This window comes from Zingiber officinale, chromosome 6A, assembly GCF_018446385.1.
Source record: "Zingiber officinale cultivar Zhangliang chromosome 6A, Zo_v1.1, whole genome shotgun sequence".
Taxonomy (NCBI): Eukaryota; Viridiplantae; Streptophyta; class Magnoliopsida; order Zingiberales; family Zingiberaceae; genus Zingiber; species Zingiber officinale.
In genome coordinates this window covers 26,010,180-26,082,268 of record NC_055997.1, presented here as the reverse complement: position 1 = coordinate 26,082,268, position 72,089 = coordinate 26,010,180, and the positions used below count along the sequence as shown (strand labels likewise).

Sequence of the window (72,089 nt, the reverse complement as noted above, 5' to 3'; positions counted from 1 at the left end):
CTTGGTATCCTCTCTCTAACCCTTCTAATCATACATAAATATGAATAAAGAAAAGGGAAACTAAATCTTCTATCTTACTTTAGTACTAAAAAAAACAAGTATTCTATACTGCAGTTAATAATAAGGAAAGCAAAATAAAGAAAGGATTTAAATACTTTCTTACTTGGAGATGGCAAGGATGATGCTGACGTGTGTGTGATGTTGGAGAATGGAACCTCGCTCTGATACCAACTGTAACGACCACCCTTCTTACTACTACTACTCTCTAAGGATGACCGTTAATTAACTACTAACTCTACTTAACCGGTATGATTAAATATCACATGGAAACCCTACCGAAAAATTTCGGCAGAGTCTCCCCTGTACCGGTGACCAAATCTATAATACAAACATAGTATACGCAGCAGCCACAGACGGCTGGAACATATTTTCCACAACCACGCAGTAATAAAAATCACAATAAAAACAAAGAAACTACTCTAGCAATTGCAATGACTACAGCACTCCACAAATAATAAAAGAGACTAGCTAAACATGCGGAAATAAACTCAACTATAATCCCAAATTTAATATAACATTAACAGAGAACTAAAAGAAAGTCTTGACAATTTTGCCAGCTACTTCTGGATCTCTCCACAGTCCAGTCACCACACACCTTCATCACCACCACCACCCTGTCGTCTCCCTTCATATCTTAGCTTTTCCTTTATCTGCAGTAGGAGGAAAGAAAACAAAACTATAAGCGAAAACGCTTAGTAAGTACTAATCTATCTCACAAAAACTTCGAAGTGCATAAAAGTAATGCAATAATACTGAAACTGTAATGCTAAAGAAAAGCTGCATGTACTCATGGTATACAGGAATAAAACTGAATACTAAACATGCTCACTAACTGACAGGAAAGTAATGAAACTACTACTGTATGCTTAGAATTAAAGAACTAAACTTTTATTGATTCTAAGCATAAACTTGTTTCATTTTCTTATATCCTTATACTAGAAATTAATCTTTTAATTTATCTTTCACTTTCTTCTTCTTGTTCTTCTTACTTTTCTTTTCTTCTTTGGTTTTCTTTTCTTCTTTTTCTTTTCTTTGGGCCCAGGCTTAGTACCATCTTTATTTTGTGCGCTCTCTAATAGTGACTGAGGTAGCGAGCCTCTAGTCCTATGAGTTAAAGACATTGGTCTTACCAGGGCCAAGACCTTGGAATTGGTCACCTGGATTTGTTTAACGACAACTTTGGAAGTCGGGAACTAGCCTCTTACTTTAGTTTACTTGTTATCTCTTTTTAACTAGACCTTGGTCTCTTTCTTTTTACTCAGTTTTCTCATAATCCTTTATTAGATTTTATTGGAATCCTTTAGATATACCCAACAAGTGTAGGATTACAATTAACTAAGCATGCTATATAAAAACAATACAAGGGAAACAAATCTAAACTCTCTCTAAGCATGTTATAAAACAAAGCAACAGAAAAGCAAATCTGAACTTTCTAAACATGCTGTAAAATAAAGGAAAAGAAAGCACATCTGAACTTACTAATCATGCTCTAGAATAGAGCAAAAGAGAGCTAGTTTGAACTTTTAAAACATGCTGTAATAAGAGCAAAGAAAGCTAATCTAATCTTACTAATCATGCTATAAAATAGAGCAAAAGGAAGCTAATTCAAACTTGCTAATCATGCTATAAAATAGAGCAAAAGAAAGCTAATTCAAACTTACTAATCATGCTGTAAAATAGAGCAAAAGAGAGCTAATTTGGACTTACTAAAGATGCTGTAAAATAAAGGGACTGTTAAAAGCTAACTAACACAAATATGCATGTGTATCAAAACAAGGAACTAGAAACTGAACTATAATTCAATACTGCTTATGTATTTCTCATGCTGGTAAACGCAAGGAAGAGGAAACAGCAAAGGGAGATTATAAACTACTAATTTCTCATGCTTGTAAACAGCAAAACAAAGAAAACTATTCATGCTAAATCATTCTAACTAATTAAAGGGTTGTTCTTGCCTTTTTGAGTAGCAAAGGACAATGCTACCCCTATTCTAACTAAATAAAAGGGATGTTCTTGGATAAGGAGCTACTCATGCTTATTTAAGAAACTTTCCTACCTAAAGCAAAGCTGTGAAATTCTGCACATGCTTAAAGAAAAGGCAACTAACTCAAACCTAGCAATATAAATAGCATGTGAAATCTCTAATTTCTCTAGCAATTAAAAGAAAGACTCCTAATAAACTCTTAACAAATTCTTAACAAGAATCCATTTAAATCCTCTAACAAGGTCCCAAGCTTCTATGGTTCTGAACATATTTCTATAAATTCTAAACCTATTACAACAGAAATACATAGCAACCAGCTAATTCCTTTAATCATGCTATAACAGGATTACATAGAAGCTAACTAATCTCTTTAATCATGCTTCATCAGAAAATACTAAACGGTGATGAAAGGTACTCAAAATAAATTCTGCATTTGCTAAGAACATGCTTATTCATAAACAGCAAATTAACACAAACAAGACTAATACTTGCTGAAATTAAAACCCTAATACTTGCTGAAATTAAAACCCTTATAACACTTGTTTCAATGATATAAACGAAATATCAATCTGCACATGTACAGGACTAAATTCAGGACATGCATGCTATAACAGAACACAACCAGTTAGCCAATAAATCCCTTAAGCATGCTATAACCGAACTTAAGCAGGCAACTTCGCTTTTCTACACAGCTTAATCCAAAACAGAAACAAGAAAGCTGATTCCCTAGCTACCCTATTCTGTAAAGCATGATCCGGAAACCATAGGAAGAAAATCCGAACAGAATAAACAACCTACAATTCATACCGAAATCAACAGGTCTTAGCAAGCACCCTGTACAACTCAAACCAACCTTAGCAATTCGGCTAGATAAACAGAGCATAGAATAAAAGCCCTAGCTTATAAATCCACTCGGCACAGCAAAATCGGCAACAAAGGGAAACGGAAACCCTAAATTCGGAGCAAGGAAGAAAATCGAAACTCTGAGCAACTCCTACCACAGGTGAGTAGTACTTACCGAGCGTTCTTGGACTTACAACCGAGAAGAGGAAGGAGAAGTCTCTTAGGGTTTTCGGAGGGCTCGGGTTTGCAGACTTTCCGGCTTCATCTTATGCCCGCGAGCTCTTCTCTGTCGAGATGACCACCCACGGGTGAGGGCTGGCCGGAAGAAAGCTTCGCCGGTGCCGGAGACCCAAAAACCTAGCTTCTTCTTCATTTCCGCCGAGGGAGAGGGTGCCGTCGCGAGGGAGAAGGAGAGGGATTTTTGAGAGAAAATGTTTAGGTTTTCCGGAAAATAATAACCTAATTCCTTTTCTTATACTCGGGTTATAATTATAACCATGCTTTAAATCTAATTCTCTCCATATTGGATTAACAAAATCGTGTAGCTCAGCCGGTTGGGCCGGTTTTGCTTGGGTCAGTCCGACCCGAGGTCATGGGTTCGAACCTCATCTTCAACCGTTTTTGTCAAAATTTCTTTCTTTTTGTAAACATACTAAACGACCTCCAAAAATTACGTAAAAATACTCTAAAAATCTCTAGAATATTTTAAAAGCATTTCCAAATATTTTTATGGACTTTTAAAACTCAAAATAGGGAAAATTGGGTCGTTACACCACTCCATTGCTCCTCATCTGGTGATCCCTTGGATATCTTCCATACCATCCTTCACCGACTCAAGGATCCGAGCCCTCAGATGACCTTTTGCTCATGTGTTTCACCTAGTTTTGCAAGACTCAAACACATATTAAACTAATATGAAAGCATAACTTAAACTCATTGACACATACATTAAAACCATGATCGTACCGATCAAACCTAGGTCAATTGCACCAATAATTACTACTCATTATTATAATTATACTAACTTTGTTTTGTAGGGTAGATATTTTAATTTTGGACTAGCAACTTTTTGCAGGACAAAAGAGCAAAAAGTCTTCAGATGAACAATACCCGAAGGCGCCTTTAAGGCAGATTCGTACTGTTCATGGAAGGCGCCTTCAAAGGCTTTGGAAGGTGTCTTCTATAAGATGAACTTTGGACTTCGTCATGGATAAGAGCTGGGACGATCGGGATCAGACTTCTCGGGTTGAAGGTGCCTTCAATGGCTATGAAGGTGCTTTCCAAGCCCTTTATAAGGATGCTCGTCCACTAAAGCTTCAAAGACAACACTCATACGAGCTTCTGTGCATCTAAAAGGGTTTCCGACTGCTCTAGGCTCCTGCTATGACTATGTTGTAAAGCTACTGCACCTGACTACTACTCTGAGGATTTTAGATCGCGGCTAATAGACCGACACACGACCTTCTCACATCAGAAGTGTTGGTAATAGAATTATTTACTTTACTTAATTACTGCAAAAGAATAAGTGCAGTGTGTTGCACTTGTTCCATCTTTCTGTACTTGATTTCCTCTTCCAGAGGTACCAGAAGAGGATTTTAGTGGATTATCTATCGATAGATATGTGGGACCTGGGTCTTAGAGTAGGAGTCATCAAAGGTTCCGAACTAAGTAAACCGGCTGTGTTTTTCTGTGTTGTTTTACTTTCGACTACATACGTATTTTCTGCTACGTATACTCGTGTGTTTTCAAATGATAAAATAAGGTTTTTGAAAACCATGTGATTAACCTCCCCCCTTCTCACGTGCATCTCTATCCAACACCATGAAATCCTCATGTTTTGAGAACCTTGTGAGTTTGTTTCAATTTTATTAGGTTTCCATGTCATGAAATCCTCCTTATTGTTGATACCTTTGGAGTTTAAGTTAGGTTCAGTTCCTAGAAATTTTGATACCATAAATATTGAACCCAAGTTTATGATTACTTATGTCATGTGTAGGTTCGAATCTTAGGGATTATGTTGCCATGAAACTAACCATGTTGTGCTAAGATTTATGTAAATTTTTGGATTAAGTATAGTTATGTTTAAGTTCTTTTAATTTATATTTATGATCACCTTGGGCATCATATGTTAATTTTCGAATTAGGTGTAGTTTGTTTAAGTGTCTCCTTTCATCCTATCATGATAACTTTGTATGCTATAGATTAAATTTTGAATATTTATAAGGGTTGTTTTGCTACTATTTTTGGAGGTTATGCATCATGATGTGCACTATCATTTGGTAGAATTTTTCCATTAGTTTTGCTAGGAAGTCAGGGATCTTTGTATGCTCATACTAGGATGTAACAATTGTATGTTTCTAATTTTTATAAGGGTTGATTTGTTACTATTTTGGAGGTTATGTAACATGATGTTGCACTCTCATTTTGTAGAATTTTTTTCATTAGTCTTCCTTAGAAGTTAGGGATCTTTGTAGGCTAATATTAGGATGTAACAATTGTATATTTTGGATTTTTTATAAGGGGTAGTTTAATTACTACTTTTGAACGTTATTTATCATGAAGTTGCGCTATCATTTTGGTAGATGGTTTCTATTAGTGATTCTTTAAAGTTAGGAATTTTGCATGCTCAAATTAGGATGTAACAAATTATAAATTTTTGATTAAGTGGAAGTTAGTTTCCCTCACTATTTTTACGGGTTAATAATCATGTTTTTACTTTACAACCATGCTTAGGTTATTCTACTTTTTTCCAATTAAAATTTAGCAATTATGTTTTGATATCATTACAATATAAATTAGTTTCGGACTAGGGTTAGGTGGATATGAAGTCAATCATGTTTTGATGACTTAGCCATGCTTATGTAGTGATCATGGTTACATTTATGTACATGTTTATGTTCATGCTTATGTAGTCATCACGTGTTTAGGTACATAATCATGTTTATGTACATGTCTATGTTTATGTCCATGCTCATGTAGGGATCAGGTTGGTGTTGTGTACATGTTTATATTTGTGTTCATACTTATGAAGTGATCAAGTTTATGTTAGGTGCATGTTATGGTTATGTCCATGCTCATGAAATGATCCTATTTATATTTATGCACATGTTTATATTTATATTCCATGTTTGTGTATTGATCATGGTTATGCTTATGTACATGTTCAAGTGTAACTAGTGTGACCCTGGGGACCCATGCCCGAGCCACTTACCCAGTTAAGTTCCAGGGACCTACTCCTAGAAAGCTTACCATTAGAATTAGTTATGTATGTATGGGTAAGATATGTTCTGGGAACCTACGTCCAGAAAGCTTACCAGTTAAATTAGTTACGTATGTATGGGTAAGATATCTTTTGGGGATCCAAGCCTGGAAAGTTTTCCAAAAAATTAGTTATGTATGTATGGGTAGGACATGTCTCGGACAGGCCAGGGAAGCTCCCTAAGTGTTGATCTAAGGAAATCCTACACCCCGAGGAGCTTACCAAGCTGCGATTTGGATACTGTGTATCACTCCCGTCCCTAGGTTCGAGTACGGGTACCTCTTCAGGTGTCGATTTGAGGATCCCCTCCCAAGTAGCCTATACTATGGGTAAGATATGTCTCAGGCAAGCCTGGGGAGCTTATACTATAGTATCAGTTTAAGTATGTATGGGTAGGGGTGTCTGTTCCAAGGCTCAAATCCCTACCAATTATGGTAGGAGCAAGGGGACGGGTAAGATATGTCCCGGGCAAGCTCTGGAAGCTTACCTAAGAAATTAGTTAACTTCATGTATGGGACGATGGTATGATCCGGGGACACATGCCAGGGGAGCGTGCCAACCCATGAAGGCTTATATTTATGCTTACATTTATGTGTATGTTATGTTATGTATGTTCATGCCCATGCCTATGCTCTTATGCTCACGTTCACGTTTATGTTCATGTATGCTTATATGTATGCCTGTGTATATTTATGCTCACGTCTATGCTCTTATGTTCACATTCATGTGTATGTCCTCGCATGCAGTATGGTTACATTCCTACTTTAGTACGCATATGCAAGGAAAATACTTTACTATGAATAAAGATTTAGTTAAGTTAGGTTTCCCCTCTTGGACACATGGATATTGGAACTAATTAATGCATAGTATGATTTGAATGTGTTGAGTCTCGACTCACAGATTTTAACAATTTTAGGTAATGAAACGAATGAGGCAGGAGACATTGATAGGTGAGCAAGCTCGGGACGATGGCAATACAATCTGAAGACCTTCTAGTTTAGCATTAGTTAAATGTTTCCTATGAAGAATAAATTCTAGAACTGTATGTGTTGATTCCAGTGAAGTCGACAAGAGGGGGTGAATTGCTCTAAAAAAATAAGTATACCCTTCTCGAAACTTATGACTTAGATTAGTAACGCAATTATAATAAATTAATTGAATAACTAATAAAATAAAAGAGGCGGAAGAATTACTTGGTTACAACTTAAATGGTTGTTAATCCAAGGTGTTGAAAAGCTCACTAAAGAATTCTCCTTCGTTGCAGGCGGAAAAGCCTCTTACAAAAATTGACAGCTCAAAAAAATGACTAGGAAAAAGTACAAGACTTGTTGTTTAAGTTGTTGATTAATTCCTACCTCTAGGAGCCTTTTTATAGCTCCTAGAAAATCCTATCCATGGGTGGAAGGCAGTTCAAGGCACCTTTGAGTGGAAAACTCTATCCGTCGAAGATAAGGTTTTATCTTCGACTAACGGCTAGGGAAGGCGCCTTCAGCATTGTTCATGGAAGGCTCCTTCCAAGCCATTGAAAACGTCTTCCTTGCAGTAGATCAACTCCTTAGCTAATCTTCATCCTCAAGCAATCTTCCACTCTGGCTTATCTTCCCTCAGAAACGTCGTACGCTTCCTTCTCGTCCACTAGCATTGTAACGACCCAACTCCTAGGTACTAAGCTGTGAGCCGGAACGCTACATTAACTACTGAAGCTACTGTGTTGTACTGTGCGGAAACTGGGTAAAACAAAATTTCACTAACTGACTCTATTAAACTGACAACTGGTACACCCATGCTGTTATAAGGAAGGGTTCAAGACCCTTTCCGGTTGAGGTATATGTGCTGAGGAGGATACTTGACCTCCCATCTAAGCTAGAACTCAAAACTAACTTCCCAGCTAGCTGCTGTTCGATCCACGGATCGATCAAACTTGCCGCGATTCCGTGCCCTGCTGGATCAGTCTGCCGACCGATCCAGGTGTGTCTGGATCGATCTGCAGACCGATCCAGGCACCTGGAGACGCTGGGATGCCTTCTGTTCGATACTGGATCGGTCGGCTGACCGATCCAGGGAGATACAGTAGGCTACTGTATCCATCTGGATCGGTCGGCTGACCGATCTAGGAAAAGGAATGGCACTGGATCGGTCTGCTGACCGATCCAGGTCCTGATAGTCTGAAACGAAATCAGAATTTCTGATTTCCAGCACTGATTCGTGCCAAAAATCACATACACAAGCTCTAGATACATGAAAAACACTCTAGCATGTAAATACTAACGTTCTAAACATGATAAACTAAACAAGACATAGTTTACTAAGCTATAATACCTAGTAACAAGACTAAGTCATAAAACTAGACATGTTAAGTACTAAAACTTAAATAAAAGCGTATAGATCCCAAGGATCTTTATTCCAGACCCCTTGCACACACACATCATTGTAGCATCGCCCTCCAGCCTCTGCTAGTCCACTTTTCTTTTACCGGTATCTGCAGTATAAGAAAAGTAGCATCTGTAAGCTAAAAAGCTTAGTAAGAAACCATCTACCTCACAAAAACATGCAACGATGTGATTATGTTTTTAAAACATGCGGTTTGAAAACTGAACTGAGCATGGCAACATGGCATGGCATACAAACATGTACTGAACTGATCATGGCATACAAACAAGCTGAGCATAGCATACTGTATCTGAAACTAAGCATGAATACTGAACTGGTCATGCATATACATCTAACTGGTCATGAACTCAAATCATGAAACTTAACTGAGGTAATTAACTGTAACTGAAACTAAGTTATGGTTTCCATCACTGATTACATATTTGGAAAACTATATATAATAATAGATGAAAATACTAAACATGCTGTTGGGCCCTGGCAACTGTACCTACTGTGCGCGGTTACTAGGTTATCTGAACCTAGGGATGACTATGGGAGTCCAGCCCATGGATATCTGATCCAAGTACAGTGCCAACTGAATAAAAGTAAAATACTGAATACTGTTTTATTTTACTTTGCTGTTCTAGGTTATCTGAACCTAGAGCTAGGTTATCTGAACCTAGAGGCTACTGTGGGAGCCCACCCAATGGATATCTGATCCATTTAGCTGTAATAACTGATAATAAGCTGAATAAAATGTTTCTAATACATTTTACATGCGGTTAGGACGCCTACTGGTGCATCCTTCTGAACTGGGCATTCTACCGGATGCTTGGTGTGCACTTGGAGCACACCCTAAGACTGAAAACTGTAGAACTACTGAACTAATGCCAAAACTAACAAGCGAGAGCAATTATACTGCAGGTGAGGGGTTTCTTACCTTGTGTGCTAGATTTCTTACAAATCTAATCGCTAGAAATTCCGGTGGAGGTGCCCCTTTCGAGAGACTTCTCGCGTCTATGCGTTCCTCTCGCGAAGGAGTGCGCCCTTGTGTCGAAATCATCGCCGGAAAGTGTCCTTGGGGCCCTAGAGAAAGAACCCTAGGTCTTCCTTGGTGTGGCACCGAAAGAAGGAGGAAGAAAAGGGAGAGGTGGCGTGAGAGGGTTTCGGTGGGGAAGGATGTGCCGAACCAAAATAAAATAAACCAAACCCTCTTTAAGTTTCCTATTTATATTAAGTGGATTATTGAACCAAACTCTAATATAAATATAATTGGTTCCTCTTTCTTTCAGCACAGCCCTGCTGGGTTCACCGGTTACTAAGGCTAACTAAAGGTTTAGCGGACCCGAGAGGTCCCGGGTTCGATTCCCGCTTAAGCCTTTTTATTCTTCTAATTATTTTTGCTACTTCCGCTACTCGGAAAATTCCGGAAAAATATCTAAAAATTCCAGAAAAATCATAGAATAATTCTAATGCAAGTTTGAGAATTTTCGGGGATTATAATCACATACCTGTTTACAACTTAAAATGGGAAGGCACTACAATCTTTCATAGGCTATGTTGTTAGCTCCATGGTGCCTATTAACATAAACTAATGGCCCTTGTTTCAGAGAACTTTAAACAGAATATCGGAATACCTATCGTAGCTGAGGTCTTCGCGGATCTGTACCGACTGGGGCTCAATCACCTGGGTGGCATCTGGGGTATGCTTCTTCAGCATAGAGACATGAAATACATTGTGGACAGCTGACATTTCCTGGGGTAGCTCTAGCTCATATGCTACCTTGCCCACTCTTCTGCTGATAAGCTATGGTACCATATATCTGGGAGCTATCTTGCCCTTCTTCCCAAAACGCATGACTCCCTTCATGGGAGCTACTCTGAGGAAAACTGTATCCCCAACTGAAAACTCTAGGGGTCTGCATCGTGTATCAGCATAGCTCTTCTGACGGCTCTGTGCTGTCTCTATCCTCTGGCGAATCTGCTGTATGGCTGCTGTGGTATCTGCTACTAGATCTGTCTGAAGCTCTAGTTCCTTCTGTTCACCACTCTCATACCAGCAGATTGGTGATCTGCACCTCCGCCCATAGAGTGCCTCATAAGGTGTCATGTCGATAGTGGCCTGATAACTGTTGTTGTATGCAAATTCTGCTAGACTCAGATATTTGCACCAACTTCCCTTGAAATCTAGAGCACAAGCCCGGAGCATATCTTCGAGTACCTGGTTTACTCGCTCCGTCTGACCAGGATGTGCTAAATTTTAACTGGGTGCCCATAGCTGACTGTACACACTTCCAGAAGTGTGATGTAAATCTGCTGTCTCTGTCTGATATAATAGTTCGTGGGACTCCATGCAGCCTGACAATCTCCTTGAGATACAACTGAGCTAGCTGCTCCATGAAATAGGATATTCTGATAGCTAAGAAGTGGGATGATTTAGTCAACCTGTCGACTATTACCCAGATGGCATCAAAACCATTCGTGGTTCTGGGTAATCCCACTATGAAGTCCATAGAGATATCCTCCCACTTCCATTCTGGAATCTGGATCGGCTGCAGAACTCCTCCTGATCGCTGATGTTCTGCCTTATCCCTCTGACAGGTTAGACAGATGCTGACGTATCTGGCGATATCTCGCTTCATCCCAAGCCACCAAAATCGTTTCTTTAGATCCTGATACATTTTGGTGGAACCAGGATGCATCGCATAGGGAGTCCTGTGAGCCTCGTCTAGAATCTGTTTTCGTAGTTCCTCCTGATCTGGAACACAAAGTCTGTCACCACAGTACACTACCCCACTGGCGGACACTCGAACTCTCCACTTTCCGATTACGCTAACCCTTGCTTGATTTTCTAGATTTCGGGATCCTGCTCTGTCTGGATATCATCAAGCAAGGTAGATGCTAAGGACATAGTGGAAAGCTGCCCGACTATAAGCTCAAGACTGAAAGCTGTAATCTCCTTCCTTAGGGGTGGTGACATAGCTGCTAAAGATAATAAGGTAGCACTGGACTTCCTGCTGAGTGCGTCTGCTACCTTATTAGCTTTCCCTGGATGGTAGAGGATATCTATGTCATAATCCTTGACCAGCTCTAACCATCTGCGCTGTCGCATATTCAGATCCTTCTGAGTAAAGAAATACTTCAGACTTTGATGATCTGTATACACTCTGCACTGAGCTCCGTACAAATAATGTCTCCAAATCTTGAGAACACTGCAAGCTCAAGGTCGTGAGTAGGATAGTTCCTCTCATAATCCTTGAGTTGTCTGGAGGCATAGGTGATCACCTTGCCCTGCTGCATCAGCACTGCTCCTAATCCCAATTTAGAGGCGTCACTGTAGATGTCGAAGCTGTCTGTGTTTTCTGGTATAGCTAAAATAGGAGCACTGGTCAATCTCCGTTTTAGTTCGCTGAAGCTGTTCTCACAGTCCTCTGTCCACTGAAATTTCTTGTTCTTCCTGGTGAGAACTATCAGTGGGGAGGCTATCCTGGAGAAGTCCTCTACGAATTTCCTGTAGTAGCCTGCTAATCCCAGAAAGCTTCTGATTTCACTAGCGTTCCTGGGTCTCTTCCAATTACTTACTGCTTCTATCTTGCTAGGATCTACCATAACACCATCCTTGGAGATGATGTGACCTAGAAAGGCTACCTGGTCTAGCCAAAATTCACATTTCGTGAATTTGGCGTATAGCTGGTTCTGCTGCAGGATCTGCAAAACTGTCTTCAGATGCTCTGCATGGTCCTCCTGAGTGCCTGAATAGATAAGAATGTCATCGATGAACACGATGACAAACTTGTCTAAGTATTCTCTGAATACTCTGTTCATGAGGTCCATGAAAGTAGCTGGAGCATTTGTCACGCCGAAAGGCATGACTACGAACTCATAATGTCCGTATCTGGTCCTGAAAGCTGTTTTAGGTATATCACCTTTCTTGACTCTAACCTGGTGATATCCTGATCTGAGGTCAATTTTAGAGAACACCGTGGCTCCCTTTAGCTGGTCAAACAGGTCATCTATCCTGGGGAGAGGGTACCTGTTTTTAATTGTGACCTGGTTCAAGGCACGGTAGTCTATGCATAGGCGCATGCTTCCATCCTTCTTCTTCACGAACAACACAGGTGCTCCCCATGGTGAGTGACTAGGGCGTATGAAACCCTTGTCAAGAAGCTCTTGTAATTGCTCCTGAAGTTCCTTCAGTTCTGCTGGAGCCATGCGGTACGGTGCCTTGGAAATTGGATTTGTGCCGGGAATGAGCTCTATCTCAAATTCAATCTCCCTGTCTGGTGCTAAGCCTGGTAGCTCTTCAGGGAAGACTGCTGGGTAGTCACAAACGACTCGAACCTCTGATAGCTGTTGGTTCTTGTCCTGGCCGGTGTTGACTACATTTTCTAAAAATCCCATGCATCCTGAATCCATTAGCTGCTGTGCTTTCAATGCTGAGAGAAACTTCCTGGCTTTTCTCTTTGGTTTTCCCATGTACTCAAACTGTACTCCTGCTTCAGGTTGGAATATGACCTTCTGTTTACGGCACTCTATAGAAGCGTCGTATCTGATCAGAAAATCCATTCCAAAGATGACATCGTAGTCAGTCATTTCTAGCACTATCAGATCACCAAAAAGTTCTCTGTCTGCTATAATGACTGGCACTGCTCTGAGCCAGTGCGTAGATGCCATAATGTCTCCTGAGGGTAGTGTTGTCAGAAACTGACTATTGAGTAACTCTGGAGGTGTTGCTAATTTCTCGGCAAATGCCCTGGATACATAAGAGTGGGTTGCCCCAGTATCGAATAAGACAGTTGCATTATGCTGTAAAATACTGATCTGACCTGTGACAACTGTCGAGGCATTTGCTACGTCCTCTCTGGTCAGTGAGAAAATCCTGGCATTCGTGATAGCTGTGGGGGCTTCTAATCTGCCCTGACTGATCTGTGGACCATCTAAGGCAGCATACATCTGGTGTAGCTGCGCTGGCTGAGCTCCATACTGTATCGGCTGAGGCTGAGGAAGACTGTTCTTGTTCGGGCACTGCTTAGCCATGTGCCCTTCCTGTCCACATTCAAAACAACCTCGTGTACCCTTGCGGCAAACTCCTGGATGATGTTTCCCACAAGTAGCACACTTGGGATGTCTGGAATGTTTTCCAGCTGGCCCTCCTTTTGGGTCACTACTTGCCTTGCGTTTCCCTTTCCAGTTGGAGCTATGTCCCTATTGTTTCTGCTGAGTACCTGAGCCAGCTTGTCCCTTGGGCTCTGTGGAAACCTACTTCTGCTAGGTGATGCTGTGCTGATAGTGTTCGGTGATCAGAGCACTACTCACTAGCTCCTCTGTGGTTTGTGGCATATGAATGCCACCAGCCACATTCATTGCGATCTCTGGTCTGAGCATCTTCAGCATCAACCGTACTCGTTCCTTCTCTGTGCTGACTAGTTCTGGACACAGACGGGCCAACCTGTTGAATTTCTTCACGACTTCCTGAACTGATAGGTTGCCCTGACGAAATTCTGTAAACTCGTCATAGTGTCGGTTCGTGACTTGCATGTGAAAAAATTCCTCGAAGAATTCTTTCTCAAAGTTGGCCCATGTCATCTGGTTTACTGGCCACTTCGCTTTAATCTGCTCCCACCACATGCGTGCATCTCCTGTTAAACAGAAGGAGGCACACTTCACCTTTTCGTGCTCTGGCCAATCTAGAAGCTCCATCGTGCTTTCCAGTGTTTTAAACCATGCCTGAGCATCCCATGGTTCGCTGGTGCCTGAGAAGTTCTCGGGCTTAATTCTCTGCCACTGGATAAGGTAAGCTTCTCTCTTAGCCCCTGCTACTGGGGCTACTGGGACTGGTACTGCAGGCTGAGCTGGTACAACCTCTGTGATTAAGGAGGCTATCTCCTGCTGCTGTTCAGCTAACTGCTGCTGTAGCTGAGCCACTAGTGCTGTAAGGTCTGGGGGAGGCACTGAACTACCTGCCTCATGCTGGGGCTCAGCCGCTGATGCTTTCTTAGCTGGACGTCCTCGTACCATTTTCTAAATAGCAGAGAACACATATATATAACTAGGCTATCATGTTATAGTTAACTACTGGTAACATGTTAAATACTATCACTGTAAACATGAATTAATTAACTACCAACATGAGAGCAAACATGAAAGCACATATAACTGATATGAAAGCTGAAAACAAAACTGAGTGAAAGATGTTCTTACTTGGAAGCTGTAGGCACAATGCTGATGTGTGTGTAGGAAGTAAGGAACTTGCTCTGATACCACTCTGTAACGACCCAACTCCTAGGTACTAAGCTGTGAGCCGGAACGCTACATTAACTACTGAAGCTACTGTGTTGTACTGTGCGGAAACTGGGTAAAACAAAATTTCACTAACTGACTCTATTAAACTGACAACTGGTACACCCATGCTGTTATAAGGAAGGGTTCAAGACCCTTTCCGGTTGAGGTATATGTGCTGAGGAGGATACTTAACCTCCCATCTGAGCTAGACCTCAAAACTAACTTCCCAGCTAGCTGTTGTTCGATCCATGGATAGATCAAACTTGCCGCGATTCCGTGCCCTGCTGGATCGGTCTGCGGACCGATCCAGCAGAGGCTGGATTGGTCGGCAAGACCGATCCAGCAGAGGCTGGATTGGTCGGCAAGACCGATCCAGGTGTGTCTAGATCGGTCTGCAGACCGATCCAGGCACCTGGAGACGCTGGGAAGCCTTCTGTTCGATACTGGATCGGTCGGCTGACCGATCCAGGGAGATACAGTAGGCTACTGTATCCATCTGGATCGGTCGGCTGACCGATCCAGGAAAAGGAATGGCACTGGATCGGTCTGCTGACCGATCCAGGTCCTGATAGTCTGAAACGAAATCAGAATTTCTGATTTCCAGCACTGATTCGTGCCAAAAATCACATACACAAGCTCTAGATACATGAAAAACACTCTAGCATGTAAATACTAACGTTCTAAACATGATAAACTAAACAAGACATAGTTTACTAAGCTATAATACCTAGTAACAAGACTAAGTCATAAAACTAGACATGTTAAGTACTAAAACTTAAATAAAAGCGTATAGATCCCAAGGATCTTTATTCCAGACCCCTTGCACACACACATCATTGTAGCATCGCCCACCAGCCTCCGCTAGTCCACTTTTCTTTTACCGGTATCTGCAGTATAAGAAAAGTAGCATCTGTAAGCTAAGAAGCTTAGTAAGAAACCATCTACCTCACAAAAACATGCAACGATGCGATTATGTTTTTAAAACATGCGGTTTGAAAACTGAACTGAGCATGGCAACATGGCATGGCATACAAACATGTACTGAACTGATCATGGCATACAAACAAGCTGAGCATAGCATACTGTATCTGAAACTAAGCATGAATACTGAACTGGTCATGCATATACATCTAATTGGTCATGAACTCAAATCATGAAACTTAACTGAGGTAATTAACTGTAACTGAAACTAAGTTAGGGTTTCCATCACTGATTACATATTTGGAAAACTATATATAATAATAGATGAAAATACTAAACATGCTGCTGGGCCCTGGCAACTGTACCTACTGTGCGCGTATTCCTACGAGACCCGGGATTGCAAGTTCCGAATCCAGCAGGGTTACTAGGTTATCTGAACCTAGGGACGACTGTGGGAGTCCAGCCCATGGATATTTGATCCAAGTACAGTGCCAACTGAATAAAAGTAAAATACTGAATACTGTTTTATTTTACTTTGCTGTTCTAGGTTATCTGAACCTAGAGCTAGGTTATCTGAACCTAGAGGCTACTGTGGGAGCCCACCCAATGGATATATGATCCATTTAGCTGTAATAACTGATAATAAGCTGAATAAAATGTTTCTAATACATTTTACATGCGGTTAGGACGCCACTGGTGCATCCTTCTGAACTGGGCATTCTACCGGATGCTTGGTGTGCACTTGGAGAACACCCTAAGACTGAAAACTGTAGAACTACTGAACTAATGCCAAAACTAACAAGCGAGAGCAATTATACTACAGGTGAGGGGTTTCTTACCTTGTGTGCTAGATTTCTTACAAATCTAATCGCTAGAAATTCCGGTGGAGGTGCCCCTTTCGAGAGACTTCTCGCGTCTATGTGTTCCTCTCGCGAAGGAGTGCGCCCTTGTGTCGAAATCGTCGCCGGAAAGTGTCCTTGGGGCCCTAGAGAAAGAACCCTAGGTCTTCCTTGGTGTGGCGCCGAAAGAAGGAGGAAGAAAAGGGAGAGGTGGCGTGAGAGGGTTTCGGTGGGGAAGGATGTGCCGAACCAAAATAAAATAAACCAAACCCTCTTTAAGTTTCCTATTTATATTAAGTGGATTATTGAACCAAACTCTAATATAAATATAATTGGTTTCTCTTTCTTTCAGCACGGCCCTGCTGGGTTCACCGGTTACTAAGGCTAACTAAAGGTTTAGCGGACCCGAGAGGTCCCGGGTTCGATTCCCGCTTAAGCCTTTTTATTCTTCTAATTATTTTTGCTACTTCCGCTACTCGGAAAATTCCGGAAAAATATCTAAAAATTCCAGAAAAATCATAGAATAATTCTAATGCAAGTTTGAGAATTTTCGGGTGTTACAATCCCCCATACCTTATAAAAAGTTTATCCTCGAACTTAAAACAATTCTGGGTACTTCTGTCTCATGCTGGCTTCTGTCTCCCAAGTTGCCTCCTCTGTTGTGTGACTGTGCCAAATGACTTTGACTAATGGTACTTCCTTGTTCCGCAATTTCTTAACTGCTCGGTCTATTATCTGAATAGGTCGACTATCGTAGCTGAGGTCTTCGCGGATCTGTAGGGCTCAATCACCGGTGGCATCTGGGTATGCTTCTTCAACATAGAGACATGAAATACATTGTGGACAGTGATATTCCTGGGGTAGCTCTAGCTCATATGCTACCTTGCCCACTCTTCTGCTAATATGGTACCATATATCCGGGAGCTAGCTTGCCTTCTTCCCAAAACGCATGACTCCCTTCATGGGAGCTACTCGAGGAAAACCGATCCCCACCGAAAACTCTAGGGTCTGCGTGGTGTATCAAGATAGCTCTTCCGACGGCTCTGTCTTGTCTCTATCCTCTGGCGAATCTGTTGTATGGCTGTGGTATCTGCTACTAGATCTGTCTGAAGCTCTAGTTCCTTCTGTTCACCACTCTCATACCAGCAGATTGGTGATCTGCACCTCCGCCCATAGAGTACCTCATAAGGTGCCATGCCGATAGTGGCCTGATAACTGTTGTTGTATGCAAATTCTGCTAGACTCAAATATTTGCACCAACTTCCCTTGAAATCTAGAGCACAAGCCCGGAGCATATCTTCGAGTACCTGGTTTACTCGCTCCGTCTGACCATCTGTCTGAGGATGGAAGGCTGTGCTAAATTTTAACTGGGTGCCCATAGCTGACTGTACACACTTCCAGAAGTGTGATGTAAATCTGCTGTCTCTGTCTGATATAATGGTTCGTGGGACTCCATGCAGCCTGACAATCTCCTTGAGATACAACTGAGCTAGCTGCTCCATGGAATAGGATATTCTGATAGCTAAGAAGTGGGCTGATTTCATAATTTTTCGAATTTTCTGTGATTTTCTAGAGGTTTCTGAATTTCGGAAGGAGAAAAATCAGAAACTTCTGATATTAGAGTTGTGGACCGATCAGAAGGGAGTCTGATCGGTCCAGGTCTGTGTGGATCGGTCACTGTGACCGATCCAGGGAAGGCCTGATCGGTCCGGTGACCGATCAGGGCGTGCCAAATGCTAATTTTTCGACTGTTTGTCTGAAATTGCAGCTGTGGAAGTGGTGTTTTAGAGTTCGAAAGGTTTGAAACTCTCCAAGACATTGTTGGTGCAATGGTCAAGGGGGAGTTGACCTTTAGGGAGAGTTTTACCTATTAGTCAAGGGGAAGTTGACTTTTAGGGGGAGTTTTTACTCCTAAAGACTTGAGTGATATGGGATTATCACTAAGTTGAGTGTTGACCTTAGTATCAAGGGGGAAATTAAGAGTTTCAATGAAAGGTATGGGACTTTCATTAGGAAGAAACTCTTGACCTTGATTCACTCTTTTTGATGTGTGTCAAAAAGGGGGAGAATGTAGGTTTGGGGAGAATGTTCAAGGAAGAACATTGAAGAACATTGGGAAACCTAAGTTAGGTTATCGGATTAACCTAACTTGATTATGGTTTTGTCAAACATCAAAAAGGGGGAGATTGTTGGTGCAACCTTAGGTCAAGGTTGACCTGGTTGACCTGACTCGAGTTGACCTGACTCGAGTTGTATTTTGATGTTTGACTTAGGAAGATTGTTGGTGCAACCTTAGGTCAAGGTTGACCTAGTTGAGTTGTATTTTGATGTTTGACACTCGTGGAAGAGTTGTATTCTTGATATGGGACAAATGTTTGGGAGATTATTGGTGCAACGTAGGTCAAGGTTGACCTGGTTGACCTGATTCGGGAAAGAGTCCAAGTATGGAGACTTGGCACGGAGAAGTCCAAGCAGGGAACTTGGCACTGGAAAAGTCCAAGCAGGGAGCTTGGCACGCGAAAAGTCCAAGTGTGGAGACTTGGCACGGGAAAAGTCCAAGTATGGAGACTTGGCACTGGAAAAGTCCAAGTATGGAGACTTGGCACGGAGAAGTCCAAGGAGAGCTTGGCACGAGGGAAAGTCCTAACGGGATGTTAGGCGGTGGAAAGTCCCAGTGAGTGAAGCCAGGCGGTGGGAAAGTCCTAACTGGATGTTAGGGAAGGAAAGCCCCGGAAAGGTTGGCAGAAGAAAAGTCCTAACTGGGATGTTAGGCGGTTGGAAAGTCCCGTGAGTGAAGCGCAGGCGGGAGAAAGTCCTAAGCGGGATGTTAGGCGGTGGAAATCCTGGTGAGTGAAGGTAGGTGAAAGTCCTGGTGAGTGAAGCCAGGCAAGGGAAAATCCAAATGGATCAAGGGTGATCGGACATCTGGTGTTGGGAAGTCCAAGTAGATCAAGGGAGTGATCAGATACTTGGCACGAAGAGGAAAGTCCAAGTGGGTCAAAGGGATTGACCGGACACTTGGTGGGAAGTTTTAGCAGGTCAAGGGAGTGACCAGATGCTAAGCATGATGTACCAATAGGTCAAGGTTGACCGGATATTGGTTTGGATTTGGTTTGGGCAAAAGCCAAGACCTGGATCGGTCTGGTGACCTATCCAGTGATACTGTGGTTTCCTGACCGGTCTGGAGACCGATCAGAAAGCGATCAGTATGCCTCTGTGAGCTTACTGATCGGTCTGGGGACCGATCAGAAGGAAGCCTGATCGGTCCCCGGGACCGATTAGGGTACGCACAGAGAGTTGGCAACTCTCTGTGAAAGCGCTCTGATCGGTCTGGGGACCGATCAGCATAGAGCCTGATCGGTCCCCATGACTGATCAGATCAGCCCCAGACCGATCAGGGTGATGCCTGATCGGTCTGGCACTAGCCGTTGGCTCACAACGGCTAGTCTTCTCTTCTTCGCAGGTGGATGCAGGTATAAGGGCTGAGTGCTTCTACAGTGGAGACACTCTTGCTTCTTCTTCTTTCTCCTTGAGCTGCTGTTCTTCTGACTGCTGTAATTTGAGCTTTGCTGAGCTCGCTTCTGCTTGAAGCTTCGTGTGAGCTTCATCGGCTGGTTCCTGCTGTTGTAGGCGTCTCGTGAAGCTGCTGCCTCATCCAGTCGAAGAGAAGGCAAGTAAGCGAAGGTTTTACAGTTGTATTGTATTTTGCTTCTTGCTGTATACTCCTTCTTGTATTGCTTTTGAAAAACTTTGTGGCGAGGTTTCTCCACCCAGAAGGAGTGATTATTAGCCGGTTCTCCGGGGACTCATCCACCGACGGATTGATAAGGCTCGTCCACCTTACGGACACGCCGAGGAGTAGGAGTTTATCTCCGAACCTCGTTACATCGACGCGTTGAGGTTTGATCTTCTTGTTTTCGTTTCTTGTTCTTATTTCCGTTGCGCTAACCCTAGTTTGTAGAAAGAAACGCGAACGTTTTGGGGCGGCTATTCACACCCCCCTCTCTAGCCGAGTACGAACGATCCTAACAACTCTTGCTCTACAAAATGGTGGTTCTCCTGCTCATAATAAGGTTTGCTTTCAAATACATGTTTTATTTCAATGTTGTAATATACCAAAATATAATAAAGATTTAAATATAATTCAAATGTGATATAATTAAATTATTTTATTAAAAATAAATATTTTTAGTGGATATTTTATCAGGAAATACATTTATATGAATTTTTAGAATTTACTGAAATTTTTTTGAATTTTTATAGGAGTCTTTTTATATTTTATGGAGAGAAGGGGTTAAAAGATAAAGGCTCATTGGGCAATTCCCTATCAGTTTGAATATTACAAGAATATTGAATTACAACTTTGCTTTAAATAAAATATACCGACAACTTAAGGATTCGGAAAGTCGTGCTTTCAGTCGTCAGAGTCTAGTTGCAGAGTCGTATGACTGTCCTTGAAACAGCACACAAGAGAAGGATTGTGTGAATTTGTTATATCTAATGCACTGCTCGAAGAAGACATATATAAGCTGTTGAAAGCGCCTTCAACCTCCTTGAAGGCACCTCCAGCTCGAAAGTTTATCCACGCAGCATTAGAGATGATAACTTCCGCAATCTGCTAAAGTTATCCCTTTGAAGGCGCCTTCAAGCTCCTAGAAGATGTCTTCCATCCCTGATCCAAGACACCTTCAGCGCCTGGAAGGCACCTCATGCTCTCTCCTACGTGAAGCTTTAGCTAAGGCACTCGAGGCGCCTCCAACAACTTCGGAGGTGCCTCGGACACTGTTCATCCGAGCATTTCCTTATGCATCTCCTTCTTGCAAGGTATATTAGTCCAAATATAAAGTATACACTGCAACACAAAATTAGCACAATAAAATATGAATAATAAATTATTCGACAGCCTCCAGACTGTCTGATTTTGACTTTCAGATTTCTCGAAAATCCTAAGTCGAACTAATGCATACTGTTCCCTCAACAGGAAATGCGTTCTCACCTACTCCTCTTAGGAGAGTTTACCTTTTGTCAAACTGGTTCTCCATACTATCTAGACTTTTGCTCAGCGTCCGAGACTTCAGGTCTTCATGCTGAACGTCCGCTCCACAACCCGTCCAAACTTCTACCTGGTCCACGACCACCAGGATTTTCATCTAGAGTCCCCGACCTTAGGATTTCGCCCAAAGTACTCGACCCGCTAAGACTTCGCCTTACCTAACCACAATTAGAACTTTTCACCTGCCTAGAATCCACTAGGACTTTTGCCTAAGAACACTTAGGACTTTCCTGCAAGCTCATTCACACTTGTTAGATAACAAGACATCTTAACTTTTGAACCCTTTGCTATTATCAAAACATAGGTTCGATCATCTGGTGCTCTCTGCACCAATAATCTCCCCCTTTTTGATTATGCCAACCTGATTCAAAAGTTAAGTAAACCATAAAAAAATGCAACAAGAGATAAAAAAACAAAAATAGTTAGCTCCCCCTTACTCCCTTAACTTTCTCTCCTCCTTAACTTTAGAATATTCTCTCCCCCTTTGACATATATCAAAATAATTTAGGGAATATTGAAAAAATAGATAATTTCAACATATAATATATTAGCTTTCTAAGTACTTGGGAAAAATGCTTTGTCTTCAAAAAAAAACTTCTTTTTTAGATAGAATTATTGTTTTGATAAACTCCGAAAAGGAGAGTGAAAAAGAAAAATTCAGATAGGGAGTTAAAGAAGGAGCTAAAAGAATATAGTTTTTGAAACTTAGCTTTTCAAAACTTTACAACTTTAACAAAAACACTTAGCCTTTTTGTAAAGCCTTGAAACAAACAATTAAGGGATATTTAAAGGTTAGCTTTGAAAAGATTTTCATAAAAAACTTAGCTTTGAAAAGATTTTCTAAAAAAACTAAGGGTGTGTTTGGTTTACGCATGTTCCATTTTTATTTTCTGGAAAATACGCGTTTTTCTAGAAAATAGAAAATGATTTTTCATCATTCTCTATTTTTTCATAAAATGCTATCTATTTTTTTAGAAAACAAACATGGAAAATGCAAACCAAACATCATTTTTCATAAACACGTATTTTTTAAAAAATAAAAATAAAAAACGTGTAAAACAAACGCACCCTTAGCTTTGAAAAAAATTTCTTAAAAACTTTGCTTTGAAAAAAATTTCTTAAAAACTTAGCTTCGAAAAAATTTTCTTAAAAAACTTAGCTAAATACTTAGTTTAATATTTAAGCTTGTCTTTCAAAAATTATTTAAACCTTCTTTTCAAAAATAGTTCAACCTTAAAAACTTAACTTCCAAAAAAAACTTAAAAGGATATTTGAGATTTTGAAAAAGGAATACTTTAACATTGAGAAAATATTGAACCCAAACAAAATTTAGTGTCTTAACTCCTTTCACTCCCCCTTGATTAATGCCCTAAATTAAATGCCTTAAGTTTTAGGGTCCTAGAGTTCAAGCATGAAAGTTCAAAGTAAAAGCAAAAAATCTTCAAAACACCATCTACTTTCCTTAAATAAGTATCTAACCTTTAGCTACTAGTTGTTTACCATGAGGTAGAGCTTTCACTTGGTTTGTAATACCCCGGTTCTGAGATTTTGGTTAAATATGACTTAAAAGGTTAGATGGTACTATCCATATCACCAAGGTGCACCTTCCTTTTCGGAACCCCAAACTTAAGAACTCTAAAGTTAAGCGTGCTTGGCTTGGAGTAATCTGAGGATGGGTGACCTCCTGGGAAGTTTTCCAGGGTGCGTGCGAGTGAGGACAAAGCACGCTGAAAGGACCTTCGGTGGTCTGTGGAGCTAGTCATCAAACCGATAGGTAATTCTGGTGTCGTTCCTGGTTCGGTCTGGGTGGGGCCAGCCCGGGCCGGGGCGTTACAGATGGTATCAGAGCGACCTTGCGACCGTGAGTGCGCCTGTGGTACAAGCACCCAGGGCACCACCTAGCGAGGGAGATTCTGGGATTTGTTTGTGGTGTGATTTGTGGTTACACAACGAGGACGTTGTGTCTTTAAGTGGGGGTGATTGTAATACCCCGGTTCTGAGATTCTGGTTAAATATGACTTAAAAGGTTAGATAGTACTATCCATATCACCAAGGTGCACCTTTCTTTTTGGAACCCCAAACTTAAGAACTCTAAAGTTAAGCGTGCTTGGCTTGGAGTAATCTGAGGATGGGTGACCTCCTGGGAAGTTTTCCAGGGTGCGTGCGAGTGAGGACAAAGCACGCTGAAAGGACCTTCGGTGGTCTGTGTTGGTGCAACCTTAGGTCAAGGTTGACCTGGTTGACTAGACTCGAGTTGACTGGACTCGAGTTGTGTTTTGATGTTTGACGAGTTATGTTTGACAATGGTAGTATCTTGATGTTTGACAAGGATACAAGCTTGGGAGATTGTGGGTGCAACCTGTGGTCAAGGTTGACATGGTTGACCCAAGGTGAATTGACCTGACTGGGAAAAGTCCAAGCAGGGAGCTTGGCACGGGAAAAGTCCAAGCAGGAAGCTTGGCGTGGGAAAAGTCCAAGCAGGGAGCTTGGCACGGGAAAAGTCCAAGCAGGGAGCTTGGCATGTGAAAAGTCCAAGCAGGGAGCTTGGCACGGGAAAAGTCCAAGTAAGGGAATGACCACCCACGGGTGAGGGCTGGCAATAACTCTTGATGTTTGACAAGGATATCAAATGTTGGCACACTTTGTTAGAGTGTATACTAAAAGCCTAGCTTTTGGTATAAACATTTATTTAGAAATAAGAATCACATTGGTCAAATGTCTACATTTATGATAAATGTAGTTGTTCAATTAATTTATATTGTAGATAACATGGTGTGTGGTGTCACACACAGAGGATCATGTTATCAGTACCTTATAAATTATAAACAGTAACTCACGACCATAATGGAAAGGAACAAACCATTGAAAGGTCGTAGTGTAATTAGGTATCAGTTTATCTTGACTGTATAATTACACTAGTACACTCAGAGTGTATTGAGTAGGACCATTTGAGGTCGTTTCTTTTATACTGACTTTATAAAGAAACAAAGACCTCTGTTATTATGGAACTGTGTGCTCTTAATCCTAATATAATAACAAGAACATATATTTGATATTTATTTCTTTAATTTATCAATGGGTGAGATTTAGTTCGATGAATCAATAAGCCCGATAAGTTGGGAAATGGTATCACTTATAATGTGTGTTGTTGATTATAGAAGGAAACTGTGTCCTAGAGATACTAGGTTGATAATGTCCCCAAGAGGAACTCATAAAGATTGTCATGTTAAACCCTGCAGGTGGACTTAGTCCGACATGACGATAAGGTTGAGTGGTACTACTCTTGGACTAAGATATTAATTAAATGAGTTGTCAGTAACTCACTTAATTAGTGGACATTCGATATCTTAAACACAGGGAGACTAACACACTCATAATAAGAAGGAGCCCAAAATGTAATTTGGGATTGGTGCGGTAGTTCAATAATAGTTCTCTAGTGGAATGAATTATTATTGATAAAATTAAGTTGTGTGTTCGGGGCGAACACGGGATGCTTAATTTTATCGGGAGACCAAAACCAATTCCTCCTCTCGGTCCCTATCGTAGCCTCTTATTTATAGAGTATTATACCCACCTATACCCACCTTCTATACCCACCAATAGAGGCCGGCCAAGCTAGCTTGGGAACCAAGCTAGGGCCGGCCTAGGTATAAAATTGGGTGGTCGGCCCTAGCTTGAACCCAAGCTAGTGGGGGCCGGCCAAATTAAATTAAAAAGGGATTTTAATTTTAATTTTTATTATGTGGAAGAAATAATTTATTAAAGAGAATTAAAATTAAAATATCTCTCTTGTAAAAGATCTACAAAAGATTAAAGAAAGAGATTAAATCTCTTTCCTTATTTGTAGATTGGTGAGATATTTTATTTTCTCTTTAAAATTATCCACATGTTGATAAAATTAAAATTATAGAAATTTCCTTTTATCAACCATGAAGAGATTTTTAAAGAGAAATTTTATTTTTAAAATTTCCGGAAACAAATTAGGAAGTTTTAATTGTTGATTAAAACTTGTCTAATTTTTTTCTTCATTGATGTGGCCGGCCATTAGAGTTTATTTGGGAAATTTTATTTTATTTTACTCAAATAAATCATGTCAAGGAAATTAAGGAAATTTTATTGTAAATAAATTTCCTAATTTGCCTAGGCCAAGGAATATAAAAGAAGGGTTAGGGGTGCCTTCATGAGATACAACCTTTATTATTTTCTCTCCCTCTTTTGTTCCTTGGTGTGGCCGGCCATCCTTTCCCTCTCTTCTTCTTGTGGTGGCCGAACCCCTCTCTTTCCATTGGAGCTCTTGTGGTGGCCGGATACTACTCGGAGAAGAAGAAGAAGAAGAAGGAGAGAAAGCTAGCATCTCTTGGAGCTTGGTTAGTATTTTGGTTTTTCTCCTTGGTGAAGTTTTCCTTTGTGGCCGAAACATGCTTGGAGGAGAAGAAGGTGGTTGGTGGTTTCTCATCTCGGTAGATCGTTTCCCACACAACGTCCGAGGTTAGAAGAGGAATACGGTAGAAGATCATGAGGTTTTTCTACAAGGTATAACTAGTAATTTTTCCTTTCCGCATCATACTAGTTATTTATGGAAATAATACCAAATACAAGAGGCTTACGTTCTAGAATTTCGAATATGTTTTTCGATGTTGTGTTCTTTTGATTTTTCTTTTCCTTGTGATTTGATTATTCTTTTCGGTTAACCTAAAGTTATTTTAGAAAATTAAATATTATATTTCTATAAAAGGTTTTGTCTAGTCGGTGGTGGTTGCTCCCATATCCAAGAAGGCCGTGTGCCTCGCCACGTCAGTACTGGGAACCAATTATGGAAATTAATATTTAATGGAATTAATAACTTAAGGTGATTTGGGTCGAACGTGTTAAGTTTCGCAGGAGATCCAAGTCTAAACCTAAAAGAACATATAGATTAAGTTTTGGATCAAAAGTGTTAAGTTCCGCAGGCGATCCAAAATTTAATTTAAAAGAACACATGGTAGCTAGGAAAAGGTTCAGACCTTTGTACAAAATTTTTGTACAGTGGAACCTCTAAGTTTTCCGAGTAGCAACCAACAATTGGTATCAGAGCTAGGGTTTTGCCTCTGTGTATTTGGTATTAGTTTAATTATGCACATGTCATACATAATTTAGGCAGGATAATAGTAGGATGTGCTAACTTTGTGGATGCAGGATCCAACTATTATGGCTTATAGTTTTATGTGTGTGATTGGACCCTTGGACATGTCAAGGGCATTTATATGTGTGTGCATGATTGTATTATAAAATACAGCAGGAGTTGTAATTAGTTTTATTAGGATTTTATTTTTGATCTAGATACATGTACATTCCTTTTATGGAATATAGGATCAAAATTGTAAAATTCTATTTATGTCGCGGATCGAATCTTGCAAAGCGTGGAACCTTCTAAGGACCAGAGGCGCAGCGGAACAAGGAGCAAGATGGATGCGACAGCTAGACCCGGTGGCGGTGGCCAAATATGGCAGCAGCTTGGGATGACAACACACGGAGGACAACTTGAGATAAAAGCCATAATAGTTGAAAATTAGATTTTCTATTTATTGCTTTTATATTGTGTTGTGTGTGCATGTTAGTTTACAAGTTTAGTAGGCTAGCATAGTTAAAATTCCTCATTAATAAATAACTAAGTGGGAGAGGGATTTTAAGTAAATCCCATGGTCTCCATTACTGGTTTGTAAGTGATGCAAACAAGCTTGCGCGTTGGCTCTGAGTGCCTTCCTCCATAACGGATGAGCTAGTTTGCAGATCACTAGAACAGACTTCCATTTTTGGATGACTATAGGAAGTTAATTAAGAGCGTGTGATCTTCCCCAACGGAAGGCGCATAATCTTATTAATGGACTTAGTGTCAAGTAATGGTATACACTTAGACACATCTAATAGTATCCTCCCCATCGGAGTCACTGTTATTATTTGTGTGACCAAATGAAACCAACTATTAATTTGTCATAGAACTAGGTTGATAAGATAATAAAATTAAAGGGTTAAAACCCCTCTTACAAATGATTGATTTTGTATATGTCCACACTAACGTGGCATACAAAATTAACGGTGTTTGAGATAATTTTATTTGTCATAAAGTTACGTTGACAAGATAGTTAATGGGTAAAACCCTCCTCTTACAAATGTTGATTTTGTATACGTCCACACTAACGTGGCATGCAAAATTCACGGTGTTTTGAGGTGTTGGTAAATTTAAATAGTATTGTTAGAGGAATCAATATTATTTTAAATTTAGAAGTCTTGACCAAATATTTGATTAAAGATAGACCAACTATTAATTTTATTCGTCATAAAGTAAGGTTGACGAGATAATAAAATTAAATGATAAAATTTCCTCTTTGAATTTGTATACGTCCACACTAACGTGGCATACAAAATTCATGGGGATTTTTAAGGAGTTGGTCTTAACCAAATATTTTTATGATTCTTAGGATGATGGTCAATCCCTAGCTGATATACTTTAGGATAGACTTAGTGGTCCCAATTATAATTGATTGGAAATAGGATTTGGACATTAAGGTAGACTGTCCTCTTAGAACTAAGAACAATATAGGTGTATTTTATTCATTAGTTGAAACATGTTTAGTGGTGTTATCTACCAGAACCTGGAGTGTAGATACAGATGCCATTAATCATGTCCGCAATTCATTGCAGGGTTCCAGGAAACCCGATAACTAAATAAAAACACCGCCCATATGGGCACTGCTGTAAAAGTGACAGCTGTTGCAGTGGGAGATGTTTATCTTTTGATAAAAACAAAACATGGATTTTTAAGTAATTGTCTTTACGCACCAAGTTTAGAAAGAACTAGTTTTCAGTTTCTAAACTATTCAAAGAACATGATATTCTGTCTCTTTTAATAACAAAGTTGTTATTAAGAAAAAGAGGGAAGTTATCTGTTCTAGTACGTTGGTTGGCAATTTATAAATCCAATAACTCTCACGATGCAACAAATGGAAATTAGTAACACATCTTCTAACTTTAAGAGAAAGTAACCTTCGGAAATGAACCAATTATATCTTTGGCATCTAAGGCTAGGTTATATTAACTTGAGTATGATTCAATGGTAGCTGATGAACTTTTGGGTTCATTAGTAGTGGAAATCTTTCCAACCTGCGAGTCTTACTTGGAAGGAAAAATAACCAAGAAGCTTTCAAGTCTAAGGGGTATGGAGTCAAAGATATGTTGAAATTGGTTCATTCTGATTTGTGTGATCCTATGACTATCCAAGCAAGAGGTTGTTTCAAATATTTCGTCTATTTTATAGACAACTATTTGATTTACGGATACATTTACTTGATGTGCCACAAGTCTAAGTGCTTTGATTAGTTCAAAGAGTATGAGGCTGATGTGGAGAAATGTCAAGGTAAAAGTATCAAGACACTACGGTGAGATCGTAGTGGCAAGTACATCTTGGGAGAATTTAGGAGTCACTTATCAGAAGTAGGGATTCAATCCCATCTAACTACACCTAGGTATATCCCAACAGAATGGTGTAGAAAAGGAAGGACTCTTATGGAAATAAGTAGATTGATGATGAGTTAATTACCAAATTCATTTTAAGGATATACTCTGGAAACGGAAGTGAACATAGTACCTTCCAAATTCATAACTCTCTACTCATATAGAATTGCTGAATAAGCGTAAGCCTATTCTGAAGCATATTCGGATTCAGGTAGTCCAGCACATATGCTGAAGAGAGACAATGAAAAGTTGGACAGGAATTCACTTGTTTGTGGGTTATCCTAGAGAAATGAAAGTAGGTTTATAGTCTTAAAAATCAGAAGATCATTATTAGCATCAATGATCGATTTTTAGAAAAGAACTATGTAATAAACCTCATGCCCATAAGAAAATTTGTTCTTAAGGAAATAATAAAAGACATGTCTAATCTAGTACCAACTGTACAAGATGAGATACCACAAGGAAACTGCAACACGTATCACAAATGATACACAATTGCAGAAAGTTCCTCATCGTAGTGGGAGGGTTGTTAGGCAACCTAAAAAGATTTATGTTTTGGGAGAGTTTTTGGACTCGATCCCTGGAGGACATGAATCTGATCTCCGGACATATGACGAAGTACTCCAAGATAAAGATGCAATATCTTGGCAAAGAGTAATGAATAACAGAATTAGAATATATGTATTCTAATAAAATCTGGAAGCTTATAGAACCACCAAATGGTATAAAAGCCTTTGGGTGTAAAAAGGTCTATATTAGGAAAAGATGGATAGACAGGAAGGTAGAAACTCTCAAAGCAAGGCTAGATGAAAAAGGAAACTTTTTCACTAATAGCCATGCTTAAGTCTATCCAGATTCTTTTATCTATTTGGCAAGTGGATGTCAAGACAGCATTCCTTAATGGAAGTCTAGAAGAAAACATCCATATAAAGCAACCAGAAGGGTTCATTGCAAAGGGCTAAGAGCATCTTGTGTGTAAGCTCAATCAGTCTATGGACTGAGGCAAAGCTTCAAGATCTTGGAACATCCGGTTTATCAAAGTAATCCAGATCTATGGATTTAGTAACCGGATAAGTTTTGTGTATACAAAAGGTGTGATGGAAGCGTGGTGGTATTTCTTGTACTATACGTAGATAACATTTTTGGTAGTTGGAAACAATATCAAAATATTGTCAGAAGTAAGGGTATGGTTGTCCAAATAATTCGATATAAAAGACTTGGGAGAATGAATATATTCTTGAGATCAAAGTAATAAGGGATCGCAAGAAAAGAATATTTTACTTATCCCAAGCTTCATACATCAGAAAAATCCTTGCTCGTTTTAAGCATACAAAACTCCAAGAAAGGTTTCTTACCTTTTCAGGATGGAGTAACTTTATCTAAAGATATGTCTCTGTAGACATCAAAGGAGATAAAGGAAATAAAGGCAGTTCTTTATGCTTCGGCTGTCGGAAGCCTAATGTATGCTATGCACGAGATCAGAAATCTGTTTTGCCAAGGGCATAGTTAGCAGATATCAAAGTAACCCTAGACAAGGACATTGGACTGCAGTAAAGTATATATTAAAGTACCTTAGAGGCGCTAGAGATTATATGCTAGCTTACAAGGCAGTTAATTTGGTCCCTGTGGGTTACACGGATTTTGGCTTCCAATCGGATAGGGATAATAATAAGTCAACCTCGGGGTTTTTGTGTTTACTTTAGGAGGTAAAGTCATAACTATGGAAGAGTGATAAGCATAGGTGTTTTTCTGGACTCCACCATAGAAGCTTAGTATATGGTAAGCCTCTGAGGTAGCCATAAAAGCTGAATGACTCAATAACCTCAAGATAGACTTAGATATGATTTCTGGTTTGTCCAAAGATTGTTACAATTTATTGTAATAATGTTGGTGCAGTAGCAAACTCGAAGAAACCATAAGTCTATAAGGCAAGTAAACACAATAGAGCGCAAGTACCACCCAATACGAGAAATCGTATAAACGAGGAGAAGTTGTTGTTGCCTAGAATGCATCAGATGATGACCTATAGATCTTTTCACTAAGGTCCTTAAGGCGAGAGCTTTTGATGGACATGTTGAAGGGTTGGGAATCAGATGTATGGCAGCAGATATGGCAGCTTAGTTTTTTAGTATAAGTGGGAGATTGTTAGAGTGTATACTAAAAGCCTAGCTTTTGGTATAAACATTTATCTAGAAATAAGAATCACATTGGTCAAATGTCTACATTTATGATAAATGTAGTTGTTTAATTAATTTATATTGTAGATAACATGGTGTGTGGTGTCACACACAAAGGATCATGTTATCAGTACCTTATAAATTATAAACAGTAACTCACGACCATAATGGAAAGGAACAAACCATTGAAAGGTCGTAGTGTAATTAGGTATCAGTTTATCTTGACTGTATAATTACACTAGTACACTCAGAGTGTATTGAGTAGGACCATTTGAGGTCGTTTCTTTTATACTGACTTTATAAAGAAACAAAGACCTCTGTTATTATGGAACTGTGTGCTCTTAATCCTAATATAATAACAAGCACATATATTTGATATTTATTTCTTTAATTTATCAATGGGTGAGATTTAGTTCGATGAATCAATAAGCCCGATAAGTTGGGAAATGGTATCACTTATAGTGTGTGTTGTTGATTATAGAAGGAAACTGTGTCCTAGAGATACTAGGTTGATAATGTCCCCAAGAGGAGCTCATAAAGATTGTCATGTTAAACCCTGTAGGTGGACTTAGTCCGACATGACGATAAGGTTGAGTGGTACTACTCTTGGACTAAGATATTAATTAAATGAGTTGTCAGTAACTCACTTAATTAGTGGGCATTCGATATCTTAAACACAGGAAGACTAACACACTCATAATAAGAAGGAGCCCAAAAATGTAATTTGGGATTGGTGCGGTAGTTCAATAATAGTTCTCTTGTGGAATGAATTATTATTGATAAAATTAAGTTGTGTGTTCGGGGCGAACACGGGATGCTTAATTTTATCGGGAGACCAAAACCAATTCCTCCTCTCGGTCCCTATCGTAGCCTTTTATTTATAGAGTACTATACCCACCTATACCCACCTTCTATACCCACCAATAGGGGGCCGGCCAAGCTAGCTTGGGAACCGGCCTAGGTATAAAATTGGGTGGCCGGCCCTAGCTTGAACCCAAGCTAGTGGGGGCCGACCAAATTAAATTAAAAAGGGATTTTAATTTTAATTTTTATTATGTGGAAGAAATAATTTATTAAAGAGAATTAAAATTAAAATATCTCTCTTGTAAAAGATCTACAAAAGATTAAAGAAAGAGATTAAATCTCTTTCCTTATTTGTAGATTGGTGAGATATTTTATTTTCTCTTTAAAATTATCCACATGTTGATAAAATTAAAATTATAGAAATTTCCTTTTATCAACCATGAAGAGATTTTTAAAGAGAAATTTTATTTTTAAAATTTCCGTAAACAAATTAGGAAGTTTTAATTGTTGATTAAAACTTGTCTAATTTTTTCCTTCATTGATGTGGCCGGCCATTAGAGTTTATTTGGGAAATTTTATTTTATTTTACTCAAATAAATCATGTCAAGGAAATTAATGAAATTTTATTGTAAATAAATTTCCTAATTTGCCTAGGCCAAGGAATATAAAAGAAGGGTTAGGGGTGCCTTCATGAGATACAACCTCTATTATTTTCTCTCCCTCTTTTGTTCCTTGGTGTGGCCGGCCATCCTTTCCCTCTCTTCTTCTTGTGGTGGCCGAACCCCTCTCTTTCCATTGGAGCTCTTGTGGTGGCCGGATACTACTCGGAGAAGAAGAAGAAGAAGGAGAGAAAGCTGGCATCTCTTGGAGCTTGGTTAGTATTTTGGTTTTTCTCCTTGGTGAAGTTTTCCTTTGTGGCCGAAACTTGCTTGGAGGAGAAGAAGGTGGTTGGTGGTTTCTCATCTCGATAGATCGTTGCCCACACAACGTCCGAGGTTAGAAGAGAAATACGGTAGAAGATCAAGAGATTTTTCTACAAGGTATAACTAGTAATTTTTCCTTTCCGCATCATACTAGTTATTTATGGAAATAATACCAAATACAAGAGGCTTACGTTCTAGAATTTCGAATATGTTTTTCGATGTTGTGTTCTTTTGATTTTTCTTTTCCTTGTGATTTGATTGTTCTTTTCGGTTAACCTAAAGTTATTTTAGGAAATTAAATATTATATTTCTATAAAAGGTTTTGTCTAGTCGGTGGTGGTTGCTCCCATATCCAAGAAGGCCGTGTGCCTAGCCACGTTAGTACTGGGAACCAATTATGGAAATTAATATTTAATGGAATTAATAACTTAAGGTGATTTGGGTCGAACGTGTTAAGTTTCGCAAGAGATCCAAGTCTAAACCTAAAAGAACATATAGTTTAAGTTTTGGATCAAAAGTGTTAAGTTCCGCAGGCGATCCAAAATTTAATTTAAAAGAACACATGGTAGCTAGGAAAAGGTTCAGACCTTTGTACAAAATTTTTGTACAGTGAAACCTCTAGGTTTTCCGAGTAGCAACCAACACACTTAACCTTCTCGACTTCTGGCCAGTCAAGAAGCTCCATTGTGCTCTCCAGTGTTTTGAACCAAGCCTGGGCATCCCAGGGCTCAGTCGTGCCTGAGAAGCTTTCTGGTTTCAGCTTCAGCCACTGGATGAGGTATGCTTCTTGTCTTCTAGGAGTTGTGGTGACTTCCAGGGCAACCGATAGAACTTCAGTCACCACTGGGGTCTCCACATTAATGGTTGGGGGAGTGGGAGGAGCTGGCTTCTGATTGGTCATCAAGTTGGCAATCACTTGTTGCTGCTCTACTACTTGTCTCCGGAGTTGGGCAACAACTTCAGAGAGATTAGGCTCAGTTGATCTAAGCTCTTCGTTCTTCGGATCTTGGTTCTCAGTACGAACGGTACGAGGATGTTCTCTTCTTGCCATCTAATTATGCAAAGAAAGAGACTTGATATCTTCTCTATCCTTTCTAAACATACATATATATGGATCAAGAAAGGAGAAACAATAACTTCTATCTTACTTAAGTACTTATAAGCAATTACTCTGTACTGCAGTTAATAATAAGGAAAGCAGAATAAAGAAAGAATTTAAATACTTTCTTACTTGGAGACGGCAAGGATGATGCTGATGTGTGTGTGATGCTGGAGAATGGAACACTGCTCTGATACCAACTGTAACAACCCCCCTTCTTACTACTACTCTCTAAGGGTGACCTTACCTAACTACTAACTCTACTTCACCGGCACGCTACTTAACTACGAGAAATCCCTACCGAAAAATTTTGACAGAGTCTCCCCTGTACCGGTGACCAAATCCATAATACAAACAATATATACGCAGCCACAGGCGGCTGGAACACATTTTTCACAACCACGCAGTAATAAAATCACACTATAACCAAAGCAACTACTCTAGCAAAAGCAACCAACTACATCACTCCACAAACAATAAAAGTAAAGTGCGGAATAAACTTAAATACAGTCTCAACTCATAATAACACCTAAGAAAACTAAAAGAATTAAACATAAAGTCTTGACAATTTTGCCAGCTAATTCTGGATCTCCCACAGTCCAGTCATCACACACCTTCATCACCACCACCACCCTGTCGCCTCCCTTTCATATCTTAGCTTTTTCTTTATCTGCAGTAGGAGGAAAAAATAGATCTATAAGTGAAACGCTTAGTAAGTACTAATCTATCTCACAAAAACTCGAAGTGCATAAAAAGAATGCAACGATACTAAAACTGAAATGCTAAAAGGAAAGCTGCATATACTCATGGTATACAGAAATAAAGCTGAATACTAAACATGCTCACTAACTGATAGGAAAATAGTGAAACTACTACTGTAGGCTTAGAATTAAAGAAACTAAACTTCTATTGATTCTAAGCATAATACTTGTTTCATTTTCTTATATCTTTATACCAGAAATTAATCTTTTAATTTCTCTTTTACTTTCTTCTTCTTTTTCTTTTCTCTTTTCTTCTTCTTTTCTTTTCTTCTTGTTCTTTGGGCCCAGGCTTAGTACCATCTTTGTTTTACGCACTCTCTAATAGTGACTGGGGTAGCGAACCTCCAGCCCTATGAGGATAAAGACCTCGGTCTTACCAGGGCCAAGACCTCGGAATTGGTCACCTGGATTTGTTTAACGACAACCTCGGAAGTCGGGTACTAGCCTCTTACTTTAATTTACTTGTTATCTCTTTTTAACTAGACTTTAGTCTTTTTCTTTACTCATGCTTCTTATAATCCTTAATTGGAGCCTATTAGAATCCTATAGATATATCTAACAAGTATAGGATTACAACTAACCAAGCATGCTATATAAAAATAACATAAGGGAAGCATATCTGAACTCTCTAAGCTTGTTATAAAACAAAGCAAAGGAAAGCAAATCTGAACTTACTAATCATGTTATAAAATAAAGCAAAAGAAAGCAACTTTGAACTTACTAATCATGCTATAAAATAGAGCAAAAGAAAGCAAACTTAATAACTGTTCATGATCAGGAAAAACCAAGAAACTAACACTACATGCTTAAAATAAAGGATGTTCTTGCCCTTTTGAGTAGCAAGGAAAATGCTAAGCTACCATTCAAACTTCTTTAAGCATGGTTGAAAACAAATCTAACTCCTTTAAGCATGCTACAACAGATTTAGAAACAAAGGAAAGCGAATCTAACTTCTTTAAAAATAGAATATAAGCCTCCTTTTATCATGTTCGTAATATGTAAAATCTATCTTTTACTTTGGACATTAACATGGTTGAAAACATGCACTTTTGTTTTAACCGAAACATGATGTCACAGCAAGATCAATCTGAACCCTTCCGTCTACATTAATTCGAAGCAATGCAAAGCTACAAAAACTAACTAAAGCACTTCTATAATTGCAAACATGCACTTCCAAAAGACAAAACAATGAAAACTTCTGCTTCTACACCTAAACCTATTCCTTCTAATCTGTTCGGAAATTCTGCAGTCAACTCATATCAATCTGAGCTCAACATAATAGCAATGTATTGGTCATGAAAAAGACTCTAAACAATACACAAGAAACCATTGCAGTCTACCCGAAACAGAGCATGATCATCTCCAGCTCGTTGCTTGGCAACCAAGACAAAACCTGCCAGGCTCCATGTGAGCCGGTCGTGCCCATTCAAATAACAGCCAACAAGAATCCCAATATGAGATGCTAATCATACGGTTGGAAATTAGGGTTGATCAGGCTTATTGAGTTAGCACAGGAAAGTCTAAACAGTAAACTCAAGGATTTGCTACTGGCAACCAAAATACTACACATACCCATTCATTGCAGTGACCAAAAACAATCCTACATGCTTAACCTAAATCATCTTCTTCCTTTAAGACTCACGGCAGAGAACTAAAAGAAACCAAAAAAAATCTTTACAACATGCTTTGAATTCAAAATGAACAAAGAACCCGATTTCTCAATCTTAACATGTTGTGCTCGTATAAAGGAAAGGTCGATCTTGTTGTGCAGCCAAATACTAAGAGTCTAGGGTTCATGCTAGGCCTCGGAAGCAAAGGAAAAATCAAAAAGGAAAATAAAGAAACTCGGAACAACTCCTACTGCAGGTTAGTAGTACTTACCCCTTGTTCTTGCACTACAACCGAGAAGGAGGAAGGAGAAGGCTCTTAGGGTTTTCGGAGGGCTCGGGTTTGCAGATTTTCCGGCTTCTTCTTGTGCCCGCGAGCTCTTCTCTGTCAGGATGACCACCCACGGGTGAGGGCTGGCCGGAAGAAAGCTTCGCCGGCGCCGGAGACCCAAAACCTAGCTTCTTCTTCGTTTCCGCCGAGAGAGAAGGCGCCGTCACGAGGGAGAAGGAGAGGGATTTTTGAGAGAAAATGTTTTGGTTTTCCGAAAATCCAAAACCTAATTCCCTTTCTTATATTTGGGTTTAATCAAAACTATGCTATAAACTTAATTCTCTCCTTATAAGGTTAACAAAACCGTGTAGCTCAACTGGTTGGGCCGGTTTTGCTTGGGTCAGTCCGACCCGAGGTCGTAGGTTCGAACCTCGCCTTCAACGGTTTTTGTCAAAATTTCTTTCTTTTTGAAAACATACTAAACGACCTCCAAAAATTACATAAAAATACTCTAAAAATTTCTAAAAATCTCTAGAATATTTTAAAAGTATTTCCAAATATTTTTAAGGACATTTAGAACTCGAAATAGGGAAAATTGGGTTGTTACACCCCTAGAGTTTCCCCTTCCCCTTTTCTCTTCTCCTTCTTGTGGCCGAGACTTCATCACCTCTTGGAGACATAGAAGTGGTCGGATCTAGCTTGGAGAAAAGGAGAGAAAGGAGGCTAGTTTCTTGCATCTCTTGGAGCTTGGTTGGTGGAAAGAGTTCTTCATCCTTTGGAAGTTTTTGCTTGGCCGAAACTTGAAGGAAGTAAGAAGAAGGTGCCTTGGTGGTTCTCATCTCGGAAGATCATTGCCCACACAATGTCCGAGGTTAGAAGAGGAATACGGTAGAAGATCAAGAGGTCATTGAAAGTTCACAAAAAAAGGTATAACTAGTAATTATTTTCCGCATCATACTAATTTTATTTCTTTGTAAAAATATCAAATATAAGAGGCATGTGATTCTAGATTTCAAATTAGTTTTCGATGTTGTGTTCTTTTGTTTTCTTTTCGAACTTGTGCTTCGATTATTCTTTTTGGTTAACCTAGAGTCATTTAAGGAAATTAAATATTAACTTTCCTTAAAAGGCTTTGTCTAGGCGGTGGTGGTTGCTCCCATATCTAAGAAGGTCATGTGCCTCGCCATGCAGTCCTGGAAGCCAAATTTGGAAACTAATATTTAATCAACTTTGTGACCTAGATGATTTGGATTGAACGTGTTAAGTTCTGCAGGATATCCAAATCTGAACCTAAAAGAATATATAAGTTAAACTTGGGATCAAACGTGTTAAGTTTCGCAGGCAATCCAAGTTTAATTTAAAAGAACACATGGTAGCTAGGAAAGGTTCAGATCTTGTACAAAATTTTTGTACAGAGGAACCGTTAGGTTTTCCGAGTAGCAACCAACAATTGGTATCAGAGCTAGGGTTTTACCTCTGTGTATTTGGTATTAGTTTAATTATGCACATGTCATACATAATTTAGGCAGGATAATAGTAGGATGTGCTAACTTTGTGGATGCAGGATCCAACTATTATGGCTTATAGATATTGTGTGTGTGATTGGACCCTTGGACATGTTAAGGGCATTTTATTGTATATGTATGATTGAATTATAAAATACAGCAGGGGTTGTATTTAATTTTATTAGGATTTTATTTTTGATCTAGTTACATGTACATTCCTTTTATGGAATATAGGATCGATGGATGTAAATTTTATTTTATGTTCGATCTAGTTTACATGTACATTCCTTCGAGGAATATAGGATCAAAAAATGTAAAATTCTATTTATGTCGCGGATCGAATCTTGCAAGGCGTGGAACCTTTTGAGGACCAGAGGCGCAGCGGAATAAGATGCAAGATGGATGCAACAACTAGACCCGGTGGCGGTGGCCAAAGATGGCAGCAGCTAGGGTTGGCGACACATGGAGGACAACAATAGATAAAAGTCATAATAGTTGAAAATTAGTTTTTCTATTTATTTCTTTTTGTGTTGTGCTGTGTGTGCTTGTTAGTATGCATGTTAAGTAGGCTAGCATAGTCAAAATTCCTCACTTTAAATAACTAAGTGGGAGAGGGATTTATTTTTTAATAAATTCCACGGTCTCCATTACTGGTTTATAACTGATGCAACAAGCTTATGCGTTGGCTCAGAGTGTCTTCCTCCATATCGGATGAGCTTGTTTGCGGATCACTAGATTAAACTTCCATTTTGGATGACTATAGGAAGTTAATTGAGAGGGTGTGATCTTCCACATCGGAAGGGGCACAATCTTATTAATGGACTTAGTGTCAAGTAATGGTATAAACTTAGGCACGTCTAATAGTATCCTCCCCATCGGAGTCACTGCTATTATTTGTGTGACCGAAGAAAACCAACTATTAATTTATCAAATAAATAGGTTGACAAGATAATAAAATTAAAACTCCTCTTACAAATGTTTGATTTTGTATACGTCCACACTATCTGTCACGCCCCGGGAAAGTCCCTGTCCGAAGAAATTTCGGCAGCACCTCCCCTGTACGGCGGACAATCTGCAATTTTCTACATCCACAATATACATCAGCCACATGCGGCTGGAATATATACACAACCACACAGTTATATATCATCAGCCCACTCGGCTGGAACAAAACCAACACAACGAAAAATGACAGAAACTAAATACAAACCAACACACAAAAACTGCTAGCCGGCTAGGCTTACACAACCAACATCCAATACAAAATACCACATAACAACATCAACACTCCCAAAAATAAAATCGGAGTACAGAGCTAAACAAACTGATACATAAACAAACAAAACATAAGTAAAACTGATAAGTCTTCTGTTGTGACGTGGGGACCAGCAGACAGGATACTCCAAGCGACTCCATAAACAACCTGGTACCTGAAAAAGATAGTGTCCATGGGGGTGAGTTCAACAACTCAGCAGATACCTAGTTGACATGTATAGTAAACTATAACCAATAGTAATAAGTATGGAGTACAGTATCCTTACCAAAAGAAGGTAATGCATAATAGAAAAGGCTGAAGAGTACTGTACTCACCAGGGCCACCTATCAGAATAATTAGGTCGTCAGACCGGAAGTGCCATAAATCCTGTATGCATGTCAAACATATGCATCCATCCAAATGCAGCATATAAGTGCAGCAAACACAAGCAGTAAATGCATAAATGCGTATGATGCCAATGATGCGTCCTGGTCACCCCTGACGCCAGTCAGTCATCTCACACACAATGGTGAGACCGAGTGGGTAGGGTTGTGACAATCGTGCACTCTACCATCACTACACCTTATGAGTGACTGAGTGGACGGGATGCTGTCGGAGTACTCCTGTCCTCTGACCCCAAATCATAAATGGGGAAGCTCAATGCTCTCATCTCCCGGTACACAATGACGGGGAGGTATCTCTGCCGGCTACCACGCTGAGTCACCTGACCAACGGAGCCAAACAGAGTCCACCGTCTGCCAGCTACCACGCTGCTACACTAAATGCCAGCGGAGCCAAACAGAGCGGAACTGTCCGCCGGCTACCACGCTGAGTCATCTGACCAACGGAGCCAAACAGTAGAACCGCCACACACCTGCCTGATATACCACTAATCCATGAGTGGTGGTGTGTGCAGTACATGTAACTGGCGATGTGCTCTACCATAGTGGAGCCGACAACCGCGCAGCATGCAATCATGATGCATGATACTAACCATAGCAATAAACTGATCAGCATAACCATATTCATATATATAAAATGAGTACCATAATATCGATGGTCAAATACGAAGATCTAAAGTACACAGGTCAGATAGGATATCAAAAACCTAGGTCCTGAACATAACAAGCATGGTATGTCACTACCCCTCTGAGCATATATATATATATAATCATGTGGGTACTAGCATAAAATGCATAACAGATGAGCAAACAAGCATGTAAAAGGTATCCAAAAGTGACATACCGAAACAATGACGAACATAATTATTACTAAAAGTTATGACCTACTAGACATATCAACAAGACATATCAAAAAGATAAGTCAAGGTACCCGCCTCCAATAGAAGGGTCCAATCCGATCCAAATCCGACGTCGAGATGCTCGTCTCGCGTTAAAGTCCTGTATATCATTTAATGTAGAGTTTAGCTAATCTTATAAGCAACGACTAGCTAAACTCAAAACTCAATCCTAATTCGGTTAGGTATTCTCATTTAATTCCACCTAACAATCCAAATCAAATTAGATAATTAATCCATCCTTAATCCATCGAACAATTCCTTAACTTTCTCAAATTAATCACTAAATCAAATCTCATCATTCTATCACATACTCCAATTGAATTAATATAGAAGTAAACTAATAACCCAAATGGAAATATGTAATGAACATATCATCCTCAATAGGAATTCAAAGAGAGATCACAGAAATAAGCTCACCTGAATTTTTTTTTGAACCATGATCGGATATCACACCTCAGCAACAGCTTAGTCTCATAGATATCAAACCTAGAAATCAAGCAACCATATCCAAACAAACTCACCCAAATCTTAGATGCTCCCTCATTGATTCACCACTGGTGAACCTTGTTGCTGGAAACCCTCCTCACAGCCCTCCAAAATCTCAACTAGGGAACGGGTGAGATCGGCTGTCGGTGCTAGAGAAGAGGGAAAGAAGAGGATCGTCAACTGTGGTGCTCGGGCAGAGGAGACAGTGGAGCGGTGACAACCGGCGATCTACCGTGAGATAGGCAGAGGCTAGAGTCTGGGAGATTGGCAAGGGCTCGTCTATGCTAGGAGGTGCCGGCAATTCTAGGCTGTGCCGGCCGATCGACGGCGGCAATAGCCAGTGGCGAGAGGGAGTCGAGTGGTGGTGGAGATAGCTAGGGTAGAGGGCTTCCCTGGGCCGATAGCAGGTACTCGGGAAAGGAGAGGAGACCGGCTGCCGGCTCTCACATGCTGGCCCGGCTAGGGCATGGCGGTCAGCAATAGGGCTTTTCCTTGGCTTGTCGGCGCGCGAGAGGGGCGGCAGAGAGGGCTTCATCGTCGCGGAAGCAAAAAGGGGAAGAGGAGAGGGGTTTTGCGGTGCCGGTTGGGAGCGGTTAGGGCAGGAGACGGCGTCGCGGGAGAAATAGGCACGGCGTCGGGTGAGGGAAGAAGAACAGAAAAAGGAAAAAGAGAAAAACAAATAAATAAATAAATCAACTTTTCCTCGCTAAAACAGGGTAGCCTAAACAAGCTTTTCTGGCCCTGTTTTTATCCCCGTTAACTCGTCCGTACGAGCTCCGAAAAATTTCCGAAAAATATCCAAAAATTCTGGAAAATTTCCTTATTAATATTCGCCTATTTCCGGTATTTTACACTATCGTGGCATACAAAATTTACGGTGTTTGAGGTAATTTTATTTTGTCATAAAGATTTATTGATAAGATAATTAATGGGTACCCTCCTCTTACAAATGTTTAAATTTTGTATACGTCCACACTATCGTGGCATACAAAATTCACGGTGTTTGAGGTGTTGGTGAATTTAAATAATATTATTTGAGGAATCAATGTTAATTTTAAATTCAAAAGTTTTGACCAAATATTTGATCAAAGACAGATTAACTATTAATTTTATTCGTCATAAAGTAAAGTTGATGAGATAATAAAATTAATGGATAAAATCTCCTCTTTGATTTTGTATACACCTACACTATCGTGGCATACAAAATTCATGGGGATTTTAAGGAATTGATCTTGACCAAATATTTTTGTGATTCTTAGGATTTAAAATGTTTGTCAATTCCCTAGTTGTTATACTATAGAAAAGACTTAGTAGTCCCAATTGTAATGATTGGAAATATGACTTGGACATTAAGGTAAACTGTCTTCTTAGAACTAAGAACAATGTAAGTGTATTTAATTCATTAGTTGAAACATGTTTAGTGGTGTTATCTACTAGAACCTAGAGTATAGATACAGATGTCATTAATTATGTCCGCAATTCATTGCAGGGTTCTAGGAAACCCGACAACTAAATGAAAATAAAAACACCGTCCACATGGGCACTGCTGTAAAAGTGGCAACTGTTGCAGTGGGAGATGTTTATCCTTTGATAAGAATAAAATATGGATTTTAAGTAATTGTCTTTACGTACCAAGTTTAGAAAGAACTAGTTTTCAGTTTCTAAACTATTCAAAGAACTTGATATTCTGTCTCTTTTAAAGTTGTTAAGAAAAAGAGGGAAGTTATCTGTTATGGTACGTTGGCAATTTATAAATCCAATAAATCCCACGATGCAACTGTAACGACCCGCCTTCTACTACTAGGCTATAAGGCGAATCGCTACAGTTGTACTGTGCTAAACTATACTGTGCGGAAAGCTGGGCTAATTAAAATTTTTGCTAACTAATTGATTCTTATAAACTAATCGCCTTACAGACCGATCTACTGATACTGGTACGGTCACAAGACCCTGGATCGGTCTGCTGTCCAATCCTGAAGCTTCATTGCTTCTGTTCCTGGCTGGATCGGTCTACAGACCGATCCAGGAGTGCCCTGATCGGTCGGTAGACCGATCAGTGGCTTTCATGCTCTTGCATTGGATCGGTCGGTGACCGATCCTTAAAGCGAATCTGGGTTCGCTCTTGTCCGTCTTTGGATCGGTCGGCGAGCCGATCAGCGGCTGAATCGGTCGGCGCCGATCCGGTATACTGGATCGGTCGGTGGCCGATCCGGTACTAATCTCTTGAGGCTCTTGTATCGTCTTTGGATCGGTCGGTGGCCGATCGAGAGGATCTGATATCTCTATCTCCTTTGGATCGGTCGGTGGCCGATCCTCTCGAGCAGCGATCGGTGCGAGACCGATCGATGTCTGATTCGGCCGAACTCGATTTCGGGACTCGGTGTGCCAAAATACAATCCAACAACTACCTACTGCATAATAAACTATTCTAATAACAGGTAGTGGCAATTCTAAACTGGTTCATGGCATTTCACTCACTAAAACACATTTTAACAACTTAACGTGCATGAAAACGACAGTATCAAACTAATAAACTGAAAGTGCTGAAAGTAAATGCTAAAGAGTTCTAATGTATAAATGAAGCTCGTTAGATCCCTAAGATCTTTCATTCCAGTTCCGCCACACACACCATCTTTGCATTGCCCTCCGACTTCCTCTGCTAGTCCATCTTTCCTTTACCCTTATCTGCAGTATAAGGAAAAATAGAATCTGTAAGCTTAAAGCTTAGTAAGAAACCATCTACCTCACAAAAACATGCAACGATGCAATCATGGATTTAAATCATGCTATTTGAAAACATGCACTGAAAAGCTAAACCATGGCATACTGAAATCTAATGGCATAACATATAAGCATGGCATATACACTGGAATCATGGCATAGCAAGTAATAACACTAAGCTAATCATAAGTTAAGCTAACTGGAACTAAAGCTGTAACTGAAAACAAACTCCACTAGCATATCTGATTTTGAGTTTGAAACTAATACATAATAAGTGAAAATAATAAACATGCTGTTGGGCCCGGCAACTGTACTTGCTGTGCGCGCATCCCTACTAGACCCGGGGTTGCAAGTCCCGAATTTAGCAGGGTTTACTAGGTTGTCTGAACCTAGGGACGACTGTGGGAGTCCAACCCAATGGATATCTAATCCAGTACAGTGCCACTGAAAATAAAATACTAATATCTATAGCTAACTGATATAACATGCTGTTTCTAGGTTATCTGAACCTAGAGCTAGGTTATCTGAACCTAGAGGCGACTGTGGGAGCCCACCCATTGGACCGTAGTCCCATATAAGCTATCACAAACTGATTTACTGTTTTTAAATGCTTCTAATACATTTAACTGAGCTATTAAAATGCTTAAGGTGCATTCTTTTCTAAGCTGGTGATTTAATCGAACACTTAGTGTGCTTTAACTCCCCTCTCTATTAGGGAGACTACCTTTAGGCACCCAACAACATCTAAACCTCCAACTGAAGGAGAAAAGACGTGTCCGGCCCATCTAAAGGTACTCACTAAATCCCTAAACCTGTGAGGAAGGTTAAATACACCCTACGTGTCGAAAACATACGCATATAACTAAACTAATGCACATAAAATCAAACGATAGCTATTATACTGCAGGTGAGGGGTTTCTTACCTCTTGATCGTAATTTCTTACGATTCTATCCGCTAGGTTTTCCGGAAAACTGATCCTCTCGACGATCCGTTCACGTCTTCGCGTTCCTCTCGCTGAGATGAACCTTTTTCGTGTTGGAGTCCTCGCCGGAAAGTGATCCGAGAGCCCTTGTGGCTTGGGCGCCGAGAGAGGAGGAGGAAGAGGGGTGTTCGGCGTTGAGGGTTTGGAGAGGATCGGCGTGAGGTTTTTGTGAGGGGGAATTGCCGAACCAACTTAAAATAAACCAAACCCCAACTTAAGTTCTTATTTATATTAAGTGGGTAACTAGGCCCAACTCTAATATAAATTAAATTGTTCCCCTTTCCTTTCAGCACGGCCCTGCTGGGTTCACTGGTTACTAGCATTATCCCTCAACCCATAGGTCTCGGGTTCGATTCCCGCCTAGGCCATTTTCGTTTCCTAATTGTTTTTGCTACTTCCGCTACTCGGAAAATTCCGGAAAAATATCTAAAAATTCCAGAAAAATCATACTATATTTCTAAAACAGTTTTGAGAATTTTTCGGGCGTTACAATCCCCCATACCTTATAAAAAGTTCGTCCTCGAACTTAGAACAATTCTGGGTACTTCTGTCTCATGCTGGACTCTGTCTCCCAAGTCGCCTCTGCTGCTGTGTGATTTTGCCAGCTGACTTTGACTAATGGTACTTCCTTGTTCCGTAATTTTTTTACTGCTCGGTCCATTATCTGAATAGGCCGACTGTCATAGCTGAGATCATCACGGACCTGTACCAACTGGGGCTCAATCACCTGGGTGGCGTCTGGAATATGCTTCTTCAGCATAGAGACATGAAATACATTGTGGACAGCTGACATCTCCTGAGGTAGCTCTAGCTCATATGCTACCTTGCCCACTCTCTTCGTGATAAGGTATGGTCCCATATATCTGGGAGCTAGCTTGCCCTTTTTCCCAAAACGCATGACTCCCTTCATAGGAGCTACTCTGAGGAAAACTGTATCCCCAACTGAAAACTCTAGGGGTCTGCGTCGTGTATCGGCATAGCTCTTCTGACGGCTCTGTGCTGTCTCTATCCTCTGGCGAATCTGCTGTATGGCTGCTGTGGTATCTGCTACTAGATCTGTCTGAAGCTCTAGTTCCTTCTGTTCACCACTCTCATACCAGCAGATTGGTGATCTGCACCTCCGCCCATAGAGTGCCTCATAAGGAGCCATGCCGATAGTGGCCTGATAACTGTTGTTGTATGCAAATTCTGCTAGACTCAGATATTTGCACCAACTTCCCTTGAAATCTAGGGCACAAGCTCGGAGCATATCTTCGAGTACCTGATTTACTCGCTCCGTCTGACCATCTGTCTGAGGATGGAAGGCTGTGCTGAATTTTAACTGGGTGCCCATAGCTGACTGAACACACTTCCAGAAGTGTGATGTAAATCTGCTGTCTCTGTCTGAAATGATGGTTCGTGGGACTCCATGTAGTCTGACGATCTCCTGGAGATACAACTGAGCTAGCTTCTCCATGGAGTAGGATATCTTGATAGCTAGAAAGTGGGCTGATTTAGTCAACCTGTCAACTATTACCCAGATGGCATCAAAACCATTTGTGGTTGGGTAGCCCCACTATGAAGTCCATCGAGATATCCTCCACTTCCATTCGGAATCTGTATAGTGCAGAACTCCTCACAGTCGTGATGTTACGCCTTGACCCTCGGCGGTGAGGCGGATGCTAACATATCTGGCGATGTCTCGCTTCACCCGGGCCACCAAAGTGTTTCTTGGTCTTGATACATTTTGGTGGAGCACGGATGCATCGCGTAAGGAGTCTGTGAGCCTCATCTAAAATCATCCTCGTTAGCTCCTCCTCCGGAACACGTAGTCCATCGCCAAAATACAACACCCGCTATCGGACACTCGAATTCTCTACTTTACGATTACTGCTAGCCCTTGCTTGATTCTCTGAATCTCGGGGTCCCGATCTGACTGAATATCACCAAGCAAGGTAGACTCTAGGGTCATAGTAGAGAGCTCCCACGATGAGCTCGAGACCGAAATCCATGATCTCCTTCTGTAGGGGCGGCGACATGGTCAGAGACAATAAGGTAGCACTGGATTTCCGCTAAGTGCATCTGCTACCTTATTGGCTTTCCCCGGATGGTAGAGGATGTCTATATCGTAGTCCTTGACCAGCTCAAGCCATCTGCGCTGTCGCATATTCAGATCCTTCGAGTGAAGAAGTACTTGAGACTCTGATGATCTGTATACACTCTGCACTGAGCTCCATATAAGTAATGTCTCCAAATTTTGAGAGCGAACACTACTGCTGCAAGCTCAAGGTCATGAGTAGGGTAATTCTTCTCATAATCCTTGAGTTGTCTGGAGGCATAGGCAATCACCTTGCCGTTTTGCATCAGTACTGCTCCTAGTCCCAACTTAGAGGCATCACTATAGATGTCAAAGCTGCTGGTGTCATCTGGCAGAGCCAAAATAGGGGCACTGGTCAATCTCCTTTGCTGAAGCTGTTCTCACAGTCCTCTATCCACTGGAATTTCCTGTTCTTTCTGGTAAGAGCTGTCAGTGGGGAGGCTACCCTGGAGAAATCCTCTACAAACTTCCTGTAATATCCTGCTAATCCCAGAAAGCTCCTGATTTCACTGGCGTTCTTCGGCTGCTTCCAGTTACTTACTGCTTCTATCTTGCTGGGATCCACCATAATACCATCCTTTGAGATGATGTGACCCAGAAAGGACACCTGGTCTAGCCAAAATTCGCATTTCGTGAACTTGGCGTAAAGCTGGTTCTGCTGAAGTGTCTGCAATACTAGTTTCAGGTGCTCTGCATGTTCTTCCTGAGTTCCTGAGTAGATAAGAATGTCATCGATAAACATAATAACAAACTTATCTAAATACTCCCTGAATACTCTGTTCATGAGATCCATGAATGTAGCTGGAGCATTGGTCACGCCAAAGGGCATGACCACGAACTCGTAGTGTCCGTATCTGGTTCTGAATGTTGTCTTTGGTATATCCCCTTCTTTAACCTTTACTTGATGATAACCTGATCTGAGATCTACCTTAGAGAACACTGATGCCCCCTTCAGCTGATCGAATAGGTCATCTATTCTGGGAAGAGGATACCTGTTTTTGATTGTGACCTGGTTCAGTGATCTGTAGTCTATGCACAGTCGCATGCTTCCATCCTTCTTCTTCACGAACAACACAGGCGCTCCCCATGGTGAGTGACTCGGGCGTATGAAACCTTTGTCAAGAAGCTCCTGTAGTTGCTCCTGAAGTTCCTTCAGTTCTGCTGGAGCCATGCGGTACGGTGCCTTGGAAATTGGATTTGTGCCGGGGATGAGCTCTATCTCAAATTCAATCTCCCTGTCTGGTGCTAAGCCTGGTAGCTCCTCAGGGAAGACTGCTGGGTAGTCGCAAACGACTCGAACCTCTGCTAGCTGTTGGTCCCTGTCCTGACTGGTGCTGACTACGTGTGCTAAGAATCCCGTGCATCCTGAATCCAGTAACTTCTGTGCCTTCATAGCTGAGAGAAACCTCTTGGCCTTTCTCCTTGGTTCCCCGACGAATTCGAACTGTGCTTCCGCTTCAGGTTGGAACGTGACTTTCTGTTTACGGCACTCGATAGAGGCACCGTATTTGACCAAAAAGTCCATTCGAAGATAACGTCATAGTCGGTCATTTCTAGCACTATCGGATCGCAAAAGAGCTCACTGCTGCTATAATGACCGACACTGCTCTGAGATGATCTCTCCTGAAGGTAGCGCCGTCAAAAACTGACCGCTGAGTATCTCTGGGGGTACCTCTAATTTTTCGGAGAACATCCTGGCTATATATGAATGGGTTGCCCCAGTATCAAATAGAACAGTAGCACTATACTGAAAAATGCTAATCTGACCTGTGACGACTGTCGAGGCATTTGCTACGTCCTCTCTGGTGAGTGAGTAGATCCTCGCATTCGCCATAGCTGGGGGGGCTTCTAATCTGCCCTGGCTGATATGTGGGCCTTCTAGAGCGGCCTGCATCTGATATAACTGAGCTGGCTGGCCTGCATACTGAATCTGCTGTGGCTGAGGAAGACCGGCCTTGTTCGGGCACTGCTTGGCCATGTGCCCTTCTTGTCCACATTCAAAGCATCCTCGTGCGCCCTTGCGACAAACCCCTGGGTGAAATTTCCCACAAGTAGCACACTTTGGATAACTGGGTCGCTTGCTAGATGGCCCTCCTCTTGGGTCACTCCCTGATTTGCGCTTGCTGTTGGAGTTCCCTTTCCAGTTGGAGCTGTGGCCCTGCTGTTTCTGAGTGTGAGAGCTTCCTTGGCCTTTGGACTCTGAGGAGACTTGCTTCTGTTGCTTCATGCTGTTCTGGTAATGCTCTGTGGTCAAGGCACTGCTCACTAGCTCCTCCGTGGTCTGTGGCCTATGAATGCCACCTGCCACGTTCACTGCGATCTCGGGCCTCAGCATCTTGAGCATCAACCGGACTCGTTCCTTCTCGGTGCTGACTAACTCTGGACATAGACGAGCCAACCTGTTGAATTTCTTCACGGCTTCCTCCACTGAAAGGTTGCCCTGACGAAACTCCGTGAACTCGTCGTAGTGGCGGTTTGTAACCCGCATGTGAAAGAACTCCTCAAAGAATTCCTTCTCGAAGTCCCCCCCTGACATCTGATTCACTGGGCGCTTCGTTCTGATTCTTTCCCACCACATGCGTGCATCTCCTGTCAAGCAGAAGGAGGCACACTTCACCTTCTCGTGTTCTGGCCAGTCCAGAAGCTCCATCGTGCTCTCCAGTGTTTTGAACCAGGCTTGAGCATCCCATGGTTCACTAGTGCCTGAGAAGTTCTCTGGCTTGACTCGCTGCCACTGGATTAGATAGGCTTCCTTCCTTGGCTCAGCTGCTGGGGCTGCTGGTGCTGGTGCTGGTGCTGTAGGCTGAGCTGGTGGAACCTCTAAGACTACCGGAGTTGTCAAATTCGGTTCCGGGGTGACTGTATTGCTGTTCAGCTAGCTGCTGCTGTAACTGAGCCACTAATGCTGTAAGGTCTGGAGGAGGCACTGAACTGCCTGCCTCTTGCTGGGGCTCAGTAGCTAGTGCCCTTCTAGCTGGGCGTCCTCGTGCCATTTCTAATGACATAGAGAACATATGTATAACTAATACTATCACAGTTATATAATTTCTGACATCATGTTTAAACTATCATGTACTAATCGGCAATAAGCATATAACATGGACTGTAACTATAAACAAGAACAATTAAGAGAGTAGAGGTATTCTTACTTGGAAGCTGCAGGTACAATGCTGATGTGTGTGTAGGAAGTATGGAACACTGCTCTGATACCACTCTGTAACGACCCGCCTTCTACTACTAGGCTATAAGGCGAATCGCTACAGTTGTACTGTGCTAAACTATACTGTGCGGAAAGCTGGGCTAATTAAAATTTTTGCTAACTAATTGATTCTTATAAACTAATCGCCTTACAGACCGATCTACTGATACTGGTACGGTCACAAGACCCTGGATCGGTCTGCTGTCCGATCCTGAAGCTTCATTGCTTCTGTTCCTGGCTGGATCCACCCATGGCCTGATCGGTCGGTAGACCGATCGGTGAGCCTCTCTAAGGCATTGGATCGGTCGGTGACCGATCCTTAAACCTGAATGGGTTCGCTCTTGTCGTCTTTGGATCGGTCGGCCGATCGGCAGCTGAATCGGTCGGCGCCGATCCAGTATAGCTGATCGGTCGGTGGACCGATCCGTACTAATCTCTTGAGGCTTGTATCGTCTTGGATCGGTCGGTGGCCGATCCGGGAGGATCTGATATCTCTATCTCCTGGATCGGTCGGTGGCCGATCGATGCTCTCGAGCGATCGGTGCAGACCGATCGATGTCTGATTCGGCCGGAACTCGATTTCGGACTCGGTGTGCCAAAATACAATCCAACAACTACCTACTGCATAATAAACTATTCTAATAACAGGTAGTGGCAATTCTAAACTGGTTCATGGCATTTCACTCACTAAAACACATTTTAACAACTTAACGTGCATGAAAACGACAGTATCAAACTAATAAACTGAAAGTGCTGAAAGTAAATGCTAAAGAGTTCTAATGTATAAATGAAGCTCGTTAGATCCCTAAGATCTTTCATTCCAGTTCCTGCCACACACACCATCTTCGCATTGCCCTCCAGCTTCCTCTGCTAGTCCATCTTTCCTTTACCCTTATCTGCAGTATAAGGAAAATAGAATCTGTAAGCTTAAAGCTTAGTAAGAAACCATCTACCTCACAAAAACATGCAACGATGCAATCATGGATTTAAATCATGCTATTTGAAAACATGCACTGAAAAGCTAAACCATGGCATCTTGAAATCTAATGGCATAACATATAAGCATGGCATATACACTGGAATCATGGCATAGCAAGTAATAACACTAAGCTAATCATAAGTTAAGCTAACTGGAACTAAAGCTGTAACTGAAAACAAACTCCACTAGCATATCTGATTTTGAGTTTGAAACTAATACATAATAAGTGAAAATAATAAACATGCTGTTGGGCCCGGCAACTGTACTTGCTGTGCGCGCATCCCTACTAGACCCGGGGTTGCAAGTCCCGAACCTAGGGACGACTGTGGGAGTCCAACCCAATGGATATCTAATCCAGTACAGTGCCACTGAAAATAAAATACTAATATCTATAGCTAACTGATATAACATGCTGTTTCTAGGTTATCTGAACCTAGAGCTAGGTTATCTGAACCTAGAGGCGACTGTGGGAGCCCACCCATTGGACCGTAGTCCCATATAAGCTATCACAAACTGATTTACTGTTTTTAAATGCTTCTAATACATTTAACTGAGCTATTAAAATGCTTAAGGTGCATTCTTTTCTAAGCTGGTGATTTAATCGAACACTTAGTGTGCTTTAACTCCCCTCTCTATTAGGGAGACTACCTTTAGGCACCCAACAACATCTAAACCTCCAACTGAAGGAGAAAAGACGTGTCCGGCCCATCTAAAGGTACTCACTAAATCCCTAAACCTGTGAGGAAGGTTAAATACACCCTACGTGTCGAAAACATACGCATATAACTAAACTAATGCACATAAAATCAAACGATAGCTATTATACTGCAGGTGAGGGGTTTCTTACCTCTTGATCGTAATTTCTTACGATTCTATCCGCTAGGTTTTCCGGAAAACTGATCCTCTCGACGATCCGTTCACGTCTTCGCGTTCCTCTCGCTGAGATGAACCTTTTTCGTGTTGGAGTCCTCGCCGGAAAGTGATCCGAGAGCCCTTGTGGCTTGGGCGCCGAGAGAGGAGGAGGAAGAGGGGTGTTCGGCGTTGAGGGTTTGGAGAGGATCGGCGTGAGGTTTTTGTGAGGGGGAATTGCCGAACCAACTTAAAATAAACCAAACCCCAACTTAAGTTCTTATTTATATTAAGTGGGTAACTAGGCCCAACTCTAATATAAATTAAATTGTTCCCCTTTCCTTTCAGCACGGCCCTGCTGGGTTCACTGGTTACTAGCATTATCCCTCAACCCATAGGTCTCGGGTTCGATTCCCGCCTAGGCCATTATCGTTTCCTAATTGTTTTTGCTACTTCCGCTACTCGGAAAATTCCGGAAAAATATCTAAAAATTCCAGAAAAATCATACTATATTTCTAAAACAGTTTTGAGAATTTTTCGGGCGTTACAGCAACAAATGGAAATTAGTAACACATCTTCTAACTTTAAGAGAAAGCAACCTTCAGAAATGAACCAATTATATCTTTGGCATCTAAGGCTAGGTTATATTAACTTGAGTAGGATTCATTGGTAGCTGATGAACTTTTGGGTTCATTAGTAGTGGAAATCTTTCCAACCTACGAGTCTTATTTGGAAGAAAAAATAACCAAGAGGCTTTTAAAGTCTAAGGGGTATGGAGCCAAAGATATGTTGGAATTGGTTCATTCTGATTTATGTGATCCTATGACTATCCAGACAAGAGGTAGTATCGAATATTTCGTCTATTTTATAGACAATTATTCAAGATACAAATACATTTACTTAATGTGCCGCAAGATTAAGTGCTTTGATTAGTTCAAAGAGTACAAGGCTGATGCGGAGAAACGTTAAAGTAAAAGTATCAAGTCACTATGGTAAGATCGTAGTGGCAAGTACCTCTTGGGACAATTTAGGAGTTACTTATCAAAAGTAGGGATTCAATCCCAACTAACTACACCTGGTACACCCCAACAGAATGGTGTAGTAGAAAGAACGTATATGACTCTTATGGAAATAATTAGATTGATGATGAGTTATTCAGAAAATTACCAAGTTCATTTTAAGGATATACTCTGAAAAAGAAAGTGAACATAGTACCTTCTAAAATCAGAACTCTCTACTCATATAGAATTGTTGAATAGGCTTAAGCCTATTTTGAAGCATATTCGGATTCGGGTAGTCCAGCACATATGCTGAAGAGAGAGAATGATAAGTTGGATAGGAATTCACTTGTTTGTGGGTTATCCTAGAGAAACAAAAGTAGGTTTATAGTCTTAAAAATCAGAAGGTCATTGTTAGCATTAATGACTGATTTTTATAAGAGGACTATATAATAAACCACAAGCCCATAAGTAAATTTGTTCTTAAAAAAATTAATAAAGGACACGTCTAATTTAGTACCAACTGTACAAGATAAAATATCACAAGAAACTGTAACACGTATCACAATTGATACACAATTATAGACAGTGTCTAATCGTAGTGGGAGAGTTGTCAAACAACCTAAAAGATTCATGTTTTGGGAGAGTCTTTTGAACTTGATCCCAAATGAACATGAGACTAATCCCGGACATATGATGAAGCACTCCAAGATAAAGATGCAGCATCTTGGCTAAGAGTAATGAATAATAGAATTAGAATATATGTATTCTAATAAAATCTGGAAGCTTGTAGAACCACCAGATGGTGTAAAAGTCATTGGGTGTAAAAAGGTCTATAATAGGAAAAGAGAGATAGACAGGAAGGTAGAAACTTTCAAAGCAAGGCTTGTTGAAAAATGAAACCTTTTCACCGGTAGTCATGCTTAAGTCTATCCGGATTCTTTTATCTATTTGGCAAGTGGATGTCAAGACAGCATTCCTTAATGGAAGTCTTAAAGAAAGCATTCATATAAAGCAACCAGAAGGGTTCATTGCAAAGGGCAAAGAGCATCTTGTGTGCAAGCTCAATCAGTCTATGGACTGAGGCAAAACTTCAAGGTCTTGGAACATCCGGTTCATCAAAGTAATCCAGACCTATGGATTTATTTAGTAACCAGATAAGTCTTGTATATACAAAAAGTGTGATGGAAACGTAGTGGTACTTCTTGTACTATACGTAGATAACATTTTTGGTAGTTGGAAACAATATCAAAGTATTATCAGAAGTAAGGGTATGGTTGTCCAAACAATTCGATATGAAGGACTAGGGAGAATGTATATATTCTTGGGATCAAAGTGATAAGGGATCGCAAGAAAAGAATATTTTACTTATCCGAAGCTTCATATATCGAAAAAATCCTTGCTCGTTTTAAGCATGCAAAACTCCAAGAAAGGTTTCTTACCTTTTGAGCATGGAGTAACTTTATCTAAAGAGATGTCTCCGTAGACATCAAAGGAGATAAAGAAAATGAAGGCAGTTCTTTATGCCTCGGCTGTCGGAAGCCTAATGTATGCTATACACGAGATCTAAAATCTGTTTTGCCAAGGGCATAGTTAGCAGATATCAAAGTAACCCTAGACAAGGACATTGGACTGCAGTAAAGCATATATTGAAGTACCTTAGAGGCACTAGAGATTATATGCTAGTTTACAAGTCAGTTAATTTGGTCCCTGTGGGTTGTACGGATTTTGACTTCCAATCGAATAGGGACAATAGTAAGTCAACCTCGGGGTTTTGTGTTTACTTTAGGAGGAAAAGTCATAACTATGGAAGAGTGATAAGCATAGGTGTTTTTCTGGACTCCACCATAGAAGCTGAGTATATGGCAAGCCTCTGAGGTAGTCATAAAAGCTGAATGACTTAATAACCTCAAGATAGACTTAGATATGATTTCTGGTTTATCCAAAGATTATTACAAATTATTGTAATAATAGTGGTGCAGTAGTAAACTCGAAGAAACCATGAGTCTATAAGGCAAGTAAACACAATAGAGCGCAAGTACCACCCAATACGAGAAATCGTATAAACGAGGAGAAGTTGTTGCTGCCTAGATTGCATCAGATGATGACCTATAGATCTTTTCACTAAGCCACTTAAGGCAAGAGCTTTTGATGGGCATGTTGAAGAGTTGGGAATCAGATGTATGACAGCAGATATAGCAGCTTAGTCTTTTAGTATAAGTGGGAGATTGTTAGGATGTATACTAAAAGTCTAGCTTTTGGTATAAACATTTATCTAGAAATAAGAAACACATTGGTCAAATGTCTATATTTATGATAAATGTAGTTGTTCAATTAATTTATATTATAGATAACATGGTGTGTGGTGTCACACACAGATGATCATATTATCAACACCTTATAAATTATAAACAGTAGCTCACGACCAAGATGAAAAGGAACAAACCATTGGAAGGTTGTAGTGTAATTAGGTATTAGTTTATTTTAACTATATAATTACACTACTACACTTAGAGTGTATTGAGTAGGATCATTAGAGGTCGTTTCTTTTATACTGACTTTATAAAGGAACAAAGACCTCAGTTATTATGGAAGTATGTGCTCTTAATCCTAATATAATAACAAACACATATATTTGATATTTATTTTTTTAATTTATTAATGGGTGAGATTTAGTTCGATAAATCAATAAGCTCGATAAGTTGAAAAATGATATCACTTATAGTGTGTGTTGTCGATTATAGAAAGAAACTGTGTCCTAGTAATCTAGGTTGAGAATGTCCCCAAGAGGAGCTCATAAGGATTGTCATGTTAAACCCTGCAGGTGGACTTAGTCCGACATGACGATAAGGTTGAGTGGTACTACTCTTGGACTAAGGTATTAATTAAATGAGTTGTCAGTAACTCACTTAATTAGTGGACATTCGACATCTTAAACACAGAGAGACTAACACACTCATAATAAGAAGGAGCCCAAAATGTAATTTGGGATTGGTGCGGTAGTTCAATAATAGTTCTCTAGTGAAATGAATTATTATTGATAAAATTAAGTTGTGTGTTCGGGGCGAACACGGGATGCTTAATTTTATCGGGAGACCAAAACAAATTCCTCCTCTCGGTCCCTATCCTAGCCTCTTAATTATAGAGTACTATACCCACCTTCTTACCCATCCTATAGGGGTCGGCCAAGCTAGCTTGGAGACCAAGCTAGGGTTGGCCATGGCTTGGTTCATGGGTGAATTCATGTGGCCGGCCCTAGCTTGAACTCAAGCTTAGGTGGCCGACCCTATTTAAATAAAAAGGAATTTTAATTTTAAAATTTTTTCTTATGTGGATAACATGATTTAAAAGAGAGTTTAAAAATTTAAATCTTTCTTTTTATAAGATTCTACAAAAGATTAAGAGAAGAGCTAAATCTCTTTCCTTATTTGTAGATTAAAAGGTTGATTTTAATTTTGGTAAAAACTTTCCTTTTAATCATGTTCATGATTTAAAAGAAAGTTTAAAAATTAAAAATTCTCTTTTATTAGTTTCTACAAAAGATTAAGAAAAGATTTAATATCTTTCCTTATTTGTAGATTGAAAGGAGATTTTAATTTTTAGAGATAACTTTCCTTTTTAGAAATTGTCCACATGTTTAAAAGAAAGATTTTAATTTATAAAATTTCCTTTTTATTAACCAATCATGAAGGGATTAAAATTATTGGAGAAATTTTTATAAATTTCTGGAAACAAATTAGGAAGTTTTAATTAAAACTTTCCTTGATTTGGGGATTGGAGGTGGTCAGCCATTGATATTAAGAAAAGAAAATTATTTTTAATTAAATAATTTTTTATTTTTCATGGCAAAGGAATTAAGGAAGTTTTTATTAAAATTTTCTTATCTGTCAAGACCAAGGATTATAAAAGAGGGGGTAGAGGTGCCTTCATAAGAGACAACTCTATTCTTTTTCTTCCTCTCTTTTCTTCCTAGGTGTGGCCGGCCCCTAGAGTTTCCCCTTCCCCTTTTCTCTTCTCCTTCTTGTGGCCGAGACTTCATCACCTCTTGGAGACATAGAAGTGGTCGGATCTAGCTTGGAGAAAAGGAGAGAAAGGAGGCTAGTTTCTTGCATCCCTTGGAGCTTGGTTGGTGGAAAGAGTTCTTCATCCTTTGGAAGTTTTTGCTTGGCCGAAACCTGAAGGAAGGAAGAAGAAGGTGCCTTGGTGGTTCTCATCTCGGAAGATCATTGCCCACACAATGTCCAAGTTTAGAAGAGGAATAGGTAGAAGATCAAGAGGTCATTGAAAGTTCACAAAAAAAGGTATAACTAGTAATTATTTTCCGCATCATACTAGTTTTATTTCTTTATAAAAATACCAAATACAAGAGGCATGTGATTCTAGATTTCGAATTAGTTTTCGATGTTGTGTTTTTTTATTTTTTTTTTTCGAATTTGTGCTTCGATTGTTCTTTTTGGTTAACCTAGAATCATTTAAGGAAATTAAATATTAACTTTCCTTAAAAGGCTTTATCTAGGCGGTGGTGGTTGCTCCCATATCCAAGAAGGTCATGTGCCTCGCCATGCAGTCCTGGAAGCCAAATTTGGAAACTAATATTTAATCAACTTTGTGACCTAGGTGATTTGGATTGAACGTGTTAAGTTCCGCAGGAGATCCAAATCTAAACCTAAAAGAATATATAAGTTAAACTTGGGATCAAACGTGTTAAGTTCCGCAGGCGATCCAAGTTTAATTTAAAAGAACACATGGTAGCTAGGAAAGGTTCAGATCTTGTACAAAATTTTTGTACAGAGAAACCGTTAGGTTTTCCGAATAGCAACAAACAATATATGTGTTAGTTTTGAGTTTCCAAAGGATCCAAGGTCTTCTTTCTTCCCATTGAGTTCTATCAAAGGGTGAATTACCATATATATCTGCATGACAAAATAGTCACTAGGTAAACTCCTTTCTTTACATTCATACATTCATTGGTACATGTGTTGTATCAATACCCTACACCATATCCAACTTCCTACTCTAATCAGCATGAAATAACAGATTTCTACAATTCTGACACTCAAGAGTGCCTATTTCATTGCTTATCGTATTCATGATTTGCATGTTAAGATATGATGAAAAATAGCCCTAAGAAACACACCACCACAATGCTATCCTTTTTCAATGCCAAAAGGATGATGTGAAGTTCATACTTTAGAGTCATCTTGTACCTTTGCTATCAGATTTTACAACAATTACTAATCGAATTACATAACCAACCAAATATTTATGTCAGTTTGGTGCTTGAGAGGGATTTCAGTTAGCATCAAATACACCAAAAGTGTAGCTAGTATCTGATCTTCCATTATTAAATTATATTCCTTACGATAACAGAGAATGATGAAGGATCATTGTAAGTGGTTGTGGATGAAAGTCTAACAATTGTCATTGAGTACTACTTTATAATCAATATCTACCACTTTTACATTTTGAAACTTGATGTATTTGTAATTTTCATCTTTGGATTGCCACTGAATATATATTTTTTTTTCGAAAAAATCAAGACATTCCGACTTTGCCTATTTACATTCATCACTGACAGAATTGAATTAAACGATCAGATAAGATTTCTCGAATGAAGCAAAAGATGCAACTTATAATAGGATTTAATAAGGAAAAAAAAGATTGTATCTTCTGCTAATTCTATCTGACAAGACACCGCAAATGACGACAAATCCAACTCATTGCTGCTCAAAATGTGGCAAATGATAGCATTCAATGTGCCAAATGAGTAGGAATAACAAAAATTCAAATGTAATTCTTAAAATGTGCACGTGATTTGAGACAAAATTAATCGATTTTATATTCGTTTGATTTATTTGGTTTTGATAATTTAATTTATCTTAAAATAAATTTAATTTAATTGATTAATTATCGGAAAAAATTTTAATTTAATTATTCAACCCCACCTGTTCACCCCGCACACCACACCATCCGTCATCTGCTCGAAACTTGATCGTCTGCTTAAGAGTATAATCGAATCAAGTCGAGTCGAATTCTTGAATATTTGAGTTTGATTTATAATCGAACTAAATTCGAGTTTTATTTAACGAATATATTCATAGCTCACGAACTTATTCAAATTTTTATCGAATCTAAACGAGCTCAATAAATATAAATTATAAATTTAAATATTTATTAAAAATTAAATTATATATTAATATTCTTATTAAAATTTATAATTTTATTTTAATAAAAAAAATTAATATACTTATCTATTTATAATTTTATTCTAATTAAAAAATTTTAATATAGTTATCTATATACTTTTATAGATAGGACGTATAAATTTAATATTAAAATTATTTTTTTTTATTTAAAAGTTGATTTATGAACTTAACGAATATGTTTACGAGTTAACGAGTCAAATATTGTAAATATTGAGTTTGATTTATTTAACTTAATAAGTCTCATTAGATGAGCTCAAATGAATTTTTATTGAATCGAGCTTCGAATAATTTATGAATAATTTGATTTATTTATACCCCTAATTCATTTACACCCCTATACCTGCTTAGGGGTATAATCGAACCGAACTCTTGGATGTTTAAATTTGGCTCGTTTATAATCGAGCCGAACTCGAGCTTTATTTAACGAATATATTCATGGCTCACGAACTTATTCGAGCTTTTATCAAGCCTAAACGAACTTAATAAATTTAAATTATAAATTTAAATATTCATTAAAAATTAAATTATATATTTTAAAAAATATAATATTCTTGTTAAAATTTATAATTTTATTCTAATAAATAAATTTAATATATTTGTCTATGTTTTTCATAAATAGATTGTAAAATCTATAAATTCAATATCAAAACTATTATTTTTTTATTTAAAAGTTGATTTATGAGCTTAACGAACATGTTCACGAGTTAACGAGTCGAATATTATGAAGTTTGAGTTTGATTTATTTATCATAACGAGTCTTATTAAACTAGCTCAAACGAATTTTTATCAAATCAAATTTTGAATAATTTATAAACGATTTGATTCATTTATACCCCTACGTCTGCTTATGTAGGGATGCGACGACCAACGGCGGATCTGCATCCTCACGAAGCGCAACGAACCAACGGCTAACATGGATTCGCAGGAGGGATCGGCGCATAAAAATCCTATAGGCTCGCTGATTCCTCCATCGACGGACGAGATTCTATTTCTTGCAGAGCGGACGGCGCACGTTAAGGCTTGCAACATGCTGGTGAAAGAGAAAGGGAAAAGATGGGAATAATTAAATAAATAATAAATAAATAAAACAAAATAATAGGTGAGAAAAAAACAAAGAGGATTCTTTTTCACTTCGGCTGCCTCTTCGTCGGCCCACGCTTTCCCTTCTGCTGCTCCTCCTCCTCTTCATCTTCGTCGTGAATTCTACTCCTTCGATCTCGTTCTTTGGCTTAACTTTAGATCTGGAAGGCTCCAAAAGATTCTTGTAGGTTCTTGTCCGACGGGCGGTGCGCCCGGGACGGGATGGAGTCGATTTTGGCCCGGGCGCTGGAGTATACCCTCAAATACTGGCTCAAGTCTTTCACCCGTGATCAGTTCAAGCTTCAAGGCCGCACTGCCCAGCTCTCTAATCTAGGTGAGATCCCAATGCCTCCTCCATCAAAAATTCGATTTTGGAAGATCCCCGATTTCCACTCTTTCTTTGTCGATCGAGTTTGTTGAGATGAAATCTGGTGTTTCAGATATCAACGGGGATTCCCTTCATGCGAGCGTTGGATTCCCTGCGACGCTGACTGTGACTACAGCTAAAGTTCGCAAGCTCGAGATCACGGTGACTAGGATCATGCCTAGCAATTTTGATCTTTTGGGATTTGGTGAAAGTTTTCTCTCTTTTTTTGTAGGAGTTTGTGATACGCTGTTGATTTTTTTTTATTGATTTTATTTGCCCAGGTTCCTTCTGTTTCGAATGTGCAATGCGAGCCAATTCTTGTTCAGATCGATAAATTTGATCTGGTTCTAGAGGAAAATGTGGACCCTAATAATGCAAAAAGCCCAACCAGGTGAGTGTGTCTGATTCGGCATCAAGCATCTGAGTGTGCTTTATTTCCTATCTGAGTTTTTATGTTTTTCTGAAGTCCGTCGACATCGACCGGCACAACCAAAGGCAGTGGTTATGGATTCGCAGATAAGGTAAAGAAATATCATCATTTATTGGTGCTATTTCTGTTTTATATTATCAGTTCTTACATTATTTATTTGTTTGTGCGCGCCCTGTTCCATGACTTGAACAAATCTATTCATGTCAGTGAGTGCTTTAGGTTGAAGGCAACAGATATGACTTTGGATGATTTTTATCAGTTATGTATGACATGATATCTTGCCTAGACGCATACTAGAAGGGAACAACAGTGAGTCAGAACGAAAAACAAAATAATTCTCTATAAAAACTGAGATTCAACAAATGATGGATTGAAACCTGGGTGTTTGACTTCCTCTTTCAGGAGAATGTATCATAAAGATAGAACAACAGTAATTACGGAAACATCTTCCAAACCAGAAAAATCTCCAGAAGGCTAACTTCTCATTCATAGCTTTAGAACTAAATTCACCATATATTATGTGATTAGCTTGAGTCAATTTCTCTTTCATCTCAGTGAAGCAGTTTCTGGTATACCTATGGCATTCATATAATCACACTGGAATTCTATGAATTACAGTTTTCTTAGAGATCTTTATGGGTATTAACTATCCAATTTCATGTTAATAGTAGCTCAATAATTGAAGATCATATACCCTCTTAATAGCCCACAATTCTCTATGTGGGACTAAATTCGGGTGTCATGGACTCCAAATAATTATGTCAAGCAGTAAACTGTCATCTCATATGATGAAATGCACATACAATAATAACAACAATCAAACATTATCCTACTAGGTGGAGTCGGCTACTATGATGAAATGGACATATCCTTGAAAAATCTAAGATCCAGATGGCGACTAGTGACAAATGACACTAGATGGTTTTACTAGCATTAGTACCTGAACAGAATGCTAATACTATTCACTTTAAGTTTGTCATTTGATTAAGCGATACATGACAATACATGTCAGTGTAATGCTTTGAATCTCTTAAATTTATGAATCTCTATTTAATTTTCCTCTTGGAGATTGACTATGCTTTGAAAATAGATAAACATCAAAACTCAGTTGCACTTTAATTTTCTAAATTTTAGTTGTACCATCTAGTTATCCCAAGAGATGGAGAACTGAAACAATAATATTGTTTCAAAACTATACTTGACAGCAATTGCTTTGATGGTTTGTCTATTATCGAGTAATTCTATGCAAATGTAACATAACTAAATGCCATATTGATATTCCTTTTTAGATTAGAATGTTATCTTTTGCTTCAAATTAATGTTCCACAATGTAATTGGGTTCTGCTGTGATATTGAAAAGCTCCTCCTCGTTTGTTTAAATTTTACATCTCTTGGACATATATGATATGAGACCATCAAGGAAGCAACTATATGGTCAGTTTATTTCTGATTTATCATTATAAAGTATATGCTGATTATAGGAAATAAGATCAGGAAACTATGATGCCTTTGTTACATCCCTTTTATATGTTGACAGCTTTTTGTCTTTTGACAAATGGTCTGATGTTTAATATGCCTCAGATTGCAGATGGGATGACCCTGGAAGTAGGTACTGTCAATCTAATGATTGAGACTCATGGTGGTGATAGGAAGCAGGGAGGTACCATTTGGTAATTTCATCAATGATCTTCTCTAGTAATTTTTGTGAACTTCATTTATACTTCAGCTTAAAGCTCTTTGAGTGGAAGAATACTTTCCACGGGTTCATTTGACAATTTGGTAAGATTTCAAATGATGATGATATAGATAGATATTAAGATAATGTTTCGACTAACTTGGAATAGCCAATTGGATTACATTCCTAATTTTGACCTCTGTTTTAGTAATGTTGTTAATCCCGCTGCTTTTAGTCCCACAATTCTTGTGGTGGTCAGTCCAATTCCTTTTTTTTTCTCTGTTCTTCTTGCTTCTTCTTTTTATGCAATTGTTTAAGAGATAGGATATTAAATTAAGTTGTTATTAAAATTGCAATATTTTATTCAGTTCTGTGATGTCAAGTTTCTGCTTCCTGAAGGAGTCAATTCATCATATAATTATAGTGTTCTTTAGTGATAGGAACATCATTTAATTTTGGTAAATTATGATAATAATTAGCATATATATGTTATCTAGGGGTTGAAGAGGGGGATATCTAGGCTCTTAGGTTAAGGAGAGAAGGAATGATCTCCTCGAATGACAGATCTTATACTGAGTACATTTTATGTTGAAATACCACTATACTTGGAAAATTGTAAAGTTTTCTCCCTTTGCATGTTAGGTGTATAAATACAAGTTACCCTGAAAACCCATGACATTTTGAAACAACTACCCCACTACTAAACATGCATACCCAGAAGGTCATAACCCACTACATTTAACCAACTTCTACCACAACTCCATGATCTAATGGGAGCAGATATCCTGATGCACAAAAAAGTGGACCAAGGGATGAACCACTCGCAATTGTGGCCAGATCACGGCCGCAATTGGTTGCGATCCCTCCTTGGGTTCACTGTCCCCACCAGATTATAGTTTGGGTCGGAGCAGACGACCGGAGGCGGCATCCCCCCCCCCCCCCCCTCAGCGCCCGACAACTTGGCCACTTGCCCACTTCCAAATTATAACCTGGTGGGGACGGTGAACCCAGGGAGGGATCGCAACCAATTGCGGTCAGATCGCGGCCACGATTCGGAGGCAATTGCGAGTGGTCCATCTCCTGGTCCAGTTTTTTGTGGACCAGGAGATCTAGTCTCCATACGATTTCTTGTACTAACTAAATAAAAGCACCCACATCTTTATAACTCAATTATAAATAATAATTAGATACGTAATACTGATAACTAAACCTAGCCAACTACATTGTATGCACTTATAATGGAATTGGATTGAAATTAAATAACTCCACTATGCATTGTACATGCTCTAGATTAGGCCCATGGGCTGGTTAGATCCATATCACATTACTCTAGTTCTTTTGCTTCCATAGTTTCTTATGATTCTAGAAATTCAAAATAATAGCACAAGTCATACATACCACATTGGAATTTGCAGGCTGTATATCCATGATTATCTACATACAAGCTTGCCCTCATTGATCATCATTCCAATGCAATTTACATGTAATGTTGCATTACAGTTCCTTCCTTAGATAATTAATATCACACCGCTCATTGATCAGGTCATCTCCACTAGCATCTATTACCATCCGCAATCTTTTGCTATACACCACAAATGAAAATTGGCAGGTAGCAATTCAGTTCAAATATCCATTCATTCCTACATGATTAATATGGATTCTGATACATCATGACCATATCACTATCCATTCATTGTAACAGATTGTCAATCTCAAGGAAGCACGGGATTTTTCCAATAACAAGAAGTTTCTATATGTTTTCAAGGTTCACAATCTTGCTAACACTTCTTTTCAATATTTTATCTTGTGAGAATATCTACATAAAGTCAGGCCTTGTTCCAATTTCTACTGAAACTTACTTTTCATATACTGGGCAGAAGTTGGAGTGGGAATCACTCTCAGTTGATCTGTTACCGCATCCAGATATGTTCTTGGATGCACACTTACAATCTCCTAGTAGTCAAGGGAGTAAGCGAGATGAGGACGGTGCAAAGCGACTATTTTTTGGTGGTGAAAGATTCCTAGAAGGAATATCTGGAGAGGCTTATGTAAAGACAATATCATCTTCTAGCTTAATAGTACAGTACTTGAAAAATATGCTGCTTGATTTCTTGTTTGTGCGTTAAATTTCAGATCACTGTACAAAGGACAGAACAAAACAGTCCACTCAGGCTTGAATTTCGGTTACATATTCCTGAAGCTGTTTGTCCGGCTTTAAGTGAACCAGGTGAGAAATGATGAATAACCTCAACTATGATTGCTATGGTATGCTTTTATGTTGATATATGTGATATGAATATTTGAACAGGATTGCGCGCTCTTCTTCGTTTTATGACGGGTGCACATATTTGTTTGAATAGGGGAGATGTTAATCTAAATGCACAACAGGTTTCCTGTCAATTTGTCAAATTTTTTTTATCATTATGCTCTAAAGGCTTGGTGAAATACTATTGAAATGTGATAATTTTCTGTCAATCAAATGAGCAGCGTTCAACTGAAGCAGCTGGTTGTTCACTGGTATCTGTTATTGTTGATCATATATTTCTTTGTATCAAAGATGCTGGTAAGGACCATTCAGAAATCCCATTTGCATGCCAAGTTGGCTTTTGCTTTTTATCTGAAAGCTTATTTTGTGATGAATTTACAAATTGCAATTGTTGTCAGACTTTCAACTTGAACTTCTAATGCAGTCACTCTTTTTCTCACGGGTAAGTTGTTTTATGTGGAATCTTTTTGTTCTGCAAAATATTACAGCATACAACCGAAATGAATGCGTCCTACATTTGTGTTTGCGTTTATGAAACCTAGCTTAATTCTTTTTCACCTTAAAATAAACACAACTTTCTTGGAACTTAATTTAAGGTAAAGGTGGCAGTATATTATGAATTGTCGTGCCTAAAATCTTTTTCAATACGTAACACCTGTTTTTGATTTGTTAATGCTATTGGACTCAATGGAGCTATGTCATCTAATAGGCTAGTCTATCTGATGGAGAAACTACAAAGACCTTATCTCGCATCTTGCTTGGGGGGCTATTTTTGAGGTAATTTCTGTGCCTTTTCTTGGGAATTTCTCTGACTTTTACTAAATTATCACATCCCCTTTAAACATCACTCATACTTGTTACGTTGTGTGAGCAATCACTGTATCATGGTAAAAAGGTAGCATCTGGCAACAAATATATGTGCTTGGAAGAGATTAGATGCAAGTAATCCTCATAGCACAAGTAAATAAGCAAACAGTCTCAATGAGCTTTAATGCTTAGATGTCTCAGCTGTTCATGAACTTAAAAGTCCTGTAATAATAATTGAATATAAGAAACAGTAGCATGTTGCATTGGTTCTCTTGCCAAATCTTGTAGAATTTGTTGTTTTTATAATACCTTTGTGATCAGTATATTACAAATTCAAACTTCCAACAATTTGTTCGTTTGCAGGGACACCTTTTCACACCCTCCATGCACCTTGATTCAACCCTCTTTGAGGTCTGCTTCTCAGGGAACTCAACATGTTCCAGAATTTGGTAGTTACTGAACTTCTACTATCCTTTTTATTGCTAAGTGTACTAAATTAACTATTTAAAACTAGGGGTTCAGTCAATTTATCTGGAACTGACACTATTCATTACATCTTCATGTAGGTCAGAATTTTTGCCCTCCAATCTATCCTTTACAAAACCAGCACATGCAATTTAGTATGGGCGTTCCTTTGATTTCTCTCCATTCTCTCCAAATCAATCCTTCTCCAAACCCTCCAAAGTTTGCTTCCCAGACAGTTATTGACTGTCAACCACTTATGGTATTGAATGTCAACTAAATTTTCACTCAATTTGAATTCATTTTTCTTTCACTTTCATGCCTTTATTTTCAAATTACTTTTTTATGCCTTTTCAGATAATTCTTCAGGAAGAATCGTGTTTTAGGATTTCCTCTTTCTTAGCTGATGGCATTGTGGTCAACCCCGGTGTTGTGCGGCCTGATTTTTCAGTGAACTCTTTTGAATTTATCCTAAAAGAGTTTGACCTTGTTGTTCCTCTAGATATGCAAAAGACGAATGATTTGTCTGGAAATGGCAACCATTTTTCTCATACGTCATTTTCTGGAGCAAGGCTTCATGTTGAGGATCTGTATTTTGCTCAATCACCATCGCTGAAATGCACTTTACTAAAATTGGATACTGATCCTGCTTGTTTTAGTCTCTGGGAATACCAACCTGTTGATGCTAGTCAGAAGAAGTGGGCTACCCGAGTTTCGCATCTTAGTGTTTCACTAGAAACGTGCAACAGTTCAACCAAACAGATGAATTCTACTGACTGGTATGAAGGTTTATGGAGTTGTGTTGAATTCCACGAAGTATGTTTTGAAGCTGCTATGGCTACTTCAGATGGTCACCCTTTGTTAGAAGTACCTCCACCCGAAGGTGTTGTCCGAATCGGGGTTGCCTGCCAGCAATATATCTCCAACGCTTCAGTTGAGCAGCTATTCTTTGTTCTAGATCTGTATGCCTATTTTGGTCGTGTTTCTGAAAAGATAACAAAAGCCAGCAAAGGTAACAAAGAGAGGATGGGTGACCGTTTTGGAAATGAAATGATGAAAAAGATGCCAAGTGATACTGCAGTAACCTTAGCAGTAAGCAATCTACATCTCAAATTTCTGGAATCGTCATCTACTGATATCCATAACAAGACTATGGTTCAGTTTGATGGGCAATCGTTATTCTTAAAAGTTTCTCATCGGACTCTGGGTGGTGCTTTTGCAGTTTCTACTAGTATACACTGGGAGACGGCTTCTGTCTACTGTTTGGATGGAGTGGGAGCAGCTCATGAGAAAGTCATAAATGAAAGTCTTGTTAATGACAATGAATATCCTCAAATGAAAGCAGTATTTTGGGTTGATAATCAAAGCAAGCATCAAAAGAAATCAGTGCCATTTCTTGACATAACGATTGTACATGTGATCCCTTATGATGTTCAAGATACAGAGTCCCATAGTCTAAATGCATCTTTCAACATCAATGGTGTGCGTCTTGGTGGTGGTATGACTTATACTGAGTCTTTGCTGCATCAATTTGGTATATTTGGGCCAGATGGTGTTCCAGGAGAGGGATTGTTGAAAGGATTGAAGAATTTATCTTCTGGACCACTGGCAAAACTTTTCAGAGCATCACCTCCCATTGAAGCTGACCACGAAGAAAGTATGCATTTTTCTTATTTAGATCATACGCTATTTTGTTTTATTCAAATATTACCATGCCAAATGGATGATAATGCTTTAGTTTTGTTAGCTTTATGCTCTATGATATAATAAATGGTACTGCTTTTACAGATATACCTAACAAAAGGCACATAATCCTACCCTAAATTGTATCCTATTAGTTCATGAAATTTTCTTCTTCAATATTTAAGTAGATAATAAGAAGGTGATGACTATGGATAATTTTCATTTATTTTCACTTGTCATTCTGCCAAAGTATCCTGTTTATCAAATTAGGTGATGCTCGATGCCACGCTTCTTCATTTTGATTTCACTAACATAATTCCATATCAGATGAAACACTCAAAGAGGAGGATCATCATAGCCTTTTGGAGGTACGGATGCCAGATGATATTGATGTATGTGTTACATTCAACAATTGGTTATTTGCACTTGAAGGAGCCCAAGAGACAGAAGGATGGTTGCTGGAAGTAAGTGATAATCTAAGCAGAGAAGAGAAGTGTTGGCATACAACTTTCCATAGCTTGAATGTAAAAGCAAAAAGTACTGAATCCAATTCATCAAATATGGGGAGATCAGGCTTGAAGAAGAAGTTTCCTATAGAATTAATAACGGTAAACATCTAATTGGATCAAATTTCCTCAATTTTCATAGATCACATTCATTTTCATCTTTGTATACAAGGCAATAAAAAAATAGTCAAGTGCATGCAATCATTATACCTTGTAGAAATGCAGAGATCATTGCAATTTTTCTTTGCAGTTCCATATGGTTGATATGCTCCATATCAACATCATCATAGTTGTTTGGACCAACCAGTGAGGGAAAAATGATTAAAAAACCACACAAACTGAAGTCAAAATAGCCTTAGTTATTAGTGGCCAAATTAATCATAAAATTTGTTGCATTAGCAAGAGTTAGGACCTCAATTGAATATTTTTTGCCATTTGCTTCATGCTTTTCAACCCTCAACTTCAAGTATTCTTCTAACCATGAATACCTTCAGCCGAAAACCAATAATGAGCTATAATTTTCACTGATGAACTTTTGCACTAACTGTGCTAATATGAGATAACATAATTTTACTTTAATCTGAGGGTAAAACTGCTTGATAACTACATTTTCTTGTGGTTCAAATACTTTTTTCTTGTGATGATTGCAGGTAGGTATAGAAGGTCTACAGGCATTGAAACCAAGTACAAGGGACAGATATGGAGTAGAGAGAAATTTGACAAATGGAGACTTCAAGAATAATGGGGTAGACGTTGAAGTCTGCTTGGTTTCCTCCGAGGATGATATTGAGATGGAAACAGAGTGGGTAGTGGAAAATATAAAGTTTTCAGTGAAGGAACCGGTAAAATAGTCCACCTATTGTTTTTCTCTTTTTTCATGCAAACCTAGGGTGGAAATTGCCATGCGCTAAATTGTTGATTTGTCACATTGTGCAGATTGAAGCAATTGCTACAAAACAGGAACTGGAGCACCTTGTTCTTCTTTGCAGATCTGAAGTTGATTCAATGGGTAGGATTGCTGCTGGGATGCTGCGTTTACTTAAGCTTGATAAATCACTAGGTCAGGGTACTATGGATCAGCTTTCCAACTTAGGTATGTAATGAATTGTTTGGGGTTTCTTCTTATTTGTTTCTTTAAGTTGTGATAGGTTAACCTGATGCATGCCTAAGTATAGTTTCAAATAGATAATAAGAGAACAAAACCACAAATTCAGACTATATGGATGCGTTCAATGAGTGACGATCATTGAATTCTATAATTAGACATGTTAAATCAATTCTGGTTAAAGATATGAGGTAGACAAAAGAAAACCCAACACAATTGAAAGGGCATTAATAGATTGGATATTAGTTTGAATTTTATAACGTTGAATCAATTAGGATCAAAGATGTGTGAGGTGGGAGGTAGACAAAAGAAAACTCAGGATGAGTAAAAGTGGGTAAATTTCATGTAGCTTATCCCCAAATGGTTGGAACTTACATGTCTATTGTTTGTTCTTGTTGGTTTAGCAATAACTTAATTAACTCGGAACTCATAAATGCCTTTGTGATTGGAGTACTTCATCTTCACACAATCTTCCAGCTCTTATTTCCTGACTGACCTTGCAGGAAGTGGGAGTATGCACAGAAATTTGACACCAGGAAAATTAAGTCGCCGAAGTAGTTTTGGCAGCGTCAGTTTCACCCCTAGAACCTCCATATCTAACGCCATGCTAAGTGATAATCTGGAGTCCACCATTACTTCATTGGAAGTCGAAATTTTGGACTTGCAGTTTAAATGCTCAACGCTCATGACTGAATCACAACATGTTTCAGACATCAAGTATCTCACAGACAAGCTTGAGAGCATGCAAACTCTATTGACTCGGCTGCGAACTCTTGTTTAATACCTTTGTCAGATTATTAAAAGTTCAAAAATTTGGAATTTACAGTCTAAATGCTCAGCGCATTGTATTTTACAAAGTTACGCAGCTCAGATGACTAGCCACATGTCTCAGATGTAAGATACATCAGACAAGCTCTAGAGCATGCAAACAATCTCAACCAGGCTACGCATCCTCAGTCACTTCTTCAGGTACTAATTTTGTTTGTCGAGAATAAAATTTTCTCGGCACAAGTGTATTCCGTTATTCATTGTGTACATAATGTTGTTGAAGTATATACCAGCTCGAATTAAGCAACAGGTGAGTGAATGAGACTGAGAGTTTAGTTGCATAGGGATTTTGGCATTCCCTATACTTTGTCAAAACGCGAAACTCTGTTTGTTTATAGTGCAGCTCTTAGGAGGTTTAAAGTTGTATTTGGCTCGTTGAAATTGTTTAGATTCACACACTATTTCTTAAGAACACTCAATATAATTTCTAGTCAAAGTTGGGATTGTGTTTTAGGTTATACGCATTATTTTTTTTATAATCCCGATATCCTTACTCAGATAATTAAGTTTAATTGTACTTTAAATTTATTATTTGTTTTGCTACTTATAAAATTTGTAAAATACATGTGTTTATATATTTAAATAAATATGACATTTTTGTTTATTTTGATATAAATTTTTTTTAAAAAATCATAAAAATAAGATTTTGAAGAGTCTTGGCGTAATAGTAAAATTATTATTTTATGATTAAAAGATTATAGGTTCGAATTCTAAAAATAACCTCTTAAAAAAGGTATGATAAGTTTGTATACAATGGATCTTTCTTGAGGTCTATATGGTGAGAGTATGATAAAATTATTGTTTTGTGATTAAAAGATTACAAATTCGAATTCTAAAAATAGCTTTTTGAAAATAATATAGTAGGATTGTATACAATGGATCTTTCTTCTATATGGTAATATTATTGTTTAAATTTATTTATTTAATTAATTTTTAAATAATGAATTTAATTTACTTTTAAATAATGAATGAATATAAAAGAACAATACAGGCAAAGAAAGCTAGGGTTGCAACACGGGACTGCCACATGCCAAAGGCCTTCCATTATCATCAAACCCAACAAATAATTTGACCAATAAAAAAGAAAAACTCACCTCTTTGTTGTTTCAAGTGAAGCTTTGCAAATCCCTTTAGCATGAGATATCATCCTCAATGAGTTTATTGCAGGGAACAAATGGCATGAAACTTGAAAGAACAATAGAAAATAAATAAACTTAGCTAAGTTCCTGATAGCAAACAAATCACAACTCTTTACCATAAGAAACCAACAATACAACTTCATTTTCAGAAGCCTAATCGATCATTTTGAGAGATGGATGTAATAATTGATATAGTAGATGAGAAGGAAATAACCATTGAGATATGGTTTTTTGCTACGGTTCTTGAGATAAAAAAGACGATACAGAAGTCACTCGGTTACGCCGTGGAAGCCCAGAAGCTAGTGTTTAATGGTGTAGAGTTGGCTGATGAACTTGACACTGAACATTATGACATCCTTGAAGGTTCACGCATCCATCTCACGTTCATTGAATCGACAGATTCATGTTGAACGAAGGTAGATTATAAATGAGGTATAGA

General features: G+C 39.2%; 1 protein-coding gene across 2 annotated transcripts; it reads left to right on the top strand.

Annotated features, from left to right (window-relative positions):
* Positions 1–60,415: 60,415 nt before the first annotated feature.
* LOC121996172 lies at positions 60,416–70,964 on the top strand. Of its 2 annotated transcripts, XM_042550022.1 has the most exons (20): positions 60,416–60,716; positions 60,823–60,911; positions 61,031–61,140; positions 61,216–61,270; positions 62,761–62,849; positions 64,397–64,463; positions 64,557–64,619; positions 64,732–64,902; positions 64,988–65,081; positions 65,163–65,242; positions 65,342–65,417; positions 65,519–65,562; positions 65,830–65,897; positions 66,291–66,376; positions 66,494–66,651; positions 66,747–68,046; positions 68,400–68,680; positions 69,229–69,420; positions 69,515–69,671; positions 70,187–70,964. In XM_042550022.1, exons 1-20 carry the CDS (start codon positions 60,605–60,607, stop codon positions 70,462–70,464), a joined length of 3,570 nt encoding a protein of 1,189 aa, XP_042405956.1. In that variant the 5' UTR covers positions 60,416–60,604; the 3' UTR covers positions 70,465–70,964. The 2 variants fall into 2 exon arrangements, with proteins under 2 accessions (XP_042405956.1, XP_042405957.1); XM_042550023.1 differs by lacking the exon at positions 60,416–60,716 and having other exon boundaries at positions 60,828–60,954.
* The last annotated feature ends 1,125 nt before the right edge of the window (positions 70,965–72,089 follow it).

Coding starts and splice junctions, on each gene's coding strand:
- LOC121996172 (XM_042550022.1), top strand. CDS start 60,605: ATGGAGTCGATTTTGGCCCGGGCGCTGGAGTATACCCTCAAATACTGG. Junction 65,563..65,829: donor AGTCACTCTTTTTCTCACGG/GTAAGTTGTTTT, acceptor GTCATCTAATAG/GCTAGTCTATCTGATGGAGA. Junction 68,047..68,399: donor TGAAGCTGACCACGAAGAAA/GTATGCATTTTT, acceptor ATTCCATATCAG/ATGAAACACTCAAAGAGGAG.